This window comes from Helianthus annuus, chromosome 11 (genome assembly GCF_002127325.2).
Source record: "Helianthus annuus cultivar XRQ/B chromosome 11, HanXRQr2.0-SUNRISE, whole genome shotgun sequence".
NCBI classification, from domain to species: domain Eukaryota; kingdom Viridiplantae; phylum Streptophyta; class Magnoliopsida; order Asterales; family Asteraceae; genus Helianthus; species Helianthus annuus.
Window position 1 is genome coordinate 8535969 of NC_035443.2, and position 72089 is coordinate 8608057.

The 72089-nt window shown below is 37.5% G+C and overlaps 3 protein-coding genes across 3 annotated transcripts; 2 read left to right on the forward strand and 1 right to left on the reverse strand.

The window, feature by feature from the left end:
• Positions 1–17943: 17943 nt before the first annotated feature.
• LOC110880049 (protein DR_1172) lies at positions 17944–20827 on the reverse strand. Its single transcript, XM_022128607.2, has 3 exons — positions 20385–20827; positions 20193–20284; positions 17944–18914 (listed from the first exon to the last, which is right to left on the reverse strand). The coding sequence occupies exons 1-3, from the start codon at positions 20594–20596 to the stop codon at positions 18037–18039; spliced, it is 1182 nt and encodes a 393-aa protein (XP_021984299.1). The 5' UTR covers positions 20597–20827; the 3' UTR covers positions 17944–18036.
• Positions 20828–39294: 18467 nt separating this feature from the next.
• LOC110889458 (pheophytinase, chloroplastic) lies at positions 39295–44104 on the forward strand. Its single transcript, XM_022136986.2, has 7 exons — positions 39295–39563; positions 39638–39739; positions 40651–40789; positions 40882–41052; positions 42170–42410; positions 42986–43077; positions 43645–44104. The coding sequence occupies exons 1-7, from the start codon at positions 39473–39475 to the stop codon at positions 43919–43921; spliced, it is 1113 nt and encodes a 370-aa protein (XP_021992678.1). The 5' UTR covers positions 39295–39472; the 3' UTR covers positions 43922–44104.
• Positions 44105–46235: 2131 nt separating this feature from the next.
• LOC110889459 lies at positions 46236–55182 on the forward strand. The gene is made up of 11 exons (XM_022136988.2): positions 46236–47935; positions 48004–48114; positions 48977–49009; positions 49156–49333; positions 49835–50016; positions 51426–51562; positions 52181–52276; positions 52830–52899; positions 52987–53061; positions 53147–53192; positions 54845–55182. The coding sequence occupies exons 1-11, from the start codon at positions 46682–46684 to the stop codon at positions 54898–54900; spliced, it is 2238 nt and encodes a 745-aa protein (XP_021992680.1). The 5' UTR covers positions 46236–46681; the 3' UTR covers positions 54901–55182.
• The last annotated feature ends 16907 nt before the right edge of the window (positions 55183–72089 follow it).

The window sequence follows — 72089 nt, forward strand, 5'->3', positions numbered from 1 at the left end:
GTTGAGTTGCCTGATGGATTACCGCCTTTACGTGACATCCAACATCATATTGATTTGGAGCCTGGGTCACAGTTACCCAATAGACCACATTACAGGATGAGCCCTGCTGAGCATGAAGAGTTGCGAAGACAGGTTGAGGAGTTGATTTCTAAGGGTCACGTTCGTGAAAGTATGAGCCCTTGTGCTGTTCCGGCTTTATTGACTCCAAAAAAAGATGGCACTTGGCGTATGTGTGTTGATAGTCGAGCAATCAACAAGATTACTGTGAGGTACAGGTTTCCTATTCCTCGACTTGATGATTTGCTTGATCAACTTAGTGGTGCTAGTATTTTTACGAAGTTAGATTTGAAGAGTGGTTATTACCAGATTCGTCTTAGACCGGGTGACGAGTGGAAGACTGCCTTCAAGACTCGTGAAGGATTGTATGAGTGGTTGGTGATGCCATTTGGTTTATCAAACGCACCAAGTACTTTTATGTGTGTGATGAATCAGTTGCTTAGGCCTTTTATTGGGAAGTTCGTGGTTGTGTATTTTGATGACATTCTCATTTATAGTGCTTCTTTCAGCGACCATGTTGTGCATGTGAGGCAGGTTTTGGCCTTACTTCGCAAGGACCGTTTTTATGCAGCCACCAAGAAGTGTGTGTTCATGACCCCTAAAGTGTTATTCTTGGGGTATGTTATTTCTGGTGATGGGATACAGGTTGATGAATCCAAAGTGGCGGCTGTTCAGAATTGGCCAACTCCTACTACCATTACTGAAGTTCGTAGTTTCCATGGGCTTGCTTCTTTTTACAGAAGGTTTATTCCACACTTCAGTTCTATTATGGCCCCAGTGACAGATTGTATGAAGGGGAAGACGTTCGTATGGACGGATGAGGCAGAGTTGGCTTTTCAAGTTGTGAAAGAGAAGCTCACTACAGCTCCAATTCTGGTATTGCCTAATTTTTCTCAAGTTTTTGAACTTCATACTGATGCCTCAAAGGTTGGAATTGGTGGGGTTCTTAGTCAGGGTGGTCGACCTGTTGCTTATTTTAGTGAGAAGTTAACTGGGCCTAAGTTGAGGTACAGTACTTATGACCTAGAGTTTTATGCAGTGGTCCAAGCTGTAAAGCATTGGCGTCATTACTTGTTTCAAAAGGAGTTTGTTTTATTCACTGATCATGATTCCCTAAGGCATATTCGTACTCAAGACAAGGTATCTCACAAGCATGGGCGATGGTTGGCCTTTCTTGAGAAGTTTACTTTTGTGGTCAAACACAAGACTGGTGTTTCAAATAGGGTTGCTGATGCCTTAAGCAGGAGGAGTAATCTGCTTGTATCTATGAGGGTTGATGTGCCGGGTTTGGAGGTCATTCGTGAGCAGTTAGCCATTGACCCTTATTTCTCAGTTATTTTGCAGGATGTGGAAACTGGGCAAAAGTCAGACTTTCTTTTGCATGAAGGTTTTCTGTTCAAGGGGAATCAACTATGTATTCTTGATTCTAGTCTTCGCTTAAAGATTATTAAGGAGTTACATGGTGAAGGGCATGTTGGTCGAGATCGTACTTTACAATTGGTTCAAGCTTCTTATTATTGGCCAACTATGAGAAAAGAGGTGGATCGTTATGTGAAGAGGTGTCGTATTTGTCAGGTTTCCAAGGGCACGGCTACCAATGCGGGTCTCTGTATGCCTTTGCCAATCCCTTCACAACCATGGGTTGATATTAGTATGGATTTCGTGTTGGGGTTACCTCGTACTCAGAGAGGTAATGATTCCATATTTGTTGTGGTGGATCGGTTTTCTAAGATGGTACATATTATTCCCTGCAAGAAGACGACTGATGCTGTTAATGTAGCCCAACTATTTTTTCGTGATGTGTATCGTTTGCATGGGCTACCTTCTTCAATTGTGTCTGATCGGGATACCCGATTTCTGAGTCATTTTTGGCGTAGCCTGTGGAAGATGGTGAATACTCAACTCAACTTCAGTAGTGCTTATCACCCACAAACTGATGGGCAAACTGAAGTTGTTAATCGGTCACTTGGGAATTTGCTGAGGTGTTTGGTTGGTGATCATGTAAAGGCATGGGATCAAAAATTGTGTCAAGCTGAGTTTGCTCATAATCATGCTGTTAATCGGAGCACTGGATATAGCCCATTTCAGGTAGTTTATTCATCTCAGCCTCGGGGACCACTTGATTTGATGTCTCTTCCTGTTTCTGGATCTGTTCCAAAGAAAGTTCAGGATTTTGTGGAGGGTTTACATGAACTTCATAATGTTGTGTATGATCATTTGACCCGAGCTAATCTGAAGTATAAGCAAGCTGCTGATCAGAAGCGTAGGCATGTTGAGTTCGAGGAAGGTGATTTTGTTTGGGCTGTTTTGACTAAAGATCGTTTCACAGTTGGGGAATACAACAAGTTATCAGCAAAGAAGATTGGCCCAATTGAAATCGTGGAGAAGATCAATCCGAATGCATATCGTCTAAAGCTGCCTAGTCACATTCGTTGTTCTGATGTGTTTAACGTGAAGCATCTGTTGCCTTATTATGGAGATTCTTCTGATGATGAACCTGTTGGTAATTCGAGGGCGAATTTTGTCTATCCAGGGGGGAATGATGCGGGCCCAAGTGTGGAGGAACGGGCTATTTTGTATTTGGAGGCCCAAGACCGCGTAACAAAAGGGGCCTCACTAAAATGGCTCTAACTTGGGCTCCGGGCCGAAAAAACGCTTATTTCTATTAGTTTTTTCCATTTTTATGTTTTTTCAAGTATTTTGGGCATTTTGTTTTCGGGTTTGTGTTTGGCCCGTTGTCTTTTTTAGGCCCATTTCGAATTTCTATCTCTATTTATGTATTGCCCTAGTCATTTGAACAATCAGAATTGAATTTTGAGAAAACAGTTTTTTCACTTCAAATTCCGTGGCCTTTGGGGTTACAATTTGGGGGTTGGGGAAGAACTACACGGGTATTCGTAGAATCAACGTGTAATCTTCATTTATCGTACCACGCACTACATCACCCTCTCAATCAAGTCTGTTTGAATCTCATTTTTCGGGAAAGATGACTTACCTGCCAAGTCGTTTACCCCAAATATTGTTGATATGGTAGTGGGGGTAATAGCAACCGATTCACCTCCGACTTTTGAAGTTATACTTACCGCCACATTGTTTTGTTCTTCAATATTCGCATTGTCCAGAAATCGCGGAGCGTCTCTTGGTAAATGGGTGCGTCGGCGGTAAGAATGGCCTTATATTTTAATGATGTAAGAACATCAATCATTGAATGATAGAGAGTATTGTTCTCGGTTTTCCCAAAAATAGCCAGGTAGTTATGCTGCTTTTTCATCATCAGAGCCATGATCGGAATTGAAAGTTGCGAGAGGTTGACGAAGAAGTGTTGGAGAAGAAGGTGGAAACCGCTTTGATGAATTTCAAATTCGAGACGAAAGTAAAACCTCTGTTTGGGGATGAAACAGGGTTTTATAAAGTGAAAAAGTGAATGCTGACGTGTCAGAAGTTACAAAGATCTGATGGCTAACATCTGTCCACATCAGAACCTCTGCTCTGATAATGGATGACAGTTGTTTGAAAACCACTGTTGGGGAACAACAGATGTTAGGCAACAATAGTAACTCGGCAGTCCTTAGATTAAACAGAACCTATGAGAAAAGACAATACCCTTCAGCAGTGTTTGGAAACCACTGTTGGGTAACAACAAATTTTAGGCAACAATAGTAAGTCAGCAGTTCTTAGTCAAACACAGGTTTGGAAAACAGTTGTTTTCAACAGACTTTTAATATAAACAAATAAATTGATATTAAATATAAGCAGCCATTTAATGCAAAACATTTAAAAAATAAATTTTCATGGGAAAACTATAAAATTAGATATCAAGAAACCAAAAGGACAAATTTTAAACCTCTGCCATAAAAAAAATTTTAAAAAAAAAAAACTCTTCATTTAAACACCAACAATACTCTACATGGCAAACAGAGGCTTTTACCACTTCATCGGACACAAATTTTGTAAACAGTGGTAAATCAACAGTCGATAGGATAAACAGAACTTATTAAAACAGACAATACCTTTCAGCAGTGGATGAATTTTTATCCATACAGAAGTTGATTCAAAACATCAACAATATGTAACACCATATAACACTATGTAACACTATATAACACTATATAACAAATATAACACTATAGTTTGCCTGATAGCATGTCTATGATAGATGTATAGTGTTATATATTGTTATAAAATGTCATATATTGTTACATATATAGTGTTATAATACATTTCTCACACTTTTGGATTAATGTACAGGATCCTTATCCTTATTTTATATATAATATAATAATAATGATGATAACATTGGCGAGCTAAGCTCGAGCCGAGCTTTGGCTCGTTTAAGTGATATTAAAGCGAGCTCGAGCCAAGTTTTTAGCTCGTCTGAGGTTGTTCTTAAAATAGCTCGAGCCGAGTCGAGTCGAGCTCGAGCTTTGGGTTTTACTCGCGAGTCGAGCTCGAGCACAAATAAGTAGGCTCGAACCGAGCCGAGCTCGAGCTCGAGCTTAGCCTGACTCGTTTACACCCCATGATTAGAGTTGTGTTAGCTGTGTTATTGCTTTCTTTTAAAGTTTGGTAGTTTGTATGTTTTTATTAGTTGAAAGGTCATAATTAACTTCTGATATTTTTTTGGGTACATTCATAGAATTGTCTATTCTTTGCATGTATTCAACTTTTATCACATGACGTACGACTTATGTTTTAGGTTTATCTCTCATTTTTCGTACTTCACATTTTTTTGGCTTCTCTAACAAATCTAGTAAATATTATATCTTCTGTATTTATTAAAAAAAATTATATCGAACACATGTTCATGATAACCCTGCACGTCACTAGTTAATACGGTAAATTCAGATTTTTTAGTTTCAGTTCTACTCCTTATACTATAAATAATAAACGCCTTATACCTGATAGTTTATTTTCTACATATAATTTCCGTTCGTTAGCTTTTCTTATAAAATCTAAATACACGCGAGGTTGTGTTTATATATAGAAACAAGTATGGAAGACTTGACCCATATAGAAAAAGACCGTGGTTACATTCTAGCAAGTGACTTGGACATTCTAACTATATACTTTTTGAGAACCCTAGGTTAGCCCACTTTGTGCAAAGCTCGTAACTGACACGTTGCAGTCAAAGAGAAGTGAGTCGTGGCTGGGCTGCAATTGCATGGTTTATGTAGGAAAAAACAACAGTTTGAATGATTTTTAATAAATGTACTAAATATTCCCCTACCTTACAACTAAAAGGCGCATAATCTTGTCAAATCACTTGACCTGGCAGGTGACTCAATGGGTTGGCAATAAATCATTGCAATAGATCAAAGGCACGTGGTATTAAATGTACACTTCTTTCACACATACTTGGTGTTCTCTCTTTCTCGCTAAAAAAAATAATATTCTTTATACCTTTAACACGGGTACGTTTAACTATCCTTAAATCAACTTCGCTAGATCTTCGAAACTTTAGAATCCTCATTTTGTTATAAAAAAATAGTTATATGTTATGGTGGAGTATGCGGACACCGATTTTGAAACTCACTTGAACCCATGAACTCAAGAATAGGATGATGCCGCATCATTCAATCATTTAAACTCACTCTAATCCAAATCAACCCTATAAAAGGAGGGGGCACCCATCGAGTTAAACTTAGTAGTCATTTCAACCCACCATCCAATAATATTGTGTCAGATCACCATCCAATACAATATTAAAGAAATGCAGCTTTGAAACTTGTATACATCCATCTCTCACGAGTTCATGAACCCGAAAAGCAACCCACGCGGGGAACTTGTGTGGGTTACGTACGGCGATATTCCCTGGCCATCTAGCTCAACCTGCATGCGGACCTGATCAGGGCGCCCCCACCACCCTTAACACAGGCTAAGTAATTTAGACTCAATTAATTAGGGAAAGAGATTAAATGGAGGGAGGCCATTGGTCCACACTATATATATTCAAGTTTTAAGCAATGACTTTTAAGCTCCAATCAAAGTAAAACCTGTTAAAAGATAATACCATACATTAGTATAAAATATTTGGGTATATGGGAGGGGGTGGTCACTAGTGATAGAATTCTATCACTCACAAGCAATAATCAAGTTTCGCCATGTCATCAACCATTTTTCCATCACTCACAACCTTTTTTTAGTGGGGGTGGTCATCACTCACCACCACACCCAACAATTTCCCCTCAACCAACAATTCCACTCACAAAATCTGGCTATCACGGCGTTAATTTTTACACGCGTTATACTTTGGAGCATGTCATCACGCGTTTGTTGGTGCACTTGTGTCTGTACTTTGTCTGTATTCGGTCACGATGTAAACGATGTCCTTGTTATTGTTGTAAGTTGACCAAGTCAACCATCCTCCGGTTTGACTTGGACAACAGTTTGTAAAATGTTGAAAGATGTTCTGTATCGAAGGATAGCTAATCGAAGGATATTGTAGATCCTTCGATGACATCGAAAGATAGGCTACGAATGATACTGTTAGACTTCGAAGGATGTGCAATCCTTCGAAGTATTTGTGGATCATTCGACAGCTTTGTCATCGATAGATGATCCTTCGATCATCTATCGGATCTTTCGGACCAGACATCAGAGGCTGGGTATATATATACCCATGCAGTGTGTTGAGAACAGAGATTCACATAGACACTTTCGAGAGAGCTTGAGAGCATTCTGTCCGAAAACACACACACATACTTGAGAGTTTGCAAGTTAGATTTGTAAACATTGTGCTTGTAACCGAAACCTTCATACGTATTAATACAGTGGTGTTAATCGGTGAACCTGGTGTGTTTGTGTTTATGCTTGTTTCATCCCGGTTTGCTTGCTAGCTCTGATACCACTTGTAGGTCCCTTTCCGGAGGATGACGAACCTAAACCTTGTTATACTAACCCACTAGCAAGTGCGGAATGTCGAAAGATGATGATCTATCGAGCCTTCCTTGATCGAAAGATGGTCTTTCGATGTCGAAAGATATCTTTCGAGATCCACTGACACACTGACACAGATGTGACAGGTTGGGAAATCTATTCGAAAGACAGTTATTCGAAAGATAAGGATAAATACTCGAAAGATAGGGATCTTTCAAATAGTGAATCCTTCGAGTTTGTGAATATTTCGAAATCATTGTTCGAAATTCAACAGTGATCTTTCGAGCACTGTTGATCCTTCGAACAAGATTTGATCTTTCGATTGTGGTCTTTCTATTATTAACAAGTTTCTGTGATTTCAGATCTTTCAAACAGGATCCTTCGACTGTGTGATCTTTCGGAATATTAACTTAGCATTTATTTTGCTTATCAATCATGAATCCGAATTGGTGGAATCCTGCCCCAGACAGTGGAAAATATACCAGTTCTGGTGTCACTCCCTCATGGTGGGGTACACCGGCGCCAGACAGTGGAAAATACACATCTACAAGTTTATCGCCTTCATGGGCCAAGTCTCCGGTATCGACATCTTCTCAGGGAAATCAATGGGCATTGGTGTCGAATCAAACTCTGAGTATCCAAAGTATCTTACTGAGCGAAAGCGAAACAGGAAGTTTGAATCGTCCTCCAAAGCTGATGCATTTAAACGAGTATCCGGGTTGGGCTGATAGATTCCGTACATATGTTTTGGGTCAAAATACAGAGCTGTGGATACGCTTCACCACAGACTTTGATCAAGCTATCGAAGTCGCCGCTTCATCAACTGCTAGTTTTGCCGACCTTCCAGAGGATCAAAAGAAAATATATGATCTGGAAAAGAAAGCCTACGCCATTCTCACTCAGGCGTTAAGCAAAGACATCTATCATCAGTTTGTCAGCTTCAAGACTACGAAGAAACTGTGGGACGGTTTGAAAACCAGGGGAGTAGGGAATGAAGCAACACGTCAATTGCGTCATGATCTGCTCAAGAAAGAATTCGACTGCTTCACGTGTTTAGATAAGGAGTCTTTGGGAGACATGACATGTCGGTTTTATCATTTGCTTACTGAGTTGAATAATTTTGGTGTGACAACAACTCAAGCGGAAGTGGTGAAAAAGTTTGCTGATGCTTTGCCTCCCCAATGGAGTAGTTTCTTGGAAATCCTGAAGTATAACGGAGTGTTGAAAACTACAAATATCAACGACTTCGTGCAGCTTCTGGAAAACAAGGATCAGGAGGAAACATTAAAGGCGAAGAGAGTTCCATTGCCACAAAATCCTGAAATGTATTGTGGAACTTCCAATACTTCGTCTGCAAGAACAGGTCCACATGCTCCTTTGCAAACGGCGTTTGTCACTAGCACGGATATGTATGGCAATCCGGTGCAAGTTCCTGTAAAGTCACCTCCTACCACAGATATGTATGGAAATCCAATACAACCACCTCCTCCTCCTCCTGCTCAACAACAACGTGCATGTTATGGAGGAACTTCATCTGCTGGTCAACAATCAAAGCCAAGTACTGTACAACTCGACACTTCAAGCTTTTCTAAAGTCAGTGTAGAAGTAGCTAAGGAACACATGGAGCTGCTTAACACTGTAGTGAGCGCGTACTGTGGGTTAATAGAAGGTCAGATTGGCAACATTAATCTGACACAAGAAGATTACAGGCAGATTGATAAAGAAGAGATGGACTTGATGGATATCAAGTGGGCCTTTGCTAGTGCTGTGAGAAGGGCAAAGGATTGGATGGAAAGTACTGGCAGAACCAGCTTGGAAAGTAAGCGAGACACCAAGTATGGGTTCGATAAGCAGGCTGTAAAGTGCTTCAACTGTGGTGAACGGGGTCACTTTAAGAGGGAATGTACAAAGCCAGCCCAGCACGGGAATCAAAACCCCTTCAGAAACCAAGGCAACCAGCAGAACAGAAACAATGAGCGTACATTGGTGCCTGTCAACAACCAAACCAACCGGGCACTTGCAGTTCAGGTGGATGAAGGTTGTGACTGGTCAATCCAGTTGGGTGGTGATGCTCCCGATGGAACAGCATGTTTTGCTCAGATTGTGAAGGAGTTAGTTCACACCAGTGGTGGAGAATCTTCTGCCAGTGGTGGTGAATCGTCTGAAGATGAAGACTCGTCTGGGTACAGCAGGAGTGTTGATGAAGAATCATCCAATTCTGGTGATAATCATGTGGGTGAGACATCAAATGCAACAATCGATGCAGATATTGATGAACTTTTGGAGGAAGCTGCAGCAGAAGCTCAAAGAAGATCTATTCTGGTGGATCAAGCTGCTTATACTTCGTCTTCTCTCCATTCAGCCTTTATGGCTAATGTCGACGGTTCATCAAGTCAGGTATGTGTCGATGAACCCACTGCTATTAACTGTGATGAATGTGATAGATTGCATGCTAGGTGTGCTGACTTAGAAGGAAACATGTCTGAGTTGCAAGCCAAACATGATGTTTTACAAGCTAGTTTGTTTGACTTGCAAGACAAACATAGTTCCTTGAGTGCTGAGTGGTGTGACTTGCAAAGCAAGCATGAGGCTTTGCAAGAGAAATATGATGTGACATTCATCCACAATCAGAAGTTGACTGTGGATCTCTCAAAATGCACAGAAGCCAACATGTTTTATGAAAACCATGAAAAAGAATTTAAGTCAGTAATTGAGACCTTAAAGAAAGATAAAACTGAACTGACAAAAATGGTTTCAAGAAAACAAACTGATATTAATTTGTATATATCTCGCCTGGAGATTATGCAAAAAGAGATGGCTTGTGTGAAAACAGAAAGCGATGCGATCCAGCTTAAGCTAGACAGTTATTTGAGCTCTAGCTATGTGTTGGATCACATCATTGATGTTCAGAAGGAAAAGAATGATGTCACATGCATTGGCTACAAGAAATGTCCACCACCGGTTAGACACAATTATGATGCCATGCCTGATGAAGAGGACAGGGTGTTCTTTGAACCATCTGTGCCTCTAGATGTGAAAGAGTTTGCTGCAGGACTCGGATACCAAAAGGAAATATCCTCAGATTCAGATGTGTCAGCAGATACATTTGTAAGTGCTGAACAGAATCAAGATCCTCCAGTTGTGATTGAGGATGCTGATTCCTCTGATGATGAATCTGATGATACTGTCCCAGCAAAGTCTGATGCGGTAGCCAAAAATGAGGACATACCTCTCGAGAATCACATTCTATGTGATCCCCCTGCAGAACCCGCTAAGACTGTTGCAATCGAGTCCTCGTCTGAGAATGAGTCGGAGAGTGTGAACTTGCTGTACACTCTAGTTGGTGATGATAAAATGTACTCAGACAAAGATTTTCCCATTAAGAATGTTAATCAATCCTTAATCTGTAAAGTCTTTGAAAATTCGACAAGTAAGTTTTTGGGGAAGACAGGACAACGTGTTACAGTTACACAGTGTCCTCCTATTCCAAAGGCTGAAATTCGAAAACAATTTGGCAACAAGAAATTACCAACAGTGCCAAAACAACAAAATCACACCAAGCCCAAAGGAAAATCACCGGCTCAAGCCCAAAAGAAGCCGGATCAAAAGAAGAAGAAAAACGTTAACTTTGTGAAATCGACGGGAACGGATAAAATTGAGACTTTTGAAAACAAATCTAACTTAGATTTTGTCAAGAAAGCCATTATACAGAAAAGGAATGAACCACGCAGTTCAAAACCTAGTACCTCGGGTTCACAAAGTTCAACATCATCAGCTAATCGATCACATGATACTTCGGGGTTTGTAGAACGAAGATCATGTTTTGAATGTGGAACAATTGGACATATAATTCGAAATTGTCCATATCTTCATAAGCAAAAAGAAAAGGTTGATGTTCCCCGTGACCACAATGACCGTAAGCGATCTGTTTCTGTAAAACAAGATCCCCGCCTTGCAAAAGAAAGGGAGAAGAAACAGAAACGCCAACAGGTCAAGGAAATTGAAAAAGCAATTAAAACCGATGTGGTTCAAAAACAATTTGTTGCTGTAAAACCAGAAAATTCCAAAATTTCAAACAATCAAGAAGTTAAAATTTTAAAGAAAGACACTGGTAAAACAAAACAGACCTGGAAACCAAAATCGGTTACTGAATCAGGGGGACCATCACAATTCACCAACCATCAAAGACAAGAAGTTATTGTCATTGATGAAAATGGAAGACCCAAGACCACAATGGCTTGGGTCCCCATCTCCAACTAATTCATTTGAGTTCATGTGCAGGGTGTTCCAGGAGGAACTGTCAGTAGTCATTGGATTGTTGATAGTGGGGCATCCAGGCACATGACAGGCGACATGAAGCTTCTCTACGACGTCAAATCTATTAGAGGAGGTTATGTTGCTTTTGCTGGAGATAAAGGTGGATATATAACGGGTGAAGGAATGATATCCAACGGGATTGTCAGCTTTGACAAGATCAACTTTGTGCAACAACTTGATCACAATCTTCTTAGTGTTTCTCAAATCTGTGACAAGCAGTTCTCAGTACTCTTTGACGCTAATGGATGTTATGTGCTGAAGCCGGGCTTCAAAATTCCAAAAGAATGGATTCTCTTGTCGGCTCCAAGGATAAATGATTTGTACGTCCTTGATATGAGCCAAGCTATTACTACGTCTGCACAAGCAACTTGTTTCGTTTCCAAAGCCACAGAAAAAGACACTATCTCTTGGCACAGACGAATGGGTCACATTCACTTACGCAAAATGAATCTTTTGGTATCAAATGAGTTGGTGAATGGTGTTCCCCTCAAAAATTTCCATCTTCAAGACGTCTGTGTTTCGTGCCAGAAGGGAAAACAAACAAAGAAGAAGCACCCTTCGAAGAAGATCAACACAGTGGCAGTACCTCTTGAACGCTTGCACATGGATTTGTTCGGTCCTGTCAAGCACAAGAGTATTCGGGGTGATCAATACTGCCTCGTGATTACTGATGATTATTCAAGATTTTCTTGGGTAGCGTTCATGGCACACAAGAGTGAAACCTTTGGCATCATCAAAAACTTGATCATTCAGATTGAGAATTTGTATAAGTTGAAGGTTAGGCGGATACGTAGCGACAATGGTACTGAATTTAAAAATCATTCCATGACGGAGTTTTGCACTTCAAAGGGTATTCTTCATGAGTTTAGTGCAGCTTATACTCCTCAACAGAATGGCGTCGCTGAACGTAAGAACCGCACATTGATCGAGACTGCTAGGACAATGTTGGTAGAGTCGCAGTTGCCCATTCCATTCTGGACTGAAGCTGTGGCCTCTGCATGTTACACATTGAACAGAGTCCTTACAGTCAAAAGGCACAACAAGACCTGCTTTGAGCTTCTTCAAAAACGGAAACCAGATTTGTCTTATCTAGAACCGTTTGGAGCTCCATGCACAATCATCGATCCTAATGGAAAGTTTGGGGCAAAAGCAATTGACGGCTACTTTCTTGGGTATGCCACCCCTAACTTACGAGTCTGGAATCTAGAGACTAAAAGGGTCGAGGAATGGTCTGAGGTCAGAGTACAACGGCACACCTTTCCAGTCAAAAATCCGGGTCAACCTTGGATGTTTGAGTACGATGACTTCTTCAATTCGATCAATGTTGAAGCCGTTGAAGAAAATGCTGCGGCTAGGATGTTTTTCGAGAGTGACAATGCAACAGTTTCACCGGTGGTTCGTCCAATTCTTGTTAATCAAGAACCATCTTCTTCGGTGAACAATAATACTCTCAACAATGAGGATTTTCATGATGCAAACGAATTGAACGAATCTTCAGAGGATGATGAATTTCTAGATGCAGATCAAGAAGTCCCAACAACAGCAGTTCATGGTACTTCAGAGGGTACTCCTCCAGTGGATGCCCATAGAACAGCTGAGGCTACTGCATCATCCTCTTCGTCAATTCCGGGCCTTGATTTGGTTGTTGATCTTAATCTCAACAACCTGGGTATAAATATTCCAGTTCCAGATAATCCAGAAACAAGGATTCATAATACCCATCCTCAACAAAACATCATTGGAAATGTGCAAAGTGGCATTCAAACAAGAAACATGTTGCGAAACAACAACAATGCAGGCTTGTATGCAGCTATTCGAGAATCCCGGCAACAAAACGATTGGTCCTTCGCGTGTTATGTCTCACAGGAAGAGCCAAGAACTTGGAAAGAAGCCTTGAAAGATAATGCTTGGGTTGAAGCAATGCAGGAAGAACTGCAACAATTCCAGAAGCTGGGTGTCTGGAAACTCGTAGAGAAACCTGCTGGATACAAGAAGATTGGTACCCGTTGGGTTTTCAAATGCAAAAAGGATGACCGCGGAGTTGTTATCCGAAACAAAGCACGTTTAGTCGTTCAAGGTTTTCGTCAGATTGAAGGGATCGACTACAACGAAGTCTATGCACCTGTTGCACGTCTCGAAGCAATTCGAATCTTTCTAGCCTATGCGTCCTTCAAAGGATTCAAGGTTTATTAGATGGACGTGAAAAGTGCATTCTTACATGGTGTGGTTGAAGAAGAGGTATACGTCGAACAGCCTCCAGGTTTTGAAGATCCTATCCATCCCGATCGGGTCTGGTTGCTCAACAAAGCTCTCTATGGTCTACATCAAGCACCGCGAGCTTGGTATGCAACCTTATCACACTATCTGCTGGAGAACGGTTTTCGTAGAGGTCTTATCGACTGTACTCTCTTCATCAAAGAACAAGATGAAGATCTTCTTCTGGTACAGGTATACGTTGATGATATTATTTTTGGTTCTACTAATGATGTCTTGTGTAGGAATTTCGAGCGCATAATGCAGGATAAATTCGAGATGAGTGCTATGGGGGAAATGACCTTCTTCTTGGGCCTACAAGTACAACAAACAGAGTCTGGGATATTCATCCATCAGACTAAATATGTTGGTGACATCTTGAGCCGGTTCCAGATGTCTGATGCAACGCCCATTGGTACCCCATTGCCAACAAATCACGGAATTACTCCTGACTTGAAGGGAGAAGCTGTTAGCCCCTCAAACTATCGCGCAATGATCGGATCTCTTATGTACCTCACAGCATCAAGGCCAGACATAATGTACCCAACGTGCCTGCTTGCCAGATATCAAGTTAACCCGAAGGCCTCACATCTTGCAGCTGTCAAAAGGATTTTTCGTTATTTGAAGGCGTACCCTGACACCGGTCTGTGGTACCCTAGGGATAATAACTTTGAATTGGTAGCTTTCAGTGATTCTGATTTTGGCGGATGCAAAATCGACGGTAAATCCACAACAGCTGGATGTCAGTTTTTAGGAAATCGCCTAGTCACATGGCAGTGCAAGAAGCAGACGTGCGTTGCTACATCAACATGCGAAGCTGAATACATTGCTGCCTCAAGTTGTTGCTCCCAAGTTCTTTGGATCCAACAACAAATGCGGGACTACGGTTTTGAATTCCTAACTACTCCTATTTACGTTGATAATTCTGCTGCTTTAGATATCACTAGAAATCCTGTGCAGCACTCAAAGACCAAACACATCGAAATCAAATATCACTTCATACGTGATTGCTTTGAGAAAAGGCTAATCGATGTTGTTAAGGTCCACACCGATGACCAACGTGCCGACTTATTTACCAAAGCATTTGACAAATCAAGATTTGACTTTTTATTATTGGTAAACGGCATTAAGGTCAAGCAAGAGTAAAACCAACATCGGAAAATCATTTTTGTAAATAACTTTGTGTTTTAAATTTATCTTAGTTTATTGATTTTAGGGGGAGTAAATCCAAAAATCTGAAAATCCAAAAACATCGAAAAATTTCAAAAACACAAAAACAATAGAAAAACAAAAATGAGTTTCCTGGCGAGCAAAAGAGAAAATGATAGTACATCAGTGGTCTATCCAAACCTCTTTAAACCTTAAATGAAAAACGATAAGCAGCTCTATATAAGATGTATCGGTAGGCTCACAATCATTTTAAAGTGTGCAGGGTGATATAAATCTTTAATCGACTGAAGACCAGGTGGGAATCATTCATTGGCATATGGTCTTAGTACCGAAATTTCGTTTGATAGATTGCCGAGGTTCTGAGATATTCGGTCTTTATGCTGCTTATCATCTGGGTATCATGGTTGTATCTTTTACCGAAAAATAACGGGGACACAAGTCTAGATTTTCCATGATACTATACATACGTGTACATATTGCATACTGCATTCGACCTCAATAAGTGATAAACAATCACATGTCCAAATCAAATAAGTGATAAAATATCACATTTTTTCCGGGTGTCAAGTTTGTCTCTCTGCTGTACGGAAGTACTGACCTGTTCACGGACTTGCACCTGTGCCCTCATGCATATGAAAATCAAGTTCCTCATCAATAAGTGATTATATCACATAGGGCTTGTTTTCAAATCAAAATAAGTGAGAATCTCACATCATATACGGTCAAACAGATGATAATCGGTATACTCACCGGTAAGATGAACTCTCGTGCATACCTTGATACGGGAATGTGTCGTGATGTGGATGAACACCGGTCAGTAAGTATAAATCATACCTTAACGTATCCCCTCGCCATGATTACATCTGATAAGTTGAGCTTAAGTGGACAACAATACCGATAATTGTTATAGGATGCTTATCTTAATGTTAACTAACTGAACAACAGGAGCGTTTGGCATGACCGTACACTGATATGATTCTCTTACCCTCGAAACTCGCAAAAAGAATGTCTGTATATATTTATTTACTGCTTTCAGTCTTTACATTTGAAAAATTCAAAAATACCAAAAAGATTTTATTTCTATTTTATTTTCGATCGTACGATGTTGGAACTCTAGTCTTCGTTACCTGAAACCTGACTGAAAACCGAACTGACTAAATCTTCATAAACGGTCGAAATTTGCAAGTTTTGAAAGTTAAACTAAAATTGACAAATTTATTAAACTTTCAAACTGTCGGACGATGTTTGATTGTGACATGGTCATACGTGTGTCATTTGTTTATGTTTACTATATTCCAAGCAGTTGTTCTCATTACGCGTTTAGATTTCTTGCATGTGCAGATTCTAAAGGCAAGGAGAACATAGTCGATGACAAGCTTCGGAATGAAGACACGACGTGAAGGCACTCAAAGGATGAAGATGATCGAGTTGCCGCTGACCATCATCAACACCACAAGGATCTCACTTCATAAAGATAAAGTTTTTCACGAGCATAACTCAAGGGGGAGCTTATGTTAAGGGGGAGTTTGTCAACACACTTCCTACATGATACGGGTAGTTTGTTGATACACTTTCTACTTTCAAGACGTGAAGACTTTGAAGATCCTCCGACAATGAAGACTTGAAAGGACATCAGAATTTTTAGAACTCGAAGACAATGAAGACTTGAAAGGACATCAGAATTTTTAGAACTCGAAGACAAAAGACCATCGAAGTTCGAGACAAAGCTACAGCCAAGCGGGAGTTTGTTGGTGCACTTGTGTCTGTACTTTGTCTGTATTCGGTCACGATGTAAACGATGTCCTTGTTATTGTTGTAAGTTGACCAAGTCAACCATCCTCCGGTTTGACTTGGACAACAGTTTGTAAAATGTTGAAAGATGTTCTGTATCGAAGGATAGCTAATCGAAGGATATTGTAGATCCTTCGATGACATCGAAAGATAGGCTACGAATGATACTGTTAGACTTCGAAGGATGTGCAATCCTTCGAAGTATTTGTGGATCATTCGACAGCTTTGTCATCGATAGATGATCCTTCGATCATCTATCGGATCTTTCGGACCAGACATCAGAGGCTGGGTATATATATACCCATGCAGTGTGTTGAGAACAGAGATTCACACAGACACTTTCGAGAGAGCTTGAGAGCATTCTGTCCGAAAACACACACACATACTTGAGAGTTTGCAAGTTAGATTTGTAAACATTGTGCTTGTAACCGAAACCTTCATACGTATTAATACAGTGGTGTTAATCGGTGAACCTGGTGTGTTTGTGTTTATGCTTGTTTCATCCCGGTTTGCTTGCTAGCTTGGATTCCGCACTTGCTAGTGGGTTAGTATAACAAGGTTTAGGTTCGTCATCCTCCGGAAAGGGACCTACAGCGTTAATTATATGGTGGCGGTGGGAATATTGAATTCACCACGTGTTATACGGGATTATAACGGGACCGCCCCGTATTGCACATAGATCCTCACCAACAATCATCTAAAAAGAAAGGGTACGAATCTTATCGATAATGCAAGAGATTGTTCATCGGTATAGTTTTCTCATTAAACTTGCGAATTTTTTTTAAAATGTTCCTAGTTTTTTTTTCCATCGCTAACGGAATGTGTTAGGAAATTTTTAGATAAAACGCTATTTTTTTAAAGGTTCCAAGTTATTTTGGGTTTTCCGTCGCTAACAAAATGTGTCAGTCCCGGAAATCCCTCGGTAATTATCGAAGGAATGGAAATCCCTCGGTAATTATCGAAGGAATGGAGAGTCACTTATACTCATTTGTTTGGTAATTGTCAAAGGAATGGATAGTCAGTTATGCTCATTTGTTTGATAGTGTAAGTTGCATTAACTAAGAAATATACAAAAATTAAAATGATATTAAATGCTTCAACAAGATTAAAGCTTTTCTGTTTTGAGTTGTGATATTTTTCTACTAAATTCTTCGGAGATTCTGTAGTTTGATGAATTAGTTTTTAGTCATCAAAGCATAAAACTAGACGGTCTTTTTATCTAGTTTTTATTTCCAGATTTCTATGTTATCATGGTCTCTTTTTTTTATCAGATCTCTACAGTTAGATCTTCATATATGTAATATGTAGCAACTTCAACTATGACGTTCTTGATTTCAAACTTCTTGTCAAAATTTGAGAAAAGCCGGTATGTCTTGACACCCGTTTGGTACAATGCTTGATAACAATTAAATTGGAAATAAAGCCTCAGTTTATAGAGTTCACTATAAGCATTTAAAAACGGTATACATTTATTACACATCCAACAAGAAAGGAATCATGTATTGCTTGCCTTTGTAGAACAAAGAACCTACAATAATCTAACACATACATGTTGGATTTCCATATATTCTATCAACTCATTGCTGCTCCTACATCCCCTGCAGCATCTGATGTTTTTTCCTTAGCAGCCTCATAGGTTTCCTTGGCTTGCTCCTTCATCGAGCCCGCCGCATCATATGCATTCCCTGCAGCATCTGATGCTTTGCCTTTAGCCGCCTCATAAGTTTCCTTGGCCTGCTCCTTCATCACAGCCGAAGAGTCGTCGACCTTGGCTTTGGTCGCATCTGCAGCAGCCCCATAAGTTTCCTTAGCCTGCTCCTTCATCGAGTCCATCGAAATCGAAGAGTCATCAACCTTCGCCTTAGCCGCATCATACGCATTCCCTGCAGCATCTGATGCTTTTCCTTTAGCAGCCTCATAAGAGTCTTCAGCCTTAGCTTTAGTTGCACCTAATGTATCAGAAGCTTGGTCTTTTCCTTGAGACATTGCATTGTTAAAAGAATCTTTAGCTTCGCCAGCCTTCTCTTGTGCTTTATTTTTACCATCCGCCATCGCTCCGTCCATCGTCGCTTTGAGTTCAGAACCTTTATCCGTAGCCATTCGTATTTTTTGATCCGCTTTATCGTATACGTCAGATGCCTTATCACTTGCTGTTTCTTTGGCATTTTGGGCCGCATCTGACCCTAAGCGCTTTGCTTTATCAGCCCCGTCGGTCACAGAATCATATGCGTAATTCCCTTTCTCTTCAGCTGTTTCTTCAACCACCCCAGCGAAAGCTTGAGCTTTTTTCATGGCTTCATGTGCTAGTTCAGTGATGTATGCATACGCGACATTTGCTTTCGCGTTGCCATCTTCTTTCGCATCACCAGCCATGCCAATGGCTTGACCTGCCTTCTCTGATGCCATGCTTCCCACCTCGCCTGTCTTCTCAGAAACATACTTAGAAGATTCTGCAACAAAATAGGCATAATTACATTATGTGCATATATAATCAGAGCGTGCCAAATTCATTGTGGATGTGCTTCCTGATGCAGCTTCACAACAATCACACATTGAGCATGCCGCTTCCATGAAACGACGAAATACATGTACACATTGGGCGCAGGAAGTAAGCAAGAAAAAGTGCTCTAGGAAAGTGCTATATACGTTTTAGCAAAACATTTATATATAAAACGAATAACAAAAGTTCATTATTGTATCAAACGTTTTTTCAAGCATTACGTTTATATATAAAACAAAATAACAAAAGTTCATTATTATATCATAAGTTTTTTCAAGCATTACAAATGAATCTCTATCTATACCAAATAACAAAATCATTAATTTCGATAGCAATAACCTACATTGTCAAAGTTACCTACACATAGACTTAAATGAATTGAAACAAAAGTACATATATAACCAACAGACTTGGTTACAAAAAATTATAATATATCCAACAATATAAATGTAAACCAAAATATATTTTACGAACACCGATTTTTTACGCCTAAATAGCGCATTTGCAAGGATTAGAACCCACGCCATTTTTTCTAACCTATACTAAACAACCAAATCATTAATTTCGATAGCAATAGCCTACATTGTCAAAGTTACCTACATATAGACTCAAATGATTTGAAATAAAAGTACATAACCAACGGACTTGATTAAACTAAATTATAATAAAAACAACAATATAGACATAAACCAAAATATATTTTAGGAACAACAACTTTTTACATCTAAATTGAGCATTTGCAACCACTTAGTCATGGGTGAAAACCAAATTATTTGATAAAAAAAAAAATGGTTAATTTTTTTGGATTTATGATTCATTTCTTCACTCTACTCCACCCGTCCTAATATTCGATCCCTATCATTTGAGTAATCGGTCCCTCATTAAGGCGTCTAAAGATCATGGCCGGCCCTGAGGGTGGGCGGGGAGGACCACCGATATTTTGAGAGGCATGTTTTTTATGAAAAAAAAACCCGATAGGTAGATGTAAAATATTTTTTAATTGGGTACAATCATAGAAACACCAACATAGGCCCCCTTACAAAACTATTCTTATGGTTTAGATTAGTTATTAACCCCTTTGGCATTAGGTTTAGACCTTTAGTAAGCCCAATACCCAATTTCGTTAGGGCCTACGGGCACATATTTTTCGAGCTCGAACAGGTTCGGGCCGGCCCTGCTAAAGATATACACAAACATGAACATTTATAAATACATGTAACATAATTACCAGAAGCAGCAGAATTCAATGCAGATGTGCTCTTTGATGCAGCATCACCAGCTTTATCCACAGCACTATGAGCACTTCCTTTACCCAGACCCCTAAACATTTCCAAACAATAAATCACAGCATTTAACCTCAACAAACATAATCTAACATATCCAACATAAATGATTACAAACACAACGAAACAAAGCTTACGAGGTGACTTTAGTAACAGCCCAATCTGCCCATGTACCACTCTTATCCTTGGCCTCATTCAAAGCACCTTCTGTTGTCACCTTCACATTCTCTGCAACATCACCCACCTTTTCTTTTACATTCTCGACGCCTTTTTCAGCTTCGTTGGCACTCCGGCAAACCGTCGCGATTGCGGTTAGCATTAACAACATAATAACCACTGATTTACCCATTTTTACACGGTTTTGGTGTGTACAAAATAATGATTTGAAGAACTGAAGATTGAAGATTGGAGGAAACAAAAGTTTGGCGATATTGAAAGTATAATGTAAGAGATTTGGGTGGAAGTAGGGTTAATGGAAGATGTTGCGGTTAAAGCGGTGTACCGACAACATTTGGCTACGTGGTGACGTTCGGTTGTTTTTGTGTTTCTGGTTGTGCTATCTTCCCGCCACGTTTGTCTCTCACACGTTGCTTATTATATTATACGAGTTAACGTTGACCCGCGCGTTGCGGCGGGACTGGTAAACCAAACACAAATTAAAAGTTAACACGTTAAAAAGAATAACTAAGTCGAAAGGATGACATTAGTTCGTTATGGTACAGATGCTCGTTTCAACAAAGAAAACCCAAATGTCAGAAAAAGAAATTAAATTGATCCATCGAAATCCATAAAAATAAATGCGGCTTTGGTTGTTTCAAATACATAGATGATAATCATATTTAAACATACACAACAAATATTCATCTATCTCGTGGAGTTATTCTTGCATAATATATAACAAATTGCAACTTTTATATTTTTCTCTTTATTTTGAAGATCAATAATTAGTTTAAGGGGCTGTTTGGTAGCCTCTTAATGACCATTCAGATGCTACCTCTTAATGGTTTAAAACCTCTGAATGAATAAGATGTAACCTCAAGTCTGAATGGTTAAGAGGTAACCTCTGAATGGTAAATCATCACATGTCATATTCTTCTACCTTCTCATTGGTAAAATTCTTAATGGTTTCATTAAGAGGTAGCCTCTTAATGACCATTTAGAGGCTACCAAACAGCTCCTAACTTTTTATTATTAGGAGAGATCTTAGACCACGTCTGGGCATTTTAAGATAAACATTGTATATGTTAAGTCAATTTAAAGCAAAAATGGTATGCCAATTTTCATACATATGTCAGTTTATTTTTTCTGGAATGATATATTATATGTTTGGTGTATCAAAAGTCGTAGTAAAGACGAAGGTTTGGCTAGTCAAAAGATAGGCAACATGGGTGAAGTTTTTAAAGGGCGAGAGGGGGCGGCCGACCCCCTGAACTTTTCGCTCAGTAGTCGAGAGTATGTAGTTTTCATATAGAAATTTTTGGGAATATACGTTTTCGACCTTCGGTTTTATAGAAATTTTTGGGTTTAGTGACTTCCCCCTATTAATAATTAAAGATTTTTCTAACGTCAACCAACACAATAAAATTATGAAATAATCATCCCTTCATCTAAAAGATAAAAAACCTGTATAGTGCTTGGGTTATACAATGACGATGTTTCTTTTATAATAGATCACATATATTATGTACAATGTTTGGGAGATGTATAACAGTGGGCGACTAAGTACCGAACAGTAAACACACCAAATCTATACAACCCAAATACAATCACTCAAAAACAAATTTCACAGTTTCTTCTACACACTCACACATAAACCAAGAAACGGAGAAGCTAGCATCACGCTACCACAACCACGTGTAGCCGCAGCCACAACAACACCACCATCAAACCGTCGCTACCACATCACCAACGATCCGCCGTCTGAACAGCACCACCACTTAACCACAACCACCACAGCAATTCACCGCTACTATTGCCGTTCAATTTTATATATCCTAAAATCTTTATCAACCATAACCACCATAACCGTCACCCCCGACGATCTCTCTCCATTTCTCCTTAATCGCCATGGCCGGTAAATTTGTAACCGCCATGGCTGTAGATTTTAACGATGGCGTCGGTTAGTTGATGTAAGTGTCCGATGTTGGATCGAGTGGGCGGCGGTGGTTCGTGGCCAGCGGACATGTTTTCCGGTGATAATCGTTTCTCCGCCGTTTTCTTCGTCTGGGTTTCATCACCGTCTAGGATTTATTGTTCTTGGGGAGTTTCGGTGCATTGTATCAATATGAATTGGTGTGTATGGTGAATTTACTTCGTATGCCTTTTCATTTACCCTGATGGGATGATTTGTATGGATGTTATATTCATTGCATGGCAGTGCGTCGTTTTGTTAAAATAATCAAACGGATGTTAACTTTTCAAACGGTGCGTCTTTTCATTTGTTTCGGTCGTGTCTTAAGTTACTTTAAAATAATCAAACGGTGGGGATGTTAACTTTTCAAACGGTGTGTCTGTTCATTTGTCTCGGTCGTGTCTTAAGTTGGTTTTTGTATAAGTACGAGTTGACGCAAACCCGCGCATTGCAGCGGGATATTGATTCCGGCGAGGTTGATGGTGATGATGGTACGGATTCCGGCGAAGATGATACCACGCAAAAAGCAAATGTCACTAATTCGTTTGTTAGTACATAATCTAGTATGTACCGGTTGGTTCGTTACGATACCAGAAATTGTTTTTTTTTTTGGAAAGGTAAATACAAACCACGTGGTGATGATATATATGTATATCCAAAAGATAATAACGGGTAAAATTGTTTACATATAATCAACTAAAATATTAAGTTCAATATGTAAATAAAATACTAAATTCAGACTTCTGAAAATTATATATATAGTTAAATAATAAAACTTAGTTAAGTATTTAGTTGCCAATGATCTCTAGATCAAGTGGTGGAAGACTTGCATTTCTCTTGAGAGATGCAGGTTCGACTCTCACTTGGTGCAGAGTGAGGCACTGGTGGGCAATGATAGGAGACCCAGGGAAACCTGGGTTGGATCCTTGAGCCAAATGGGTTTTACCGGTAATTTCATCGTCGTGCCAACGGGGGGGTGGGTTACCGGGTTTTCTCCGAAATTGGTGGTGGACTCATGTTACTCTTGGAGTACTCCGTTTGTTCAGTGGGTGCCCGAAGAGTGCTCGAGATTGATTCTGTTGGCCGTTCAAAAAAAATTAAGTATTTAGTTAACTAATAAAATAAATTTAAAGCAAGCAAACTAAAACGAAAGGAAACCACCATTGGAAACCATATTCTGTTGGGTGGATTTTGCAATATATATTTTTCTCTTATTGAGCAATTTTTTATGTCGTTTCAAAGAAATAAAGAGTTTCTTGAATCTGCTAACCGCCACCACCATAACACAAACAACAAATAACGAATTTCAAAAATAATCCTCTGATTAAGCGTTTTCATTTCCAGACCTGCAATTATCGATGTGTCTTTACTACGTTTCCTTCGTCATTGTCGTCGACTACCGCTGCTTATAACCTCCGGCGCACCACCGCTAGCAACACCTTATCCCTGTTATCCAGTTGTCCAACCCCTTCCGCATCCTCCGCCCCGTCACACTCATGTATGTGTTGGAGATGCTCGATGGCATGTGGAACGGCTTGGTGGTGGTTGGCAGCGGCATCAAACGATGGTTTGGGGATTATCGGTAAGATTCTATTGTTTGACTCTGCAATTATGTTCGGACGACTCAATTCAAAAAAGATGACTTCAGAATCCACATACACTTTCCATTTGGCTTGGATTTAATCATGAATCAATTAACTTCAAACCAATAAAAAAGAACGCTTACGTATGGTGGTGAAATTGTGGAATGTGAATGACGGTTGCCGAAGCGGGTGTAATTAAAGGGGTGCCTGCCGACATGTATATATTCATTTTAATCGGCGCGTCAGTTGTGTGTATATGTTATGTGTCGGTTTGTTTCAGTTGTGAATGAAGAGGTGTATGTTAGATTGGATTGTGAATGAATTGGTGCCTATAATTCGTGCATGTTAAACTGTGACTGAATCGGTGCCTTGTATGGATTGTATGGACACGTCGATTACAATGGTGGTGGTGTACCAAGTTACTTTTTGTATTGTTATATAATATAATTATAGATATAGAATAGTATAAATATAAACATAAATATAAATTAGTTAAATAAACATACCACAGCTAGTACTATACTTCTATGGAAAAAGTGGAATGATAAGGTGGTAGGGATGGTTATCACTCACCAATCATTTAACACTTACAACATCCAATCAAATTTCATTATGTTATCAATCATTATTCCATCACTCACAGCCTTTTTTAATGGAAATGCACATCACTCACAACGCCCAATAATAAACCCTCATACCCCCTCACATCATTCCATTTATCACGCGTCAAATATATAATGGGATCCATTGTTCACGCGTTAAATTTGCTAGGTGGCGGTGGTTTGTTTGATTCTTCCACGCGTGAATTAATTCTATAACATGCAAAAAAGCCACTGCCCCGGGTGGCCTAAGTGATGAATTTTATAATAGGCTTGATTGCACGCTCTAGGAATTACATCTGTCAAATAAAGACTTATACGTAGCGTATAGAAGTACAGAATTTTCAATGAACTCAGCACAAAAATTCAGGATACATATATGTCACGTACAGACCTGTACGTGACGTATATAATGTTGCATATCATGCACGTTTGCAGCGGAATTATGAAAAGTGTTTGCAGCGGAATCATGTGAGGCCATTTGATTGAGATTAATACACAACAGATAATTAAGTAAACAATGGACAATCTTATGTGAAGGAATTGTCTTGGTACCGGTAAAAGGTTCCCGGCAAACCAAATATATACATATTACAGAAACGGTTATGTTGGCAGTTAAGATTGGCGGGAATAACCGTCATGTTTTGTGTCCTCTTACTAACCGACATACCCGTCCATGTAAAACGTTTCATAACACACATATGTCTAATAGGTTCTAAGTATAAATACAGATAATAATAATAATAATAATAATAATTATGTTTATAACACTAATATATAAGTCATCAGCATTTAGACTTTAGACTGGTGAATTTTGTGTTTTTGTGTTAAAAACTCATGTCCGGTTCGAACATTATATCGTTTAAGAAATATTATATTGTTTATTATTTGAACAACTCTGGTACGGTTCGAATATATTTTATTCGTATTTTCTAACTCTCGTTTAAACAACTATGCAGTTTCAACCTTATATCGTTTAAAAATACTAAATCATTAATAATTTGTTTGATAAAGTCCGGTCGGCAAGGTTCGAATATTATATATTTTTTAACTCCCGTCCAGTTCGACATTATACCGTTTCAATATTATCATTTCAACATTAAATTTTCGTTTCAAATATTATATCGTTTCGATGTTTACAGTTTGAAAATTATATTGTTTCAGTTTTATCGTTTCAAAATATTACATCGTTTCAATTTTATTGTTTAAAAAATAATAAATTATTATGAGATATTATGTAATACAAACAAACATCATGTAAACCAATAACATAAATATGACTGAATACGATATATATATATATATATATATATATAGCAAAAGTTTGTACATACATAACAAAAGATAAAATATAAGTGAAAACTAAATACAAAAACAAGAACAAGCTCGTCTATCACTGCGGATCTTATTGTTGCTCATGCGGTTCCTGCTATTGGTGCTGATGTCGTCCTTCAGACGGACGAAACAGTCGGGGAGGTAACCCATCACGTTGTCATCCCTCCTGCGCCTCCTCAACCAACCACTACAGTGAATAAGACACCGTGTCAACCATCTCACTAAGCCTATCAACATCGACCCGTAACTACTAATACAACGTTGCTCCCGAGACAGGACCTGGAACAACGTGCTATGGAAAATGAGGTACCTTTGGCGGTGGTCGCGTCTGTGGCAGCTCTACAATGTCCATATCGGTGGCATGCTCCTGTACACCCCCGGGCAGGGCTGGCGGATAGACCGGCTCAAAGTGTGCCGGCAACTGAACCGGCACATGGATGTCTTTGTCCTTATTGCGAAACCGCTTTCCTAGGGCGGGAAACTTCTTAATTTTTTTCATCCCCAGCCTCTTCGGCTCTTTCTCCGGTAGTACTGCGGGTCACCGTCCATGTGATAGCCAACGTACGGGCTATCACAGTGACATAGGCGCCGCCGTACAACTTTTCATGCTCTTACCGATGATGTGGGGAGGTGAAGCACTGCGCCAATCCGTGTGTGAGAGCGCACGGCCTCTTGTACAAAAGGCAGTAAAAGAAAAATAAATCTCTGCCCGTACACCACTCTCTACTCTTCCCACAAGCAGTGGAAGAGCCGATCAGCCTGTGTAGATACCTGTACAAAGTGTCATTAATAAAAATTTAATTATAAATAATATTAACATTAACAATGATAATAAAAGTACATGCGAAACAGATCAATAATAGCTTAAACCCTCCCCTTGGACAACGTGTGGTCCCAAGTGTCCTTTTCTGCAACCACATCCTAAAACCCTAGAAGCATCGGTTTATCAACCACTACCATTCCTTGTTTACACGTATGTTTGTTAGTTAAATGTTATATATTAAAATAATAATAATAATAATAATAATAATAATAATAATTAACAATACAAATTTTAATAATAAACGTTCATGTGTATAAAGATCTGTAGCGATCTCATCCTCCTGGTATAAGCCACAGCAGACTGCAAACTCTGCAAACGTCATAGCACGTTGCACACCGGCAAGGTAGAAAGAAACCTCAGCAGGAGGCGGTGCGCCTGGTCCTGTGCCTCTGCATGTTGGTCGGCCCTAGTAGGATGAATCTAGAATGACGATAAAAACTCGACGAGAATCTCTCTATAGCTCGGCATATACGATAACTCAAAAAGGCGGTCCCACGGCGAATCGGAACTGTAGGTCCGTTTGCAGATCGCCGGACAACTACGAGATCTTGTTTCGAATACCGTAACGAGTGCGGAATCCACGTTACGATACAAACCGAGCGAGGGAGTGAACAATACACAAAAATATTAACGATTAACAGTTACGTGTATTGATTTCGACAAAGTTTAGTTACAGAAAGATACAATATGAAATACAACTAAACTCTCGGTTCTCTCTCTCTCTCTCTCTCACTGGCTCTCTATTGTTTTCTGTCTCAGTTGCTGTTTATATAGGCCAGGGTCGACAAAACCTTAGTCGGCGAAACCTTAGTCGACGAAAGCTTCAAAGTCGACGAAACTCTCAAGGTTTCGTCGACCTGCATGTTGAATTATGGGTTTCGGCCCAAATACAAGTTGATTGGCCCATGTGATAATGGTTTCGGCCCATGTGAGTGGCCCAAAAACCATTCTTATACGTACAGAATTCTCAACATGCATATTGTAAAGTTTAGTCAACTTGTGACATCATCATGACATCATCATGATGATGTCATGATGATGTGTCATCGGAAATAGGTTCGCGGCTCTCCGTGCTTCGCGTGTCGAACTCTGGGGCGCACAACGGAGGAATGTCGTTGCGTCGGGCTTGAGCCAAGCCTAACCGAGTCGAACTGAACCGAATCGAACCGAGTCGAGTCGCGTCCACATAAAGTGTACCAACAAGCTCCCCCTTGGACGCTACTCGTGATGGTTCGTCTTCCATGTCTTCCATGTCGGAGGATCTTCAAAGTCTTCATGTGTCGTAAGCAGGAAGTGTATCAACAAACTCCCCTTTTCATTTAGGAAGTGTGTTAACAAACTCCCCCTAACATAAGCTCTACCTTGAGTTATGCTTGTGAATCTTTTGATCTTCAATGCTTTAGATCCTTGTGGTGTTGATGAGTGATTAACTGCAACCCGATCATCTTGATCTTTTGATTGCATCAACGCCGTGTCGTCACTTTACGGCTTGTCATCTGACACGTTCTCTTCGCCTTTAGCTGATTCTGATGTCATATCTGCACATACAGGAAAGCTAAACACGCAATGAGAACAACCGCTTGAAATATAGACAGATTAAACAAACGACACATATGAGATCAAATCTCAATCAAACACCGACCGACGACAATTTGAAAGTTTAGAAAATGTTCAGTTTTAATCCTTTAACTTTCAAAATATGTCAACTTCGACCATTTATGAAGATGCATTTGTTTTCCGGCTTACAATCAGGATTTCGGGTAGGATAGACTCGAGTTCCAACATCAGTCAATCAAAAATAAACTAGAAGCAAAATCTTTTTGGCTTTTATAAAGTTTATATTAAAACACACTTAAAATCTTTTTGGTATTTTCATTTTTCAAATGTAAAGACGAAAAGCAATAAACAAATATATACAAAGATGCAGAAACTGACAGCAGTAAATAAATATTTACAGACATTCTTTTTGCAAGTTTCGGGGGTAAGAGAATCATATCAGTGTACGGTCACACCAAAACGCTCTTTTTGTTCAATCAGTTAACATTTAGATAAGCATCCTATAACAATTATCGGTATTGTTGTCCACATAAGCTCAACTTATCAGATGTAATCATGTTTAGGGGATACGTTAAGGTATGAATCATACTTACAGACCGGTGTTCATCCACACACGACACATTCCCGTATCAAGGTATGCACGAGAGTTCATCTTACCGGTGAGTATACCGATTATCATCTGTTTGACCGTATAAAAGAATGTGAGATACTCACTTATTTTTTTATTGAAAACAAGCCCTATGTGATAGAATTACTTATTGATGAGGAACTTGATTTTCGTATGCATGAGGGCACAGGAGCAAGTTCGTGAATAGGTCAGTACATCGTACAGCAGAGAGACGAACTTGACTCCCGGATAAATGTGATATTTTATCACTTATTTGTTTGGACATGTGATTGTTGATCACTTATTGAGGTCGTATGCAATATGTACACGCATGTATAGTATCATGGAAAATCTAGACTTCGTCTCCGTTTTGTATCGGTAAAAGATACAACCATGATACCCAGATGATAATCAGCATAAAGACCGAATATCCCAGAACCTTGGCAATCTCTTAAACGAAATTTCGGTACTAAGACCATATGCCAGTGAATGGTTCCCACACAGTCTTCAGTCGATTTAAGTTTATATCACCCTACACACTTTAAAATGATTGTGAGCCTACCGATACATCTTATATAGAGCTGCATATCGTTTTTCATTTTAAGTTCAGTTTAAAGATGTTTCAACAGACCACTGATGTACTATCATTTTCTCTTTTTCTCGCCAGGAAACTTATTTTTGTTTTTCTATTGTTTTTGTGTTTTTGAAATTTTTCGATGTTTTTGGATTTTTAAAATTTGGATTTACTCCCCCTAAAATCAACAAACTATGATAAATTTTAAGAACACAAAGATATTTACAAAAACGATTTCCCGATGTCGGATTAACTCATGTTTTACCTTAATGTCGTTTACCAAAATTAAATTTTTGTCAGAAATGATTTATCGAATTTTGGAAAAATCAGTTGGCACGTTGGTAATCGGTGTGGACCATGACAACATTGACGAGTTTCATAGTGAAACAATCACGTGTGAGGTGATATTCGAGATCAACGTGTCAGGTCAAAGAGTGTTGTACGAGATGATAATAATTCATAAAGCAGCTTAAATATCGACAAAGATAGGAGAGATTAGAAGTTCAAAACCGTATCCTGCAACTGATTCGTGCATTGCCAAGAAATCTGAGTGGTCTCCTAAGCTGGTATCCACCAGGTGTGGATTTCAAAGTCGATTTTGTAGCTACTGAGAAATCTCTTCACAGCAACAAGATCATAAACCTTTGGGTCCGGCTGGTCTTCCATATTGCACCAGCGAAGGTCTTTATCTTTCTCTTGAGAAGTAGTGTGCGGTTGTTCAATCCAAGCCAAGGCATCCGCACACCCGGTTGGTTTGTTCAACAAACACATTTTCTTCAATCACACCGCGAAGAAATGTACACTGCACGTTCATCTTGTTGATTTTGAACTTCAGACGTGTTGCAGGTGCGTACATTTTGATTGAATCTATCCTGGGGACCCGATCAAAGCCTTTAACAATCAAACTTTGGAATGATTTTCATTTTGTCGAAGCTTTCAATTTCTTTCATCAGACATTTCTTCTTTTCTTTTTCTCTCTCCATCAAAGGCAACAACTCCTAGATGTAACAATGTTTCGGAGCCGCATGTCGCCAATCTTGTGCATGGATGCTCCACTATCAACAATCCTAAGACTATCAATAGTTCCTCCTGGAACATTCCGCACACTCACTCAGAGATTAGTTGGAGAGGGGGACCCAAGCCTTCACAGACTTGGGTCGTCCGTCATCATTGAGGATTGTGACTTCGATTTCCTGATGATTCGGAATGGATTGAGCTCCCCCTGAAACAGTTACTGTTTTTGGTTTCCAAATTTGTTTCTATTTTTCATGTTTAGATTTTATTTGGACAACCTCCGGTTTTAACATCTTTTCAACTTCTTTTCGTTGTTTCCTTTTATGTTTCACTTCTCGTTGTTTAACAAGACGAGGGTCCTGTTTTGGTAAAACAGATCTTTTATAGTAATTGTTACTGCAGGGGGGATCAACTTTTGCCTTTCCTTTTGTGAGATATGGACAGTTTCTAACAATGTGTCCATTCTCACTGCATTCAAAGCATGATCTCCGCTCAACAAACCTCGGAGTATCATAACTGTAGGAGCTTGATGATGAACTTCGTGATCTTGAGGTACTTGGTCCTACATCATAACCGTTTGTGTGTTGTGTGTAATTGTTTTGACTGTTTCTTTTCAAGATTTTAACTTGTTTAACAAAATCCGTGTTGGATTTGTTTTCGAAAGTTTCAATTTTATCAGTGCCTCTTGATTTCACAAAGTTTACCTTCTGATCCTTTTTCTTGTAACGAGCTCCCTTTGTTTCCACACTCGATTGTGAAACCTTAGACTTTTGAGCTCGTTGTTCCTTTTGTTTACCTTTAAAAGCGATAGGTTGTTGCTTTGTCGGTAATCTTTGATTTCCAAATTGTCTTCTAACTTCAGCTTTTGGAATAGGATCACACTGAGTTACAGAAACTCTCGGGATCGCATTTCCCAAAAACTTACTGGTAGTATCTTCAAACACTTTGTCAATCAAAGATTGATTGACGTTTTTGATTGGAAAATCTTTGTCTGAATATATTTTACTATCACCGACTAAAGTGTACAACACGTTATCACTTTTAACAATAGACACAGATTCCTTCACTTCCTTGACAGGATTAATCACTTGTTTGGCAACAGGTTGCACAACTGGAATAGGAGGATCACAAAGAATATGATTCTCAATTGGAATTTCTATTCCCTTTCATCTTATCAAGTGATTTATCCTGGTCACTCACATCTGATTCATCATCAGACGAACCATAGTCCTCGATGATTGGAGGACTTTGATTTATCGATGCTGAATTTCGTGTTTCTACAGATGAGTCACTCGAGGAACTGTCCGGTTGGAACCCTAATCCTGTAGTAACTTCCTCATAATCAAGAGGCACACTAGGTTCAAACCGAGGCATATCCTCTTCATCGAGCATTTTGGTATAGTTGTGTCTCAAAGGGGGTGGAGACGCCTTATACCCAACGCCTTTCTTGTTTCCTTTAAGCTGTTGAGCTTCTATGATGTGATCAAGCACATATCGGGAGTTAGAATAACTCTCCAATTTGAGCTTGATTGCATCATGCTCGCATTTTGCCACTGCTAGCTCTTTCTTTGTTTCCTCAATGATATTAATGTAGTTGTTAATACCAATTTGTTTGTTAAAAACAGTTTTTGTCAATTCGGAAACACTTTTCTTTAAAGTTTCGATTATTTCTTTGAAATCCTTTCATTTCGAGCTAAAGCCATGTTTACCTCTTTGCATTTAGACAGCTCAATAACTAAACTTTGATTGCGACTATGAACCTGTTCGGATTCCAGTTTCAATTCTGCACACATTTTACAAACACTAGCAGTAGGAGGATCAGAATTTACCTGAATTGTCGAGGCCGAGACATTCGCCATAAAGGCAGTCTGATAAGAAAAAGATCCATCCTCAGAATTATAATCTCCCGCATTCGAGCTTTCTTCATCTGAACTCCCGCTATAACCAGAACTATCATCACTTTCAGAAAACTCTTCCTTGTGAACATGCTTAATGTGATTGATGATTTTTGCATAGCATGCAGTTCCACCTCCTTGATCATTATCTCCGAATTGTACAGACCAATTACATCCTTCATCGGCTTGAACGGTCAATGCTCGATTGGTGTTTGATGGTCCAGACTGGTCTCTGTTGGTGGTGTTGTTCACAGCTACTATCCCTCTTTCCCGGTTACCTTGATTTGCGTTGGAAGTACTTGTCTGACTTCGGAAGGGACTTTGATTGCCTTGTCTGCTTGGTCGGGTGCACTCACGTTTGAAGTGACCCTTTGCGTCGCAATTAAAACATGTAACCGCATCCTTATCGAAACCGTACTTTGTATCATTCTTGCCTTCCAAGCTTGTTCTTCCCGTTCGAGTCATAAAATCCTTTGCCCTTCTAACAGCACTTGCAAACGCCCACTTGATATCCATTAACTCTATTTCATCACAGTCTATCTGCTGATAATCTTCATTGGTCATATTGATGTTTCCAATTTGACTTGCAACCAATCCACAGTAGGCACTGAACATTGTGTTGAGAAGTTCCATATGTTCCTTTGCAACTTCTACACTGACTTTTGAAAGATTGGAAGTATCAACTCTGACGGTGTTGGGGTTTTTGGAATGAAAGGTGTCACTGTAATGTGCTTGCTGAGGTTGTGGTTGGGCTTGCGGTTGGGTTGGAATATAGGCACTTGAATTATATTGAGGTTTTGAATAAGTGTGAGCTTGAGCAACAACATGCGCTGGTGGAAGATATGCACTTGGATCGAAAACTTGAGGTGGAGCTGATTGTGGAAACGAAAAAGAACTTGTATTAGACATAAAGGCTGTTTGTAGTTTTGATTGCTGTGCTGCACTGGATCTAGCTAAAGAGTCGAAACCTGGAAGGTACATTTTAGTATTTTGAGGAACAGGAATTCGTTTAGCTTTCCGAATTTCTTCATCATTCTTGTGCTCCAACTTCTGAATGAATTCATACATACTGACAGTATCTAAACTACCCGTATTTAGCAATTCAATGAAAGAACTCCATTTCGGGGGTAGAGCATCAGCAAACCTTGCAACCATTTCCTGTTGAGTTGCAAGAACACCATAAGAATACATCTTACTAATCAAATGATAAAAACGAGTTGTCATATCATTTAGCGTTTCGTTGTTCAAGAATTGAAATGATTCAAATTCCTTCTTCAACAGATCATGCCGCGTCTTTCTTGTAGCTGCATTTCCTTCACCTCTTGCTACCAAGGCATCCCATAGTGCTTTCGTGCTCGTACAATAAGAGAATTGATGATAGATGTCTTTGTGGAGTGCTTGAGTGAGAATAGCAAACACCATCTTTTCCAGATCATATGCCTTTTTGTCGGCTTCTTGCATATTATTGAAAGTTGTGGCATTCAATCCTGCTTCTTCAAGAGCTTGATTATACGGCGAAATGAAACACGTCCACAACTCGGTGTTTTGCCCTAGAACGTACGTGTGAAAACGACCTTTCCATGTCGGATATTCGTTCATGTGATTCAACTTTGGCGGGCGATTGTTGCTACCTGTTTCGCTTTCACTTATCAATAGATTTTGAATGCTTTGATTCTGGTTCGTCACCAATGCCCATTGACTTGCACTTACCGATTGTTGAGGTATGACATTCCTTAACCAAACGGTTGCGGATGTTTGATCTTCACCTGGTCTCGGTTCCATACTCCAATCTGAAGGGCTAGTACAACTCATGATTGATATATGAAAGTGAAAACCTGGTTAAAGACTTAAAAACAAACTGTTATGATAGATATGCAAAGCTTCTGTGAAAAATGCACAAGTTTCTCGACGAAACTCTGCTCTTGGCGAAACCTGTTTGACAAAACAATCTACTCGACGAAACCCTATGGGTGAACTTTGATTGATGAAACCTTAGGGTTGTTTGACGAAACCCAAGGAGGATTGCTGATCGACGAAACCTCTTGTGTGATGGCGAAACTTCTATGCTTGAATCACTGATAGACGAAACTTGTTTGATTTTAGGCGAAACCTTTGAAGTAACTTAGAAATTGTGACGAAACTCTATGCTCAGACGAATCCTTGTTGATCAATCACTTGTTCTACGAAACAAAGATAACAACGTAACTTCTGTAATGAAACTCCATGATGAAACTCAGGTTGTTTTGGCGAAACTTTCAATGTGACGAAACCTTGATTAAATAATGATGAAACTCTATGTTGAGCCACTGACGAAACCTCTATGATGAACCTATGACGAAACTTAAGTGAATATGACGAAACTCAAGATTGTTTTGTCTCTTATCACTTTAGTCAACAAAGGGATAAGCTCAAGAAGTTGGTGAGGTCTGGTTAGATTTTTCAAAAAAAACAAAATCTTATCCTTCTAACACATGACACCAATTTTCAACTCACATAATGTTGATCTCACCAAACACATCATGGTGTTCCAATATTTAATTCACAAACAAGTTGCACAGTTACTTCACAAAGAATCAAAAAGTGGATAGTTTGAAGAACTCTTTGAAGGTTCTTTGTAGAACACTTGAAGATTTGAATTTTCCGGTCACTGAAGACTTTTCCGAAACCCGAAGTTGCTTAAAAAAACTCGACACAACTTGTACCTTCGATAATCTCCAACAATTTTCAACAAGTTTTGAATAGAAACGACACCAAACAACACCGATTTTCGAGTTTTAATTCGTATTTTCAGAAAAAAGAAACTGGGTTTATGATTTTTGTCCAAGAAAAGCTTAAAACCCACTCGAAAATGCCACCGGAAACTCGGTTTTCAACAAGAAATCGAGCCTTACGCTCTGATACCACTTGTAGGTCCGTTTGCGGATCGCCGGACAACTACGAGATTTTGTTTCGAATACCGTAACGAGTGCGGAATCCACGTTACGATACAAACCGAGCGAGAGAGTGAACAATACGCAAAGATATCAACGATTAACAGTTACGTGTATTGATTTCGACAAAGTTTAGTTACAGAAAGATAAAATATGAAATACAACTAAACTATCGGTTCTCTCTCTCTCTCTCTCTCTCACTAGCTCTCTATTGTTTTCTGTCTCAGTTGTTGTTTATATAGGCCAGGGTCGACGAAACCTTAGTCGGCGAAACCTTAGTCGACGAAAGCTTCAAAGTCGACGAAACTCTCAAGGTTTCGTCGACCTGCATGTTGAATTATGGGTTTCGGCCCAAATGCAAGTTGATTGGCCCATGTGATAATGGTTTCGGCCCATGTGAGTGGCCCAAAAACCATTCTTATACGTACAGAATTCTCAACATGCATATTGTAAAGTTTAGTCAACTTGTGACATCATCATGACATCATCTGCGTCGGGCTTGAGCCGAACCTAACCGAGTCGAACCGAACCGAATCGAACAGAGTCGAGTCGCGTCCACATAAAGTGTACTAACAGGAATAAACTCATGGGATTTAGCCGTCTCACCGAGGATCTCAAGAGTCGTCCAACAAACCGCACTTATCCGCCTAAGCTTGCTGTAATGGCCAGTGGTGTCGGAGTTAGGGGAAACTCCAAGTATGGGTGACCTAGAAATGGATCCACATGTACTGCTCCTCGATCTGGTCATCCATCTGCTCATCCATCATCCTGAAAAACAAAATAATAATATTATACATTTTGGCCTTTATACGCTCATTAGTCCTACGTCGACGTCGGACTCGACAAAACAATAATATTATATATTTTAGCCTTTATGAAAGAACTATCGTATGATAGAGTCACTCTACAAAGGGAACATGCTGGTTATGTAAAGATCTTAACTGCCGAACAAGAAGAATTTATAAAATTGTTATGAAAACGATTGAAAAAGGTGATGGAGGTGTCTTCTTTGTATATGGTTATGGTGGAACTGGAAAGACGTTTCTTTGGAAGACATTCACAGCTGCATTACGATCGAAAGGTGAAGTTGTATTGAATGTTGCATCTAGTGGAATTGCTTCACTTTTGCTGGATGGTGGTAGAACTTCTCATTCAAGGTTTGTAATCCCAATCAACATTAACGAGGATTCAATATGTTCGATAGAGCCTAATACTGAGTTGGGTGATTTAATCAAAAGAACAACTTTGATTATTTGGGATGAAGCACCATGCCTCACAAGTATTGTTTTGATGCTCTTGATAGAACAATGAGAGACATATCACATTCCAGTCAATCGAATATGGAAGGCAAGCCTTTTGAAGGAAAGGTCATTCTATTTGGTGGTGATTTTAGACAAATTCTTATGGCCATCCGTAAAGGTACCAGAAGCATGATAATCAATGCTTCTTTGAATTCTTCTTATATATGGCAATATTGTCAAGTACTAAAGCTAACTGAGAATATGAGATTAAGAGTTGGATGTCAGGAAACATATTTGAAAGAAATAAAGGAATTTCCAAAATGGATTTTAAAACTTGGTGATGGTCTCCTTGGTAAAGAAAATGATGGTGAGGTAGATATTGAAATTCCAGATGATTTACTTATTCGTGATCAACTCAATCCTATTTCTTCTCTCATTTCATTTACATATCCGGACATGAATAAGTTTTGTGGGATTTAACGTATTTCCAACAAAGAGCCATTCTTGCTCCAACTAATGAAGTAGTGGATTCAATAAATAAACAGTTGTTAGAGAATCTGCCTGGTGAAGAGCATATTTATTTTAGTTCAGATAGTTTATGTCAATCTGAGGAAGAATTAGAGATTAACATGGCATTGTTTCCTCCTAATGTGTTAAACAATCTTCAATTGTCTGGTTTACCTAACCATAAATTAGTATTGAAACTTGGTGCTCCATTGATGTTACTCAGAAACATTGATCAGGCAAATGGATTGCGTAACGGTACACGTTTACAAGTCACGAAACTCAGAAAAGTTGTGATTGAAGCAAAAATTATCACAGGAACTAATATAGGTCACCATACTTTGATTTCAAGACTGTAGATGACACCTTCTGATAAGAGAATACCAGTGAAGATTTCTCGAAGACAATTCCCACTTTCACTGTGAAATAAAAGTCAAGGACAATCGTTGGGACGTGTTGGTTTGTATCTTCCACGTCCAGTATTTAGTGATGGCCAACTCTATGTTGTTGTATCTAGGGTAAAAAGTAGGAAGGGGTTGAAAATGTTGATTTGTGATAAAGCAAAACGAGTTTGTACAACCACTACTAATGTAGTTTACAAAGAAGTTCTACAAAACCTATGATGACATGTTGTTATGTCATGGTTGCTGACTTTTGAACATTTAATTGTGTATCTTCTACTTACTCATATTTATTATAATTTTGGATGATGTTTTTTAGATCGAAAAACATGTAAGAAGTATTATAATGCTTTATAAAACTATGATACTTATGATATTATTATTAACGTTTTAAATTTATTAGGTGTGATGTTTTTATTAAATGTTATATTAGTGTATCATGTGTATTGTTGTAAAAGAGTATTTATGAATTTACGAATACTCCTGCAATTCGTAAAGAACAATGTATAGTGATTTGTGTTTTTAATAAATTTTTGTATGGAAATCCTCTAAAGGTTACCTGTGTTTTTAAATGTTACATAAGTGTAAATCATGTAAATTGTTGTCGAGTATTTATTAATGTATGATTGTTTATGCAATCTGTAAAGGACAAACCTAATAAGTTATGAATTTAAAAACACACATGATCATTCATTACAATCTTATGGTAAAATATGTTAAAATTACATTTTTTTGCGAGCTCAACAATCTGCTGACATCTGTTTGCCCTTTTATTTTCCTTATCCTCTTAACGTCTGTTGACTAACCCTTTTAACCTTTATTGACTAACCTTAACATCGGTTGACTAACATCTGATACTTAACATCTGTCAATGTGGCAACCTCTGTTGGGGATAATGGATGATAGTTGTTAGAAAACCTCTGTTGGAAAGCAATAGAGGTATGTAACAGTCGATAGACAACAGTGGTTAGGTTGTCAACATAATGAAACTCCTGTTAACTAACCCTGTTGATCATTACTTCATATCAATTTTGTAAGTGTGCACTAATTATTTTCTTACTTTCTATTAAAATGTGTTTTACATGGTTTTCTAAAACCATCCGTGTTTGCACACGGGTTTTACTACTAGTATAACATTATAACATAAAACATTACAACATAACTTAAAAATTAGAAATATAACATAAAACATTACAACATAACTTAAACATTGCAACATAACTTAAATATTACAACCTAAAAACATGACATAGCATGTTATTAAAAAAAAAAAGAAGAAACTTAAATATAATTTTTTTAAAATTTCAAACACCGAAAAGTGTTCAAGAGGTCCTGCTCGACTACGCTATGCTTTACGGGGAGGACTTTGAACACCTTTCGGTGTTTGAAATTTTGAAAAATTATATTTAAGTGTCTTCATTTTTAATAACATGCTATGTCACGTTTTTAGGTTGTAATATTTAAGTTATGTTGTAATGTTTAAATTATGTTGTAATGTTTTATGTTATCTTTCTAATTTTTAAGTTATGTTGTAACATTTTATGTTATAATGATATATTAAATAGATAAAAATATTTGAAAGAATTCAAAAGAAATGTGAGGAGTCAGCCAAGCAATGAGAGGAGTCAGCCAAAATGTGAGGAGTCCGCCAAGCCGTTGGGAAGAGTCAGTCGAGCCAATGGGAGGAGTCTGCCAAGTATATGGGAGGAGTCGGTTGTCGACACATCAGCTTTGTCGAACACGTGTAAGCTCCTCATTCATGGACTCTTCAAGGTAAGAAACAGACGCATCCGATGTTTCCAGGAGTCCGCCCAACGCCCATAAGGATGACATTTTGGTAAGGGTCGTTGGTCAAGAGACATTATTGTAATTTTCCATATTTAAAAACAAAATTTCCGAGGGAAAGAAAGAGTAACTTGGCCTGGGATGAGCCACAACCTCAAGGCTTCACTTCCACCACTCAAATCAAACCCCTAATTCATAAACAACATTTACTCTTTCTTCTCCATTCTCCAGATCCAATCCAATCCAATGTCGTCTTCCTATGCTACGGTGCCCCCGCCGCATCATCGACTCCGAACCGAGAACAAGTTCAGTCCCGCCATCAAAGTTCATCCTTACAGTAAGTTTTCAACCAATTGGATATATACCAGTTGCCCCAATCATTATTGATTGATTGGTTGTTGTGTGTGGTAGGAAATAGGTGTGGTTTGAGTAGGAGAGATTTTGCTTCCAAAGGAATTGTTGCTGCTGGAGCTTCTGTGATGCCCTCTACTTTGGTATCTCAACCTGCACAAGGTTGTTTTTTTTTATAAATTTGTTTCTATTGATTTACTGAATATGTCATTTGGTATCTAAACTGAACCATCCGGACCGAGCTAATCCGGCTGGTTGGTTCAGCAGGATTAGGAGTAAACTGGTTCGGTTTAAGGTTTAAAAACCGGGTTTCATGGTTTGGAACCGCCTGCCAAAACTGAACCGGCCGAAATATTAAAAAAATAAATAAAAAAGTATTTTTTTTTTCCTAAGGGTTATTGGATTTTATCACTCCTAATTATTGGGTATTGACCGGAGTGACACAACACACAAAGTGTTAGTTGGGAGTGGTGGGAGTCAAAGTGATAGTTGGGAGTGGCAACGGTAAGGGTTATTGGATTTTATCACTCCCAACTATTGGGTCAATACCCAATAGTTGGGAGTGATAAAATCCAATAACCCTTACCGTTTCTGCCTGGGTTTTAAAAAGCGCGCCTGAGGTAGCCCGAGGCGCGCTTTTTACAAAAAGCCCCCCAAAAGCGCATTTTTAAAGGTTTTTCTGGCCTGAGGCGCGCGCCTCATGTACATAGGGTATTTTTATGTTGTTTTTAAGCTTCAAACTGTTGTACAATAGGTTTTTTAGCTTGTACTTATGGGTAAAATCATATATAAACCTTATTTATAGCTATAATTTGGATAAGAGATGCTAAAAACCTACAGGACATATATAAAAAATTCTATAATCACTTTGCGCCTCGGGTACGAAAAGCCCACCGCTTTTGCGCTTTGCGCCTCGGTTTTAGACCTCATCGCTTTTGTGCGCTTCTCGCTTTTTAAAACCAAGGTTTCTGCCCAGAAATTCTGTCAAAACTGGCTGAACCGGACCGTTACCACCCCAACTGACGTGGCTTTGTATCAACTATGAACTAAACTAGTATTTGGTCTATCAACAGGTTTAGAGAGATTACCTTTCAAGAAAGATGGATATAAGTTTTGGACATGGAGAGGTCACAAAATTCATTATGTTGAAGAAGGCGAAGGCTTTCCGATCGTTCTTATTCATGGTTTTGGTGCTTCAGCTTTCCACTGGAGGTCTCTTTCTTGTATGCTATGTTCGACTTATATTATGCTACATAGGACATTTGTCTGATATCCTTTGTGTGATATTTTCGCTATATCTATAGGTACAATATACCTGAACTGGCTAAAAAGTACAAGGTGTATGCTGTGGACTTACTTGGGTTCGGTTGGAGTGAGAAGGCACTCATTGACTATGATGCATTGGTGTGGAGAGACCAAGTTGCCGATTTCTTGAAAGAGATTGTGAAAGAACCGACAATATTGGTCGGGAACAGGTAATGTTATGTGGACTAATAGAAAGTCAATAATCCATTATCAGTTGGATTGTTCAAATAGAGTGAATGTATTTTCACCTTTGAAATTCTATACATGTGATGCGCATAACCATAGTTGTCAATAGCGGTCGCTATGGTTGCTATAGTGAATAGCGTAGCGTATAGGTCGAAGGTCTCTACAGGGTATGTAGCCATAAATAGCGGGATTTTAGTTTTTGTGGTTTGTCAAAAATCACTATTTCAGTCCATTAGATCAAAAATTGCAATTTCAATCCCTGTGGTTTCACTTTCGTAACTATTTCAGTCCCTGTGGTTTCACTTTCGTAACAATTTCAATCCATTTATTCTGTTAGTACAGGGACTGAAATGGTTACGAGGTGGACTGAAATGGTTACGAAAGTGAAACCACAGGGACTGAAATCGCAATTTTTAAACTAATGGACTGAAATAGTATTTTTGACAAACCACAGGGATGAAAATAGTAATTAACTCTTTTATTTATTTTTAAATACAAATAGCGATTAAATATAGTTATAAAATAGCTGGATTTTAGATTTTTGTTAAATATATATGTAAAATAGCGTATATACCAGGGTATTTTGATATAGTATACATATAATTTTTTTAAATGTTTTTTCTAGTGTATCACTATTTATAAAATAGTACCCGCTATTTATCGTTATTCGCTGTGTAGCATATAGGTACCTTGTCGCTATTCACCATTAAAAACTACGCGCATAACATGATGATATAATCGTCTCCTTCATGCATATTGGTGTTCAGATTAAGGGGCTATTTGTTTACCTTTTAATGAGGCTCTTAATGATTCAGACCTTTTACTGGTTCAGCACTTAATGGTTCAGACTGTTTGTTTCACGAGCAGATGTCTGAATGGTTAAGACCTTTAATCTAAATTGGTCAGATATTTGCCTCTGAACGGTTAAGCATTATACAAGCTCTTAATGGTTCAGACCTCTTACTGGTTCAGCACTTAATGGTTCAGACCTCTTACTGGTTCAGCACTTAACCATTCAGATGTTGCCAAACGACCCCTAAATCTTTATAAAGTGATCTTTTGTTCCACACTTTCTTGATGATTATATCGGAAACTTTTCAGTCTTGGTGGATTTACCGCTTTGGTGGCAGCAGAAGCAATGCCGCAGCAAGTTGTTGGCATTGCGTTACTAAACTCTGCAGGACAATTTGGAAGCCCGGACGATTCAACCATCGAAACTGAAGAATCCACTTTGCAGAAAGTTATCCTAAAGCCACTCAAGGAAATTTTCCAGCGGGTAGCTCTTGGATTCTTGTTTTGGCAAGCGAAGCAACCTGCTCGTGTAGAATCCGTATTGAAGAGTGTATGTCAAATTAGTTATTCTTAACTCTTTCAAAATTTATTTAGCTCAACTGGAATAGTGTTAATACCATGGAAAGCTTCGCTACTTGAATCTGATTCGTGCATCATTCATTTCTCGTTTTTTTTGGAGTAAAGTACACCGACGGTCCCTGTGGTTAACCAAAATTTTGGATTTAGTCCCCAACTTTTTTAAAGTACACGGATGGTCCCTGTATTCACCCTTTGTTACGCATTTAGTCCCCAATTTTTGCCTAAAGTACATAGACGGTCCCTGTGGTATGCACTTTATAACGCATCTAGTCACTAAACGTTGGGGACTAAATGCGTTACAAAGTGCAAACTACAGGGACCATCCGTGTACTTCTGGCAAAAGTTGGTGACTAAATACGTTACAAAGTGCAAACCACAGGGATCATTCGTATACTCTTGAAAAACTAGGGACTAAATCCAAAATTTTGGTTAACCGCAGGGACCATCCGTGTAATTTACTCTTTTTTTTCGCAATAACAATGTCATACACAGTAAATCCATCTCTCTTTTATCAGACTGACAAAAACATTAAATTTCATTTTTCAGGTTTATAAAAATACTTCAAACGTTGACGATTATCTCATTCAATCAATCACCAAGCCAGCAGACGATCCAAACGCTGGCGAAGTCTATTACAGGTATCTTTTTTCTTCAACAAATATAGTCAAACATCAAAATGTCATTCAAGTTTTTTTTTGAGTAAAATGCACGGATAGTCCCTGTGGTTTGGTGAAATTTCACCTTTAGTCCCTAACTTTTCAGAATTACACTCTTAGTCCCTGTGGTTTGACAAGTTGTTACTCGGATAGTCCCTAAAGCGAATGAAGGTTACTCGGATAGTCCCTGTGGTTTGGTGAAATTTCACCTTTAGTCCCTAACTTTTCAGAATTACACTCTTAGTCCCTGTGGTTTGACAAGTTGTTACTCGGATAGTCCCTAAAGCGAACGAAGGTTACTCGGATAGTCCCTGTGGTTTGATAAGTTGTTACTCGGATAGTCCTTGTCATTTCACACCCACTTAACCAGAAAAACTAACCTCTATCCGCTTTGGGGACTATCCGAGTAACAACTTGTTAAACCACAGGGACTAAGAGTGTAATTTTGAAAAGTTGGGGACTAAAGGTGAAATTTCACCAAACCACAGGGACTATCCGTGCATTTTACTCTTTTTTTTTCTATATTGATTAATACAATCTACATTGCAGATTAATGACACGGTTCATGTCAAATCAAAGAAAATACACACTCGACAGTGTACTAAGCAAACTGTCGTGCCCATTATTGTTAGTCTGGGGAGACTTAGACCCGTGGGTGGGCCCTGCAAAAGCGAACCGCATCAAAGAGTTCTACCCGAACACAACAGTTGTAAACCTGCAGGCGGGGCATTGCCCGCATGATGAAGTCCCCGAGTTGGTCAACAAGGCATTGGTGGATTGGTTATCAACTCTACCATCTACATACTCGGCTTCACAAACCGTATAAACATTTATTTGCTTAAAGTTGTAAGTATACTGTATATATACGGTTGTCATCGACCAATTTTAGCCTCTCAGGACAGAAAAATGTATTCGAGGTGTAAGGATGAAATCGTCTAATTAAAATTGTTTCTTATGTAGAAATCAGTCATATTTTGTTGCTATGCAGAAGCCTTTTGAATTTTGATTATATGACCTGAAAGTAGACCTTAGAAAGTCAGTCTTCAAAAGTCAACTGGGAGGTTTGACTAATTTTATATATATATATATATATATATATATATATATATATATATATATATATATAGAGGCCGGTTATTGTACAATAGGGGTTAACGTACGTTGCGTACGAGATTGTTTTTCAACGTGCGAGTTTTTGCTTCAACATGCGATTTCTGATATAATACAACATGCGAAATTGTTTACCACAACATGTGTTTTCTTCATATACACAAACATGCGATTTTATGCAATTAATATATTTTAATTAAATGAGGAAAACGACAAAAAAAATGGAGAAGTTAACAGAAAACTATAACCCAGATTGTCAATTGGATGAATGGCAACAAAAATAAAACCTCATAGACTCATATATGAAAAGGTTTATTTTTTGACTGAATTGGCAAAAATGGCCTAAACTTAGAGACCATTTTGGCATTTTACTCTATTTGAATTTGGTTTAAACTCAATATATAATTACACATGTGAGCTACTATATATTTTGAATTTTATTCATTGTTGATTTGCATATAAATTCATGCATTTGATTAACATCGGTTCTTGTTGGTCCACTGTCAAAATATTATATTGCTCTTGGATCGGTAAAGAGTTGATACAAACACCAAATCAGTTTAAATTAAAAGCAACCCACTTACAATACTTCAAATAACATGAAAGTGAAATCATATTACTTCTTAAAACTATAAAACATCTACAAATGTATTGATTTAGTTCACATTTGTATATTATTGCTTGCTGATTTTAAACATGACTATAAACCACAAAACAAAGGGGCATGTAATATGGCAAAAGTATATAACAGATTTAATAGGTATTCTTGAAGGGTTATTTTGGGAAGACATTTGAGATAAGAAAACTTTGAAAAAACACTATCTAAAACAATGTTTGTGTGTGTGTGGGGGGGGGGGGGGGGGGGGTTATAGGCAAGGTAATATACGTATTTTCAAGCGATTTTAGAAAAAAAAAATATATTATCAAAAAAACACCGATAGAAAAATAAAATAAGATTCCTACGTAGAAGTTGTGTAACATCATTTTTATAAAACAACAATGTTGTTACATACGAAGCTTAATTTATTTTTCTACAAATATCCACTCGGTGCTTTTCTAATTTTTTTTTTGCTCAAGACGCTCAAAAACATGTATATTATATGCCCTTATATTTTCTTCAACTTAAGTGAATTTCTCTCTTTACATAAACATATCTAACTAGATTTAAGCTCCCCGCGTTGCGGCGGGGGCGTAAAACTATGCCAAATAGCACTAATGTCACACCACCGTCAGCGACTACCAACACTGAGTCGATTCAGGACCCGTGCGTTGCGACGAACTTATCAAACGAAAAAAATAAATGTAAAACATTGAACCATACATGCATGTTGCGTCGTGTTAACTCACATAATTTTGAACGAAACAAAAAAAAAACGTTAAACGACACACGCACGTCGCGCCATCTTAACTCGCAAAATTTAAAATGAAACGTAAAACGAAAATTTGCAAAAGATGAAAAGTACAGGGACCAAAGTTAAAGGTATAAATATTGTGAGGTTAAATTGAAAATAATGAAACTTTTAAGTTAATAGTGAAAAAAAACAATTTATATGGGTTAAAATTGTAAAATATAAAAAGTTTTTGGGTTAAACAAATCAACTTCTTTTTTTTTGTAAAATATAAAAAGTCTTAATACAGAGCAATTAGACCGACATATAAAACATAGAAAATAACTAACTCGATTTAGGACTTATTAAACGAGAAAAAATAGACGACTTAGACACACTAAACCACACACATACGTTGTCCCATGTTAACTCGCAAAATTTAGAACAAAGCATATAACAAAACATAAAAACGTTGAACCACACACGCACATTGTGCCGTATTAACTCGCAAAATTTAGAACGAAACGTAAAACGAAAATTTTACAAAATATGAAAAACACAGAGAGATCAAAGTTGAAAGCAAAAAAGCTGTGATGTTAAATTAAAAAAAAATGAAAACTTTTGAGTTAAAACTACAAAATCAGTTTTATATCATATATATAATGACCATTTTCACTTTGTCACCTAACAAAACAGCTTTCAAATAAGTATACAAAACTAGTCCCAATATTTGGCGCGAACGATGATGCCTGCATACAATCTCCTTCATGTTCTTTTCTCATAGCTATAGACACCCAACAAATCTAATTAACAAAAACATTACAGTCTTTACCTATGCAATCACCTCGTAAACGGCAGCATAATGCTGTTCGTATATTCAATAGTTTTAAATTGTAAGCGTGAATCTTGTGGCAACCTTACATTGTCTTTCACGATGTCTATACATTGGTATCTCCCTCGTGGTAAACGACACTTGTTCGCATTGATAATTGTCTTAATTTTTGTTGTTTTTTTGTTGCACACAAGGTGTTTGATAAAAATCCTGAACCAGATTGTTGTTTTAAGTTTTAAACTTTTAACTATCCTTTTTTTCGTCATAAAGTATTTGAATTTTGGGGGTTTAGGTTGTTGTTGTGTTGTGTCTGGGTATGGAGAGTCCGGTGCCTTATAGTAGAGGGTTGGGAAAGCATTCGTTATCGATCATGAAACAGGGGCGAAGCGGGTATGATCCGTCTGATACCGAGACAGAATTGCACGAAGCTCCTTGGAACGAGTTTAATAAAAAGAATGCAGAATTGGGTTCTGATGAAGTGAGGAACTTGAATTCGGTGAGACTTGTTCGGAGACAGTCGTCAAAGTTTGATCCAGAAGGGCTGCCACCTCCACGACGACACAGCAAATCTCCGTACAAGAATCGAAGAGATGGTAAGAGTTCCAGGTCGCCAACTCCGGGCCCACTTCCTCTTCCACCCGGGAGAAATATCAGCCCGTTTTCGAAATCTGAACGTAGGAGTCGTGGTTCACCATTGAAACTCGCAAGAAACGATGACGTGTTGGAGAACGATGAACAAGGTGCCGGCTCGTATAATAAGCCGAAACACAGACAGTTTAATAATGAAAGTTATGCTAGAGCACTGTCAGCACCTAGACTGAGATCAAAAGACAAAGATCAACAAATAAAACACGATCAACGGGTGAGTAGACGAGTCGGAAGAAGTAGAACACCTCCACTACGTAGAAGTATCACCCCGCGAAAAGACAAAGACGTTAACCACAAAAATACGCCTTCTGTAGGCGAGATCAACGAGATGGTTGCAAATGCAAAATTAGCAAAAAGTCCAGTTAGACACGCTCCGGTTTTCGATAGCACAGATTCTCTTCCAGGTGGCGATATTTTCTTCTCTCGAGACTACGCAGCAGCGTCCGCCCAGAAGATTAAGAATAGCGCGTTGGAAAATCGTATTAACCCGAAACCGAAAGCATTCACAGAAAAGAAACCCGACCCGCATCAACGTTATAAATCAAATGATGTTCATAATTATAATACGACCGGTGTTTCTTCTAGTGGTATGTTAACACCTACAACTATGGCCTCTAGTTCAGCTTTAAGCAAGCAAAGTAGCCATATAAGTGATGCTAGTGGGAAGTCGAATGGGAGTTCTTGGAGGTTTACTGCAAGCAGGCGGAAAAGCCAGACGGATACGTGGTTTTCATGCATGAAAGGATCTTGCAGTACCGGAAAGAAATCTCCGGAAAGATTGAGAGCCTTCGATGAAGCTTCGTTTATCGAGAAGGCTTTTGTTGTTGAAAACGTTAGACAGTTTTGGGCGGATAAGTATCAACCGTTATCGTTAAACGGGTTTACTTGTCACAAACAAGAAGCCCTGCAACTTAAACATCTGGTATGTGTCTTTAGTTTCTCAAATTATTACGTGTTTGGTTTATAAATTATTACGATGTTGCGCTATAGACATCGCAGGAAATATTTCCACATATTCTTTTGAAGGGACCTCAAGGGTTAGGGAAGAAAGCGTTGACAATGGCCCTATTATGTGAGATATATGGAGATGCTGCCCGGAATGTAATTTTGCTTCCATTTAGTATAACAAGATTTAGGCCTTGGTTTTAAATTGTGTGATGCGCTCCGATGCGTTTGGTCCAAAAATCTGACGCGCGATGCGAGCTTTATAAAAAACATACTAAAAAATTATTTATGCATAACAAGTTATAAAAACAAACTTAAACTATAACAACTGACGTAATAAGAAGAAAAAAGTTGTGCTTTTTAGTCAAATCAAGCATACTAAAATGTTTCTAGAACCACAAAAAGTGTTTAGTAACCGTAATGGTCACTCCAAATCAAGCATACTAAGATATTAATTATTGAAAAAACGCAACCGATTTCATAAAATTTTGAAAAAAAAAACATAACAAACAATGTTGCGTGCATCAGAGCGCATTATGTGAAATCGGCGCAATATTCTCGCATCACGTAAACGCAATGCATCAGTTGTGGCGATCAGTGGCGAAGCTTGACAATCAAGACGGGGGGGGGGGGGGGGTCGAAAACGTATATACCCAAAAATTTCTATACGAAAACTACATATATAACACTACTGAGCGAAAAGTTCGGGGGGTCGGGCGCCCCTCCCGGCCCCTCTTAAGCTGCGCCTCTGGTGGCGATGCGCTCTCATCAATGCATCGCGCATTGAACTGAGGGGTCGAAACGTATATACCCAAAAATTTCTATACGAAAACTACATATATAACACTACTGAGCGAAAAGTTCGGGGGGTCGGGCGCCCCTCCCGGCCCCTCTTAAGCTGCGCCTCTGGTGGCGATGCGCTCTCATCAATGCATCGCGCATTATGCGTGCATTTTAAAACCAAGATTTAGGCTCTATAATTTGTGCACAAATACTCATATTGGTCTTCTTTTTGCAGATATCTCATGATATAAAATACTTCAAAATTCAGGTATGTAAGAGTTGATAAGTTTATACTTTGGTTTTTTTTTTTTATTTGATACCTAAAACAAAACATGTATGTCTCCGGTAACATAAAGTACTATTATCATCAAAATTCTCTCGAGTTGACGATATCTCTTCTTATATCGTCTTTAGGAGACAAGGTCGGCTCGAGTAGCCGTTCCCATAACCTCAAGTCCTCACCATGTAGAGCTTAATGTGCACTTGGAAGCTAATGCTCGATACGCTCTTATGGCTTCGGTCAAACAAATAAGTAGCGACCATGCAGTTACTCCTGAGACCAGCACAGTTAATTTAAAGCCCGATTATACAGGTCTGTCCATTTAAAAAAAAATTAAAGGTCTTAATATTGAATTTCAAGAATTGTCCTTTATCTTTATACCCATTTTCAGGCGTTGTCCTTGATGTTCAAAATTGACGCGTTTTGTCCTTTATGTTTTCATATCATACACGATTTGTCCTTTAGGCCTAACCCAGTTAGTTTTTTCAGTTAAATTTGGTCATATGTTTTGCACATGAGGGCATTTTTGTCAACTCAAAGGTAAGTTCAATGGCAGATTTACAGCTCAAAGCTTCTGCAGCCTTTGTATTGACAAAAATACCCTCATGTGCAAAGCACATGATCAAATTTAACTGAAAAAACTAACTGGGTTAGGCCTAAAGGACAAAACGTGTATGACATGAAAACATAAAGGACAAAACGCGTCAATTTTGAACATCAAGGACAGCGCGTGAAATGGGTATAAAGATAAAGGACAATCCTCTAAATTCACTCATTTTAATTTGAGCTCTTGTTGTCTTATCTTATCTACAGTAATGGTCCTTTACGACGTTGATAAAGCCGATGAGAGCATTCAGCACTTGATAAAGTGGATTATGGATTGCTATTCGGATGTTTGTAAACTGGTCCTTTGTTGTGAAGATGATGTCAGCATTCTTGACCCAGTGAAAACTCGGTGCCATATTATTACGCTTGATGCGCCTGTCACTCATGAAGTAAGTGATGTATCGTTTGCACAATCGACCAATTTACCTATAAATGGGTTGATTTGGGTCATTATTATTTCTAACAAATCAAATTGGGGGGGGGGGGGGGGGGGGGGATAGTGCACGGTCCTCCCAACCGCCGGAGTGATCCCACTCCGGGAGCCGCTACCCGACCAAGCTAGCTCCGCGGTGAATTCCCCTTGCCGAGTTCTTACCCTGGGCGACATATGCCACTCCCAAGACTCGAACCCGGTACCTCTGGGAAGAGGTGGGTGTCGGTGGCCAACTGGGCTATAAAGATACTTTTTAGGATAGAGGTCAAATGAGTCGATCTGAAGTGTATTCAAATGCATAAAACCTCCAAAATCACTTTTTAGAAAAAAAAAGGTAGATTATCAATGTAATAATCTAGTTTTTGCAATCATATTATAATAATATTATTAAAACACAAGATTGTTTCACTGTAGCGTCCGTCGCATTGGCGCTACAGTAACTTTTTTTGTCTTTTTTTGCTTTTAACCCCTCAACTTTCAGCTTTTACATTTACACCCTTTCAACTTTCTAGAAACTTTGTGAAATGTCACTTTTACCCCCCTCGAGTTTTAAGTGCTTATTTTTATATAGAGTAAAGTTCCGTTTTGCTCCCTGTGGTTTGGTCACTTTAACGGTTTTGCCCCAAACCTTTAAAAATAGCCATTTTCCTCCAATAGTTTGCTATGGTTTTTCCATTTTGCTCCCCGCCTCTAACTCCATCCAAATTGTCTGTTTTTCTATTTTGCTCCCCGCAGGGAGCAAAAAAGGAAAAATCATAGCAAACTGTTGGAGGAAAATGGCTATTTTCAAAGGTTTGGGGCAAAACCGTTAAAGTGACCAGACCACAGGGAGCAAAACGGAACTTTACTCTTTTATATATGTACTGCCGGTAAAAATTCAAGTTGGTTTACGTTTCGACGTAATTTTTTTTGGAAATGAGTCACGTCAAATATAATACGTTTTCATGCTTATTTTTATATACGTTTTCAGTTGGTCTAAGTTGTGACGCAAATTTTGATTGGAAGCAAGTCGGTTCAAATATAATATGTTTTCATTAGACGGTATAAACTCACGTTACTTCACGTTTCGACGCACCCGCAGCGCGCGGGAGAAATTTACTAGTTTTAAATATCAAACACTTTTATAATCTGCAAAAATATAATATAGTTTTTGCAATTATATTTTAAATATTTAACACTTATATAATCTACAAAAAAAAAATAGATAAAAAATGTTACGGGTCAGCCGACCTGACCCGACCCGTTTTGACCAATTACCCAACTTGCCCTTTTTGCACCCTCTAATTTATAGGAAATGAAGAACATAAATATTCAGGAGCTAGATGTTCCAACTTTAATCGGATCTCACGCGTTTTAAAATCTCAGGTGATGGAAGTGCTTATTCAAATATCGAGGAAAGAGAATTTTGATTTACCGATGAAGTTTGCGGCAAAGATTGCTAATAAATCCAAACAGAATACGAGGAAAGCAATCATGGCTCTTGAAGCCTGCAAGTCTCACAAGTAAGAAAACATATTACGTTGATAATATCTTTATACCCTCTAGCAGAGGTCTTAGGGTTTAGCTAACCCCTTGAAGGCCACCTGCTGAGCGTAAGCTAAGCTTTACCTGGTGCCACCGGTAATGGTGGGGCCCATAAGTCTTCCCTAGCGGGTCCTCATGGTCAACAAAATAAAAAGAGTAACGTACAATCTACACAGATGGTCCCTGTGGTTAACCAAAATTTTGGATCTAGTCCCCAGCTTTTTTAAGTACACGGATGGTCCCTGTGGTTTGCACTTTGTAGCGCATTTAGTCCCCAACTTTTGCCAAAAGTACACGGATGGTCCCTATAGTATGCACTTTGTAACGCATTTAGTCACTAAACAACTAAATGCGTTACAAAGTGCGAACCACGGTGACCATCCCGCCGTGTACTCTTGGCAAAAGTAGGGGGCTAAATACATTACAAAGTGCAAATCACGGGGATCATACGTGTAACTTTTGAAAAACTAGGGACTAAATCCAAAATTTTGTTTAACGACAGGGACCATATGTGTACTTTACTAAAAAAAGAAAAATGTTCATATTCGATAAGCTATTCTTACTCTGATTATAAAAGTCGAGCACATTTGTTGCAGCTATCCATTTGTCGAAGACCAGCCAATCCCCATCGGATGGGAATACGTACTCGTTGAACTTGCTGCTGAGATTTTAGCCGATCCATCACACAAGAGGCAAGTTTATAAAACAAATATTTTCCTTCCTGGAAAACTTGTTAACAATTTTACAAAAAAGTTAAAATGATTATTACAAAGAGTTAAATGCCATTTTAGTCCCTGTGGTTTGGGCCATTTTGTCAGTTTAGTCCAAAGGTTTGAAACGTTGCCATTTTAGTCCAAATAGTTTTAAACGTTGCCATTTTCGTCCACTGGGTTAACTCCATCCCTTTATTATGTTAACTAAAAGGGCATTTCGGCCATTTTATATGTAATTCTGTTAACTAGAAGGGCAATTCGACCATATAAAATGATCGAATTATCCTTCTAGCTAACATAAAAAATGGACGGAGTTAACCCAGTGGACTAAAATGGCAATGCTTGAAACTATTTGGACTAAAATGGCAACATTTCAAACCTTTGCACTAAACTGGCAAAATGACCCAAACCATAGGGACTAAAATGGCATTTAACTCTATTACAAATCCATATTGATTGTAGTAAAGTGGCAAGAAACCCGTGACATTAATATTCCTGATTGTTAATTAAGTGTAGCACATGTCGTTAACAGGCTATTTCTTATACGCGGAAAACTACAGAAACTATTGGTCGAATTTGTTCATCCAAAACTGATTCTTCTGGTAAAGTTACAACCTCTCAGTCAAACAATCATTTCAACATCCGTCTCCATAACGCAAATTTTTATGTTGAACGTATCCACGATGCAGAAACTCATTGAACAGTTCCTCAAGGGCGTTGAAGCTAACGTTAAAAAAGAATTATATTATTGGCATGGTTATTATGCAAGTTCCTGTCCTTATGCTATACTTATTCATTTTATTTAATTATATTGGCAAATATTTGACTTAAAATCGATGCTAACTATAGGATAAGAGACTCCCAGTTGGAACCAGTGCCTTACTAAAGTTAGAAGGTAATAAATATATATATAGGCAAAAGATCAAATACAAATAATCTTAACATACTAAACATACAAATTGAAGGAAAACCCAAAAAGACAAGGTGGCATTTTTGTAATTACCACCAACTATCAAAGTTACAACAAAAAATACCTAAAAAAACACAATTTTTTTTTAACATTTTTTATTAAAAAATCGCTACATTTCGTTAGCAAAAAAAAAAAAAAAAAAAAAAATTTTTTTTTTTTTTTGCTGCTGCTACTAAAAGTAGCGATTTTTTAATAAAAAATGTTAAAAAAATAAAATAAAATAATTTGTGTGTTTTTTTTTTTATTTTTTTAGATTTTTTAGGTTTTCTGGGGGTTTAGTTTTTAGCATTTTAGCTTGGGTGTGTGTGTGGGGGGGGGGGGGGGAGGTTAGGTTTTTTTAGGTTTTTGGGGGTGGGGGGGGGGGGGGGTAGGTTTTTTTTTAGATTTTTTGGGGGGTTTAGTTTTTAGCATTTTAGCTTGGGTGTGGGGGGGGGGGGGGGGTTAGGTTTTTTTTTTTAGGTTTTTGGGGGTGGGGGGGGTTAGGTTTTTTTTTAGGTTTTTGGGGGGTGGGGGGGGAGGTTTTTTTTAGGTTTTTGGGGGGTGGGGGGTTTAGGTTTTTTTTGGGGGTGGGGGGAGTGGTTAGGTTTTTTTAGAGGTATTTGTAGAGTAACTTTGATAGTTATTGATAATTACAAAAATGTCACCTTGTCTTTTTGAGTTTTCCTTCAATTTGTATGTTTAGTATGTTAAGATTATTTGTACAAGAACTTTACCCAACATATAGGGTAGGGATAGTGTACATTAATTCAGAAGTGTGAGAAGTGTATTATAAAACTATATATAACACTATATAATACCATATAAACACCGTATAACACTATGTAACACCATATAACACTATGTAACACTATATGACACTATATAACAATTTATAACACTATACATCTATCATAGACATGCTATCAGACAAACTATAGTGTTATATTTGTTATATAGTGTTATATAGTGTTACATAGTGTTATATGGTGTTACATATTGTTATACGGTGTTTATATGGTGTTATATAATGTTATATATAGTGTTATAATACACTTCTCGATTAATGTACAGGATCCTCTACCTATATATATATATATATATATATATATATATATAGGGTAAGGATAGTGTAAAAAGGGCCTAAAGTGTGAGAAGTGTAAGAAGTGTATTATAACACTATATATAATACTATATAACACCATATAAACACCGTATAACAATATGTAACACCATATAATACCATATAGCACTATGTAACACTATATATCATTATATAACAAATATAACACTATACATCTATCATAGATATGCTATCAGACAACCTATAGTGTTATATATGTTATATAATGATATATAGTGTTACATAGTGTTATATGGTATTATATGGTATTACATATTGTTATACGGTGTTTATATGGTGTTATATAGTATTATATATAGTGTTATAATACACTTCTCACACTTCTTACACTTTGAGCACTTTTTACAGGATCCTCTACCTATATATATATATATATTATTAGTATTAGTATTTCATATACGATTTTGAATCATCGCATTGTTCTAAAGTTGTTTATATATGTTGGCTGCCGCTGCAGAGTTTGTTGCAAAGTTCATGAGTATACACAGGAAGACGTTACAAAATCGTCAGTGATTGAAGTGATTGAACCTTGGGCAAGCACAAATAACAGAAATAGGGGATAATAAGGTATTCCCGCGTGCCTTTTTGCCGGTCATAGAAACACCATATTTTTATTTTTCTATGATTTTAAAGTGTAAACATAATGCAGTCCCGGTTGTTATGTTGAGATGAAATATGTGAGCTTATGTTAATGTTACCATTTTGTATCTATTTGATACTGAATTGATGATTATGTTTGATGTATGATTGGGTTCAATGATCACTTCCATGAATGTATGTGTTAACTTCTTGCCATTTCTTACCTTCTATGAATCACATAATGCAACATAGTTACCATTCATGAACCCTTAAATGGAATATACATATGTGCTAGTGTCTATATGTTCACACATTGTGAAATGATCTCATTATTTTGATAATTAAAATTTTGAAAAGGATTTGAAAAGGTAATACAAATCGAGCGGGGTCTCACTGGAAGCAGCCTCTCTATTCCTATGGGGTAGAGGTAAGATTGTCTACATCTTACCCTCCTTAGACCCTACCTTTCCTTTGCTATTGGTGGGATTTACTGAGTATGATGATGTTCATATCCAACTTTAATAAATCATCATCAAGAATGTCCAAAGGATTATACAAGGGGTTTCTTCAAATTTATTGGGTTTCCTCCTTAATTGATATATAGACATCTATTGCCTGGTGGAGATGGATATGATCTGGTGGTTCCACTGGTGGCACGGTAGTCCGTCAATGATCCAGATTTGTCGTTCGAAAAAAAAAAAACATTCAAGCCATATTGGGCAGAAGACATACGCCCGATGCACATAGTGCGTTGAAGAATTGGCAAATAGTAGAACAATGGTCGGTAGATATCAGTTGTACCATGTCTAGAGACAAACGAAACAAGTTGAACTCTGATTCTCAAGTCAACAATGAGTCAACACATCAATTTATAGATAAGTGGTATGTTTTAAATTGAGTTTAGGATTATTTCAAAATGTCTACAAGTTTATAAAGCTTATAGACATATTTTTATAGAGTAAACCACAATTTTCATAATATAAATCAAAGTTTATAAGTGATTGTTGTTATCAAGAGGTCTTTACAAAAAAATATCTTTTAAGAAAACGCTTTAAAAGGTTAAATTTACCTTATAACATGCATTGATCTGTTTAGATAAACGACTTTGTCGAAAGATATTTCAACATAACCATCTTACTTTGAAAAAAACACTCATTTCATACAAACCTATTTTTCTTAGATTAACTTTGCACATTACAAATATTGTTTTTGTTCCACTGAAAAAAATAAATGCAAATTCAAATTTCACAATAAGTACTCTAAAAATGAAAAAAAAAAAAAAAAAGATGTAACCAACTATAATTCATTTGAGAAAGAGATTGCAGACCTTCAAAAGTTCAGATTGAAAAAACAATTATATATTTTTTAGAAATAAAAAATTATTTTCAGGTTGCATTTATTGGGACCCATATGTAACCTTCACTGGCTAGAAAGTCTCTTCACCTCCATTAACTTAATCAAATGTAGATTTATACTTTTTTTCCCCAATTTATTACTTTTTTAATGGCATTTTTGTTGCATTTTTAATTATTAGTTGATACAATAAGGTTTATATTTTATACACTTTTGGGCCATTGATCTGCGGAAAATATGGACTTAATGGAGCCCATATTTGGATAAAATATTATATCTTTTCTTGCTTCAACCTTTTGTTTTTCAAAAGATATAAGCGGGTGTTGCTTATAATTTTATTTAAAAAAACAACTAAACTGTATAAAGTTTCATGAAATTATTGGAGAATATGAAAAATGTCCGGTAACTATTGCAAGAGTAAAACACACACTAGGGTTCACTTGTTCGATTAGGCTACATTCAAGACTAAACTAAAGAGGGTTGCTAGTATAATAGTTGAATTAGAGGTATCAATAATCAACTTCCCTAGATTGCACAACCTACCAAAAAAATACCGATCCTAAAATCTTATACATGACAAGTAAGGTTGTAAATGAACTGAACGAACACGAAGAAGGTCTTGTTCGTGTTCGTTTGTTAAGGAAATAAATGTGTTCACGAACGGTTCATAAACACTTACCGAACAAAATTTATGTTCGTGTTCAATGAATGTGTTCATGAACAGTTCACAAATATAAACGAACACAAATTAAATCAGCAAAAGCTACAGAGGCTTGAGGTGGATGGTGGAGGGAGCAACGTTGAAACTTGAAGCCATAATCATGTAATAGTGTTCGTTAACGTTAATATTGAGGAAGGAACGGTGAACGATGCATAAACAAAGTGGAAATAAGGTTTTCAATTTTAATTGTTAGGGTAATAAAATAAATAAAAATTAAAGGATATTAAAGAACTTTAGATAAAATAACTAAAACTACAAAAATCTATCATGAACATAAACAAACGAAATGAACGAATGTTCACGAACACGTTATGGAATGTTCACGAAAACCAGTGGCGAAGCTTGAAAATTTCCACCGGGGGGTCGGAAGTCACCGAACCTAAAAATTCTATGTAAGTAAATTTTATTTTTTTATAAAACCGGGGGGTCGAAAACGTATATACCTAAAAAATTCTATACGAAACTTACATACATAACACTGCTGAGTGAAAAGTTCGGGGGGTCGAGCGCCCCTCCCGGCCCCTTAAAAGCTACGCCCTTGACGAAAACAACACAACTAAACGAACGAGACCTCTGTTCATGATCGTTCATTTAAATACTCGAACGAAATTTCTTGTTTATCAAATGAATGAACGTAAACGAACTTCCCACCGAACGATTCACGAACAGTTCACTGAACGCTCGGTTTGTCTATGACCCTAATGCCAAACTGATAATTTTGAATCTTTATGCTAGGTATTTGAGATTCTCTTGCTCAGGCTAAGGAGTATATTAGATAAGATACCATATTAAATATTTTTATGTATATTTCTTGAGTATTATTGACTTGATTTCATACAATGTATATATAAAAATGTCTAGGTTTCTAAGTACATTGCTATACTTATATTATGAACAATACACATTGTTAATATGAATACCCCAAAAGATGAACAAATAATTATTTCATAAGACATAGGCATAGTCATAGACTTTTTATGCGTATAAAGCCATGAGAGTAGTTGATGACATTCATGCAACAACAATAATCACCAAAAGGTGTTAAGTTCGCCGTAATAATGCATTTTTTTCAGTTATAATATTTTGAAAGAATAATAATAACCAAACGAAAGATTTTTTATTTTAAACATTTGCCGAAAGTGTTGGCAATGAGGATTTTTTAACAGGAGCATAAATTAAAAAACATTATGAATTTGAATCTCATGCATATAGTTGCCTATAAATATTTTACTCTTTTGATTGTTGTTTCTTTAATGTATTTTCATACAAAATGTTAGAAAAAACAATAAATTTAATTAACGTATAATTTCAAATAGCATTTTCTTAATTCCCCATAGTATTTTTGTATTATAATTTGCATTTACATTTTTATTTGAGAAAAAAGTATTTTAAGAATTTAAGAAATTAAATAATTATGTAGATTTTAGAAAGAAAAAAAAACAGAAATGACTTCATGTCTATATAGCAAAATAATAAACCAAATAGTTATGACATTAGTGTTTTTCTTAGTTTTTTTTAATTTTATTAAGGGCACCCTTTATCTCATCGCATCATAACTTATAAATCAATAATTATAAAATGTCACCTTATTTCATCTCATTCTCGTCTCTAAATCATTTGCACCTATAATCAAGGACGTAACCATAGTATTAAGTCCCCCGTAATGGGGCGTTTTTTTTCAAACCGGAAAACGCCCGCATAGCCACTACAGGCGGCGTTTCCGGGCATTATTTTTGAAAAAAAATCACTCCGGCGTGATTTTAAAAACGCTGAAATTGGAAATGGTTGCGAGATTCGGCCGTTTGGCAACGGTCAAAAGTTATTATTATTATTTTTTTTTAATTCTAAATTTTACCCACTATATATATATCAACCCTTTTTCTCCAATTTTTTATAAAATTTCTACTACTTTCTCTCCCACTCTCTTCTATTACTTTATAAAAAACATCCACTTTCTTCTATTTTTTTACAAGCATGCATCCATACCGACATCAACAACAAGTGTCACGCGTTTCAAGAAGTTTACCAACGTAACTACGATAATCGCGCGAGCGGTGAATGTGACGTCGGGGTTTTAACAAAGACTTTGGAGGAGTTCGATAGGACGAAAAGCCCTTTCACGTACTATAAGTGTTGGGAGCTACTACGAAAAAGTCCAAAGTGGGCGCTAGTTAATCCAATGACGTCAAGTAGTAGACGCCGGGCTAAAAGGTCAAAAACATCATCCTCCGCCGACCCGTCAACTCCGACATCCGATGCCCGTAATGTTGATTTAAATGAAACGTTGGACGTTGACGAGGGAATTCAAAAAGAGTTGGTCCGACCCACCGGTAGAAGAAAGGGAACCGGGAAAAAAACGGTCGAGTCGTCTTCCGATCTCGACCTAAAGGATGATTTCGAGGAGATGAACCGTCGTCTCCAAGACATTCGCGACCTCGGCCACAAACGTTGGGAGATTATGAAAGACCGAGTGGTTGAAACCAAAAAGTTCAACGAGTTGCAAGAGGCGCGACAAATGGAAAAGGACATTGAGTTTTTGTCCAAACCGATCGACCACCTCCAAGGCGACGCGTTGATCTTGGCTCAAATGCGTCGCCAAAAAATACGAGAAAAATATGGACTTTAGATCATCTATTTTTCTTTATTTTTTTTTCTGTTTTTTTTTTTCGGTTTTTATAATTTTCTGTTTTTTTTTTCGGTTTTTTTTAATTTTCTTTTTTTTTTTGTATTTTTTTTCAAGTATTGTAATTTTTATTTTAAATTAATGAAGACTTTATCTTTTATATTAAAAAAAATAATAATTGTCAAATGATTGAGTGGGCGTTATTGGGATAATGCCCCACTACGCCTATTTTGCTATAATGCCCCATGTGTGACTAGGATGACACGTGGCGTATAATGCCCCATGTTGGGGGCATTATTCTTGTTTACCACTACGGGTGGTCTAAGAGTGGTAGCATGGATTACGGCTTAACCCTGTATTTGTGGTGTTGTTCCGGTTTCATCTCATTATTACGTTTGATTTTTTTCTATGTTGTACTATTCCAAAAGAATCCAAAATATTATGCCTAAAATTTAAATATGATGTCTACATAGTCTTCTTACACTTTGTAGAAAATATGTACTTTGTAAACTAACCCTACCTATTTATATTATTTTTTTATTATAATTAGTTTTGAGCATATATGGTTTTACTCTTGTAACTTCTATGATGTGACGTTTTATAAAATTCTGGGTATGTCGTTGCGACATGTCGATTTTTATCTACGTCTCTATATAAACTTTTTTCGAAGCCAAGTTATGAGTAATAATGTACAAGGAATTAAAGCACAAACGTACATGCTATCAAACTAACTCACATTTAGTTTATCGTAATAATATAGTGTAATGCTTTATAAAACTTTCAATACCGGAACTACGTGCTTATACTTATATACGTATAAATTTTGTAGAAAACCGAGTTGTATTCGTAATAATTTTTCTTTGTATTGTAAGCTACATCGAGTGTCGGTATGGTAATGGTACCGTGACGATCTAAAGTGATACCGTCCGATAAGATCGCTACCACGACGATTTTTCAACCTAACATTGGTATCGGTACTATCGCGACCGTTAGTGATATTCATTTTTAAGGACTTCGATCGATGCAAAACATGTCAATATTCTTCTAGGCATATCACGACTATATCTTTGAGGGGTTTTTTTTTTTATTGCTATACCAAGTATTAATACTATAATTTTGTTATTACCCGCACGATGCGTCGGTGTAAGCCACTGGTACTTTTACAATCAATAAGGTGTTATTTTGACTTGATTGATGACGTAATGTACAATGAATTCTTGTTAGATCGTTTACATCAACTACTCTGAAATTTTCATATTTTGTAATAAGCAGTCAAATATACATGCATTTTAATGTCTATTTTATATATTGTTTTCTTTTTTATTGATGATTTACAGCCTTTTCAAACAGTTGTTCTTGTTAGATTGTTCACATCAAGTGCTCATGAAGTGTGGTATATGATTTCCAGCTGGATTAACTCTCCCCAGGTTATGGCTTTCTCGGTCCTCGACATTCTGCGTTTCCATGAGAATATCAATGGGTCTTCGATCTATTGCAAAGCTGTCCAGTCGGTTATCCTGCTCACTTGCTGGGTTTTATGGAAGCATAGGAACAATATCATTTTTAACGGCATGAAGATGAATCTTCAAGGCATCGTTGATGAGGTTAAGGTGTTGGGTTTTCTATGGCTAAAAAGTAGAGTGAAAGGCCTAAATTTATCGAAGCATCAATGGGATAGTTTTTATTTTATGTAATTCGTTGTTGTTTTGTTGTTTCCTAGCTTCTCGCTAGTTTTGTGGAATGAAATTTGCGTTTCAAAAAAAAAAAAGATTGTTCACATCAATTACTCTGAAATTTCCATAATTTTTTTGAACAAAGAGTCAAATATACATGTCAATTTTCATAATGTCTATTTTATATATTGTTTTCTTTTTTTAAGAGATGACCGAATACAGTATAATTCTTTTGATCAATGTAAATAAAAAGATTTACTTAATGCATTCAGAATTTTGTAATTTACTTACGATTGAGATTTTTTTATATCATATGATTTGTTTATTTTCTTTTTTTGTCATTATAAATATATTAACAAAAATGTAAATAATTTTCTAATAATATTTTTATTAACCCCTTCAGTAATCAAATAATGGGAAAAGATCAAATATGAAGTTAATTTTGGCTAGGAAGGATAGGAAGTAATAGGATTATGACATGTGTCAACATTTAAAACAAAGAAAAAGTGTATTTTAGTCAACCCAACTCCTTCTTCCTTTTTCAAAACCCATTAACTTCAAAACCCACCATCTTCAACCATTTTTTTCCACTTTCTATCTCAATAATCACTACATTATAATGCGATTTTCATCACCAATCAATGATTCAAAACCCGACCAACGTGTTCTTCAGCTTTTTTTTTGAAGAAAACCCAGTTTAATTTCATAAAAAAATCTCGTTTTTTCCGGTGATTTTGGAGATAATCACTCGATTCGAGCGTTGATAAGTGTTTCTATCATTTAAATTCCGTCAATTGATGAAGAAATCGGCTTCGATCCATGTAAGAAATTCTTTAATTTCATTTTCACGATCTGGGTTTTTTATTTAGTCATTGCGTTTTACGATCTTGGCGGGGGTTCGGGGGTGGCAGCCCCTGGTAGCGGGGTCCCAGGGGCGGCAGCCCCTGGCGGCAGCAATTTTTTTCCGATTAAATTGCTGTACTAAAAATGCATCAGAAAAATTAATTTTCCAGAAATTGGCTCATTTCGAAGACAGTAATTCGTAGACAATTCAGACAGTTCACAGTGACAGACAGTTTTATGTGTCCATTGCGTTTTAGAAATAAGAGAGTTTTATGTGGTTTCTGGCTATTGCGTTTTAGAAAAAAACACATTTTTAAGTGTTTTTAGTCATTACGTTTTAGGTAAAACACATTTTTTAGCTGTTTTCAGTCCGTTGCGTTTTAGAATGAGTTATTTTTAAGTGTTTTCTGGCCATTGTGTTTTACAAATAAGACATTTCTTTGTGTTTTTGGTGCATTGCGTTTTAGGTAAAACATTTTTTTATTTGTTTTCAGTCCATTGCGTTTTAGAAAACAGACATTTTAAGTGTTTTCTGGCCATTGCGTTTACAAATAAGACATTTCTTTGTGTTTTTGGTGCATTGCGTTTTAGGTAAAACACCTTTTTATGTGTTTTTTGTGCATTGCGTTTTAGGTAAAACACATTTTTATGTGTTTTCTGGCCATTGCGTTTTACAAATAAGACATTTCTTTGTGTTTTCTGGCCATTGCGTTTTACAAATAAGTCATTTCTTTGTGTTTTTTGTGCATTGCGTTTTAGAAAAATGTCATTTTTTAGGTTTTTTTTCATTGCGTTTTACGTAACTGGTGGTTTTTCTATTGCGTTTTACGCAACTGGGTTTTAATTTTTTTTTAAATATAGCAATAGTATACTCGTTTTAAAGATAAAAAAACGCTCGTTTTTTTGTGCAATTTTTATAAAAAAATAATGTCGTATGAAAGAGTTATTAACGTTTAAAAAATGAGGGGAATTGGAGGAGAGAAAAACTACTGACTTGGATTGACTAGAATGCCCTTGAACAAACTCACGCGTCTCTTTTCTTCCTTTCAATTTTCCTGATTTAATCTTAACTCTTGATTAACTTAATGGATGGTCAAGATCAGTTCCTAGCCTTGCTAGCCAAATAAACTTCCTATTGTATCTCCACCCATCAAATAATTCTAGAAAAATAAATTAACACAATATCTTTAATATTCACTGGTACATATATGTTTGATACGCGAGCAACACAACACAACATGTTTAACATGATTAAAATATAACTAGTTCAATAAATATGACATGTCGTGACATATTTAACATAAGTAAAAATGATGAATTTAACATAAGTAAAAATGATAAATTCAATAAATATGACATGACGTGACAAGTTGGATAATTTTATAAAAACTGAATTTCATTTATAACTTTAGCAAATACAATTATTTAATTTTGTAATTATTTTTACTCTATTTGTGTGACAAATAGATTGCGAATTTTAAAATTAAAAAAAATATATTTAATCCTAAGGAAAGATGTTTTTACGTTTTTTAGTTGGGACCCAATGACCCGTACGTAAACAACATTCACCGGCTAGAAGTTGTCTTCACCATCACTAACTTATTACTTTATTATTATCATTTTTAGTTTCTTGTGTTTTTAATTAGGGTAAATTACACTTTTCGTCCTTTATGTTTGTATTGAATTGCAATAGATAACATTTAACTTCAATAATTACAGTCACAATCCTTTATTTGGAAAACTCATTACACTCTACGTCCTTTGACCTTAACCACCTCTTATTGCGAGAACCGCGAGAACCAATGTGAACACAACCAAAAATGCCTAAAAATAGCTAAAAATCACACAATTTTTTTTTATATTTTTTATATAAAAATCGCTACTTTTCGAAGCCAAAAAAAATTTTTTTTTTAAAAAGTTTTTTTTTGCCACTAAAAGTAGCGATTTAAGCATAAAAAAATATTAAAAAAAAAAGATTTTTTTTATTTTTTTAGATTTTTTTAGGTTTATTGGGGGTTTAGTTTTTAGCATTTTAGCTTGGGGGGGGGGGGGAATAGGTTTTTGGGGGGTGGGGGAGGGGGTTTAGGTTTTTTTTTTTTTTTTTTTGGGGGGGGGGGGGGGTAGGTTTTTTTTAGGTTTTTTTTTGGGGGGGGGGGGGGGTTTAGTTTTTAGCATTTAGCTTGGGGGGGGGGGGGAGGGGAGGTTAGGTTTTTTTTTTGGGGGGGGGGGTTAGGTTTTTTTTCGGGGGGGGGGAGGGTTTAGGTTTTTTTTTGGGGAGGGGGGTGGGGGTTAGGTTTTTTTTAGCTATTTTAGGTTGTGTTCACATTGGTTCTCGCGGTTTTCACAATAAATGGAGTTCTCGCATGAGCCCCTCCCTATACATATATATATATATATATATATATATATATATATATATATATATATATATAGGGAGGGGCTCATGCGAGAACCACCCTTATTGTATGGAATGTCAGAAACCGATTTTTGTCCAAATAGAGATTGCCTTTGTGGTATTTCTATAGTCTCTAAGGTGTATTTTGATACACTAAGGTTTGAATGAATTCTAAATCATATTTTTGTTGTATATTTTGTTATCCTCCCAATGGTATAGTTTGATATGCTCTCATATGTGATATTGTACAAAACAACATATATTTTGTTAATCACTAAAACATAGTTTGATATGTTATTTACAAAACTAAAGCATAGTCTAATATGTTATTTAAAAAACCAAAGTATACTTTTGATAAACTACTGAAAACTATTATTTTGACAACTAAAGTATATTTAATATACTATCTGTTTAATTATTTTGGAACTAAAATATATTTTAGAGTAAATTACAAGTTTTGTCCTTTATGTTTACATCAAATTTCAGGCGCTGTCCTTTAGCGCAAAAGTTGACAGGCGCTGTCCTTTACCTTTCAAAATCTTGCACGTTTTGTCCTTTAGGCCAAACCCAGTTAGATTTTTTGGTTAAATCTGATCATGTGCCTTGCACATGAGGGCAATCTTATCATTTCACCATTCCAAGGACTATTTTGTAAAGAAATTTTATGCAGGGGCTATAGGGGCTATTCTGTATTAAAGTTAAAAATAAAAAAATTTATCTTCAAACACAATCAACCATTCTCTCTTTCTCTCCCTGAAACAAAATCAGATACTTACCCCCTCCCTCTACTCTCTCTCTCCCTCTTTCTCTCTCTCTCTAAAACAACCCCCACAACTCATCTGCCATTGACACCAGCCACCACCGCACCCACCTAAGACAACCACCTCTCCCTACTCTTTCTATCTCTCTCTCTCTCTCTTCACCTTATGACGCCACCACCACCGTCTTCACCAACACCACCATATGCAACCACCACCGTTTCATCTCCTCCCCTGCAACCACGACTGTCTTCACCACCGCCACCGTTGTCTTCACCATCCAACCACCACCTCCTCCACTGCAAGCACCAACTTTAACGCCGCCTCCCCCATCGGAACCCTAACCCCAAATAGATCAGACAACACCCTAATACTTGACCAAAACAGTGAACTTAATTTCACAGCTTAACCGTTGGTTAAAATTGTTTGTGACACACAACAAATCCAAATATATAACAGAGCACTTATAGTAAAAAGAAGTACACTAATGAATTTGAACCAAATTTTGTAGAAAATCAACATTCAATTAAACCAAATAGATATATCCAAATTCTAACAGAATGTTTTGTAACTACAAATCTCTAATTCATGAACTAATCAACATCCACCAGCACACATTAAACACACTAAACATTTAAAATTAAAGCAATAACCCCTAATTTCAATCAATTCTGACTCCGAGAGATCAAAACCCCCCAATCTCAAAACTCAAAAAGGCATCAATAGAAGCACACTGGATATGAGGCGACGTCAACCACCGGTGGAGACTGCGTGATTGTGAACAGGGGTGGGTGGTGTTGGTCGGTTGGTGTTGACGGAGGTGTGATGGATAATGGTAACATGGGTGGGTTGTGATGGTGATGGTGGGGAGAGAGAGAGAGAGGAAGAGATGAGAGAGTAAAAAAGTGTGGTTTTGGTTTTGTTGCAGGTGGTGGTGGGGTGGGAGGTGGGTTGATGGTGGTAGTCGGTGAAGTCTGAGTGTTGTAGAGAGAGAGAGAAGAGAGAGGGGGGGGGGACTTTCAGATTATAGAGAGTTCATATTTTCTATTTTAAGTTTGGTACCCTAAATAAAATTTTCTTACAAAATAATCCTTGGAACGGTGAAATGACAAAATTGCCCTCATGTGCAAGGCACATGATCAGATTTAACCAAAAAATCTAACTGGGTTTGGCCTAAAGGACAAAACGTGCAAGATTTTGAAAGGTAAAGGACAGCGTCTGTCAACTTTTGCGCTAAAGGACAGCGCCTGAAATTTGATGTAAACATAAATGACAAAACTTGTAATTTACTCTATATTTTAATATATTACTCATTCGATTTTCTTAAAACCAAGGTATGTTTATATATATACTACAAACCTTTTTATCAAAACATTGTTTTACAAACAACATATTTTATACAAATTCATTTTACTTGATTATTTAATTATCTATGCATTATTCTTTTATATCATCAAATTTCTTATAAATTTTCGCATGATTTATAAAGAAAACATTTTTAAGTTCATGACTACTTTTTGTTAAATATTCTTTTAAACTTACAAGTCATGAATCCTGCATTAATAAAACCTATGTATCTCATAGGCATTTTTATGCCGACGTACCTATTTTTACACATGTTTCAGGTGCTGCTATGTGATGATTGTTGATGCATGATATACATAGGATGGACTCGGCCTTAGCGACTTAAAACTTGTAAGACAATATTTGTATTTATCTGATTTGTAATAAAACAATGAGTTCAATAATGCAATAAAACAAAATTATTTAATCCATGGTTGTGAAACAATGATTCTGTTTCGACACTCCCCGACGTTTCCGCCACGATTTGTTGTTTCACGTGGCCGGGGTGTGACAATTGTGATGATGGTGTTGGAGTGGTGAGAAGAGGCTGCCAAAGGATGGCAAAAGTAGGAGAAGTGGTTTGCCAAAGGATGGCAAAAGTAGGAGAAGTGGTTTGCCAAGGGATGGATTGCAATTGAACCAAGAACTCCTACTTATAGTTGGAAACAAACGGTTTACATGACCATGTGCCTTCTTCTTCTTCTTATTCTCTTTCTTCATTTAATGAGTTGTGTCAGTCCCTATGTTTACACGGCCCCGTGTGTCAACGGCACGACCCCGTGGCCCTTGTACTTGCTATACTATCCAAGATTTGCATATCTGGGGGTTGACCACGGACCGTGTCCATGGGACACGACCCGGTGTCTCTTGTCTGCTTCTTTTTGTCTTTTTATTTGTGGAATCTTGAGTAGGGCACGTCCGCATGCTTGCCTTCTGAAATGATGTTTTTGGTCTTAGGGTGAAGCTCGGAGGGTCGGTATGATGTATCAACTTCCCTTCTTTTGTATTTATGTTTGTTTTTGTCGTTAATTTGTTCCTTTTGTACGTTTAAGCTCTTTTAATCCTGAAAATCAATAGTATACAAAGAAACACACTTTTCGAACATTAGAGTCGGAAAGATAACTCGAAAGAAAATGAATGTAGCCTTAGCCTACGGTCAAGGTCAAACGAGTTTCAAAAGAGAAAATAAATTATTCTAAACATAAAAAGGGGGGGTGCCTAGACGCCATATGTATATACATATATATAATTAAATAAAGATACGAGTAGAGGATGATCTGTGGGATCACTATAACCTTTGGGTTATAAACAATATAAAGGTCTACGGGACCAAAATGACCCTCGGGTCACAAATACAAAGAAACAAAACTATAGGGTCTCACATTAAAAAGGGCAAAGATCTAATAAAATAGCCTACGAGGCTAAGTAAAGGAACCTACGGGTCGATAGTATAAAGCGTGGGAACCAGTTATGATATTCCGCGTAAAATGATAACGAAAAAGAATAAATTCTTGTCGTTAATTCCTGGATATGGGTAATTGACATAAGTTGAAGAGATAAACGTTAAACTAAAATTCAGTTTTAGTGAGAGACAACGTTCAACGAATATGAATATTATGAGACAAATTAGGAAATAGTTAATAATAAAGGATATAGGTCTTAACACCGATAGGTGTAAGACATGATGCGATACGTTAGAAAGAAGACTTTGATAATGAAAAGTTTATGAAAAACTTAAACATGACGTGATGCGATGCGATCATGGTCACAAGGAGTGATATAGAATATAATCATGTTGTAGCGTGAGTTACAGGATAGGAGATCATAAACTCACGTAAATCCAAATATAGCAAAAGGGATATACCCAAATTAACGGGGCATGAGGTGACAGTGACTAGCCAGTCTAGCTGATAAGATCATCCAAAGTCAAAATAGTGTTGTGAATTATATAAAACACTTTTCAATGTAGGGTAGTATGGAATAAGCATATTGGCAAACTCATACTATTGGGTAATCAAGTGGCAATCGGGACAAATAGGCGACAAGATAAGAAATGCGAGACACAAGATATGGTCTGTGAGGACTTACCCCGTAAAAGACGCATGCGTCAAGGCAAAGGATAACTTTTGGCTAAAAGGAAGAATGCCTTAAAAACAAAACTAGGTTGTTTTAGTCCAAGCCAAATAACTACTTAAAAGAAGGTTTCGGGGACGAAACCTCTTTAAGGGGGGTAGACTTGTAACACCCCAAAAATATAGATTTTATATTATAAATTAAATGACGGTAATTATCAAGATAAAATAACTAGGAATAAACAACCTACTTAGTTAAAAAGCTTGAAATGATAAAATAAACATGGTTAAAATACCCTTTACAAAAACTTGTGTAAAGTGGAGGGACTAGACATGGGCAAATGAATTAAAGTTTCAATTAAATCAAATATTAAACACAAAACACCCACATACGTGGTGTGTTCTGCGATTCCAACTAGAGCCAGGGGAGCTCTCATGCTCAAAACCCTAATGTGCAAGAATTGATCAAAAAGAGGCCAAATCAAACCCAAATCGAAATCTAAGCACAAATTAGTGATCACCTCAGTGAAGTGATCACAAGGTATGTCAAATTTCACACTTTGATTCCATCTCAAACTCTAGTTAAACACATGAGATTTGAGATTATAGCTTGCATGATAGTTGTTCGGAATAAAATCATGTTTAGGGGTAAACCCTAGTCATTATCTTGTTGAATTAATGATTAAACTATGAAATTCATGATCATCCACCATGTGTGTGTAGTGGGTTTTGTAGAAAAATGATGAACACTAGAATCATGATTAGTAAACTAGTGTTATTTGAAACTCTATGAAGTTAATCTTGATATTGAACTATAAATTAGTTGATTTACTAGTAAAAGGTGTTAAAATCTTGGCTAAATAAATAGTCATGAACTTGATTGTTAATTTAGTGAAATTATGCCCTTTAGGTGTTTGTTGAAATGCCTAAAAGAAAGCTAGATATGGTGATTTCGAACAAAACGCATATTTAAATGATAAGATGAATTATGCGTTATAAGACATGAATGGAGTTCTAAACAAAGTGTTGATTGAACTCTATAGGCAAAGGAGCCGAGTCTTCAAGCGGACAAGCCGGAGCGGACACGCGCTTGAAAGGAACGCTTTAAAGGTACGCGACTTGTCTTCTCGTTACATTTATGTAGATAAGCTTAGTTGTAAATATGTTTAATGTTGTTATAGCGAAAATCGTAATCCTTTGGTAAATCTAAGAAGTGATGGAAATCACTCGACAAACCAAACGGGTCAAAAGAAATAGTTGAAATAGGTATGATGTCGAAATAGTGAAATCGTAATCCTTTGGTAAATCTAATAAGTGATGGAAATCACTCGACAAACCAAGGGGGTCAAAGTAAATAGTTGGTTAGATATGTTTATTGAAAATATTGTTTAATAGTCATAATGGGATGTAAGTAAAGTGATGTAATTCACTAGACAAAGAACGGGTTAAACTATTGGTCAAAATGGTAGTGTTGGAGTGACATCGAACGCCACTCGTTAGATTGAGTTATGAAAGCAGAAACAATGGATTAGAAGGGATACGCTAAAATTGGCAAGCCCGGGATGGGGCAATTATGGTTAGAAAGCAATATCGACGAATTATGAAGGTATGTAACTTGACTCGTCACATTAAATGAATTGTTGTTAAATTATGCATAGTCGCATTTTAGAATAGAAATTGTGTTGATTGTAGTAACCATGATTGTTACTTGAATTAATAGAGTTAAAATTGATAAGGAACCGTTTGGTAGTCATTACAATGGAGGATTTCCACAAGATGAGCCAACGGGTCGAATAATGGTGTAAATTGTAGTATTGGTGTTCTAATTAGTTAGCAATGGCGATGTCAATCACAAGAGCATTAAACCATGGAATTGGTAAGAAAATGCGAGTGATGCCAAGCCCCGGACGTTGGGTGAAAACGCCTCAAGGTTGCTATTGTATGGTAGTAAAGTTGTGTAAATATAGTGGGTCGAATATCTAAATAGAGATTTTAGTGACTAAGCCCATGTTGAAACACTGGTTAACACAAGGTTAATCAATGGGGTTGTTTCGTCTATGGGGTTCAACCTCTTTCTTTACTCGTATCGATGGCTCAAGACCTGCAAAACAGTAAACACCGTCAGTCTCGTTAAGAGGGGGAGAAAGGGGATTTCCCTCTTAACCAGGCTCCGGCGTGAGAATAAGTACTGTTCTGAGAGGAAATAAACAACGTGTGTATAGAGTGAGTATAGAGTGTAAAGATCCCGAACCTGAATGAAGAAGGGTTCTATTTATAGCCGGAGGGTAAGGAGGGAGGAGCAGCTGTGCCAGCTGTGGGTGCGCGCCAGCTGTCCGACCAAGGGGAATATCCTCTTGGTCTGCCTTGCTGTGGCTGGTGTAGTGGTACACGTGGCGCGCTTACATTCGTCCATGCTGGAAACCTTGTACTGACGGCGTCAGTTCTGCCCCCTGGTCTGCCGCAGGCCTACGTGGCATCCTGCGGTTGGTGACACGTTTTGTCCTTTATGTCTGGTAGAGCATCTTTGGTGCCCCCTGCAGGTCTTCCAGAAGTTTCTAGAAGCTTCTGGATTGTTGTGCTGATGTGGTCGCCAAGTGTGCTTAAAAGATGGTGTGGTCCCTGCCATGTAGGCAGGGAAAATTGGGACCATACCTCTTCACCCCGTAAACCAAATTTTCGGGATAATAATTATGGTAGGCACGTCGGTAATTTAAATACGGTCGTGTAGGAAAAAGAATCACTAAAAACGGACTTACGGACCATAAGTTATGGTGGATTTAAGTTGGGATTTGAATAAACATTGAGCTGGGTATGTGCAGCAACAGTTTTAAGCAACATGCCGTGAAAAAGGGGGCTAGGCGTCACGCGACGCCCCCTAGTTCCGGAAAAATTTTATTTTTTGTTGTTTTGGCCCATGGAACTTGTTTATACCCACTCTAACATTATCAAAACTAACATTTGATGTGGTTTTGACCTTAGGTGATATTGGGGACATTCCGGATGGCGATCAAGCATGTTTGAAGAACCGAACACGAATTTTTGAAACTTCCGCGATTACTTAAATATGTTTAAAACAATGTCTATGTAGTTAGCACTTAAATACTTTTTTTGGGGTTGTTAATCTAGTAGTACTTATCTAGAATGTTAACTTGATGAAAATTTTCCTTATGTTTGATATGTAAATCAAACTTTTGGTTTACAAATGCTTAGTTTATGCTAAATTCAAGTAGTATTTAGACGGGTGTTACACATACTAAAGCATCAATACGCACACATACATGCAAACTTATTAAACACTCAATCTGTATACATGCTTATTTGTTATGCTAAATGTGAAGCGT

Coding starts and splice junctions, on each gene's coding strand:
- LOC110880049 (XM_022128607.2), bottom strand. CDS start 20,596: ATGGGTAAATCAGTGGTTATTATGTTGTTAATGCTAACCGCAATCGCG. Junction 20,285..20,384: donor GCTGTTACTAAAGTCACCTC/GTAAGCTTTGTT, acceptor GGAAATGTTTAG/GGGTCTGGGTAAAGGAAGTG. Junction 18,915..20,192: donor ATTGAATTCTGCTGCTTCTG/GTAATTATGTTA, acceptor ATTTTGTTGCAG/AATCTTCTAAGTATGTTTCT.
- LOC110889458 (XM_022136986.2), top strand. CDS start 39,473: ATGTCGTCTTCCTATGCTACGGTGCCCCCGCCGCATCATCGACTCCGA. Junction 41,053..42,169: donor ACAATATTGGTCGGGAACAG/GTAATGTTATGT, acceptor GAAACTTTTCAG/TCTTGGTGGATTTACCGCTT. Junction 43,078..43,644: donor GCTGGCGAAGTCTATTACAG/GTATCTTTTTTC, acceptor TCTACATTGCAG/ATTAATGACACGGTTCATGT.
- LOC110889459 (XM_022136988.2), top strand. CDS start 46,682: ATGGAGAGTCCGGTGCCTTATAGTAGAGGGTTGGGAAAGCATTCGTTA. Junction 49,334..49,834: donor TTTAAAGCCCGATTATACAG/GTCTGTCCATTT, acceptor TCTTATCTACAG/TAATGGTCCTTTACGACGTT. Junction 53,062..53,146: donor ATTATTGGCATGGTTATTAT/GCAAGTTCCTGT, acceptor TGCTAACTATAG/GATAAGAGACTCCCAGTTGG.